We start from the raw sequence: 72,089 nt of genomic DNA, 5'->3' as shown, positions 1-72,089 counted from the left end.
ACTTAGGAAGCAGAGCAAGTGTTTGAAGATTCTAGGACACGAAAGAGTTGAACAGCCGTGTGTAAGCTCTGCACATTACACTGTTAACTCTACTGAGGTGTGTGGTGTTTGGACGAGAATGGCCTATATATTTCAATGTTTGGTTCCATAGTTGATGGTGGTGTTTGGGAAAGGTTAGGAGGTGTGGCCTTGTTGGAGGAGGCGTGTTAGTGGGTGGGATTTGAGGTTTCAAAAGCCCATGTGAGGCCCAGTCTTTCTCTTTGTCTCTCTGCCTGTCTTTCTGTCTCTGCCTGTTTGTCTCTGTCTCTGTCTATCTGTCTGTCTGTCTAACACTGTCTCTCTGTCTCCCTGTTTCTCTCTGTCTCTCTCTGTCTCTGTCTCTGTGTCTCTGTCTCTCAGTCTGTCTCTGTCTCTCTGTGTCTCTGTCTCTCTCTCTGTCTCTGTCTGTCTGTCTGTCTGTCTAACACTGTCTCTCTGTCTCCCTGTTTCTCTCTGTCTGTCTGTCTCTCTGTCTCTGTCTCTGTGTCTGTCTGTCTGTCTGTCTGTCTGTCTCTCTCTCTCTCTCTCTGCCTACTGCCTGCAGATCAGATGTAAGCTTTTAACTACTGCTCTGGTGCTCAGCCTGCCTGCCCCCTGTCATGCTTCCCAACTGTGATGGTCATGGAGTCACCTTGTAAAATGATAAGTAAACCCTCAATTAAATGCTTTCTTTTATAAATTTCCTTAGTCATGGTGTTTCTTCAGAGCAACGGAACAGTAACTAAGATGGGGCATGAATTCAGAGAGTAATCTAACCTAGTGTAAGCAGAATTTATATACCATGTGGTAGGGAAGTTGTTTTCTGGTCATAGAGCCTTGGAGCTGACCTTCTAGTTCTCATCTTCTGGGACTCAGCCAGCACCACCTAATATTCATCTAATATTCATTTTTGCTTCTACTTGCCTCAGCACATTTTCAAGCTAGTAGCTATTGAGATTCCTGGCTAATACCAATAGGATTTATACTTCTGAATCCACTGAGGCAGTTTTCATTTGCACTTACCATGAATCAGGGACTCAGGTTAGCACTTCAAGCTTTCATCATGAGCATGTCAGGCCTAGAGCAGAGTCAAGAGGCTCCCATCTCTTAGCTTTCAGGATTGTTTTATAAAGGTTTCTTTTTCAAAGTCTATTTATTCATTTATTATTTTTATTTATTTATTTTTATTGAAATTAGAAACAAGCTTGCTTCAAATGTCAATCCCAGATCCCTCTCCCTCCCCTGCCCCCCCTCACTAGACCCCCCAATTCCCACCCAAATCCCTGCTCCCTAGGGAGGGTGGAGGCCCTCCATGGGGGATCTCCAGAGTCTGTCATTTCATTCAGGGAAGGACGTAGGCCCTTCCACAAGAGTCCAGGCTGAGAGAGCATCCCTCATTGTGGGATGGGCACCCAAAATCCATTTGTATGCCAGGAATAAATACTGACCTACTACCCAAGGCTCCATACATTGCCTAGGCCTCCTTACTGACACCCACATTCAGGGGATCTGGATTAGTCCCTCTCAGGCATCAGTCTGGTGTTGAAGAGCTTCCCCTTGTTCAGGTCATCAGTTTCTGTGGGTTAAACAAGCCCAGTCTTGACCCCTTAGCTCATCAGTCCTCCCTCTTTGCCACTGTATCCCAGGAGTTCAGTTCAGTGTTTAGCTATGGGTATCTGCCTCTGCTTTCATCAGTCACTGGATGAATTTTCTCTTTCCCTGAATCTCTGGCAGTGATATTGTAGGCTGACACTGCCTTGATCTATGTCTAAAATCCATATATGAGTGAGCACATACCATATTTGTCATTTATTTATTTATTTATTTTGTGTGTGTGCATGCACATCTATTTACAGCATGCATGTGAAAATCAGAGGGCAACTTACTGGAGTTGATTTTGCTTTTCTCCTACAACCATGCATGTTTTGGGTGTTAAACTCAGGTCATCAGACTTGGGGTTAGAGCTTTCTTCCTCTGGTCCCTATAAAACTTTCTTAGTTTATGTTTAGTGTACATCAATAATGTTTAACCTCAAAGATAGTCAATTATCAGTTGGAACACCTTTTTTATAAAACTGTAGTTATTACATGATATTCAATAATGGAGCTGTTTTCCCACTGACTCAAAAGCAAAACTAGAAACAGAAGCAGGACGAGAACTCATTTGCATTATGTATAACCTCTCCCGTCTGATTTTAATACTAACTCTAATTTGCTTCTGTTACACTCATCAGATGATTTTCTTTTTTCTCAAGAACCATCTCCTCACTGAACAGCCAACAATGCCTTTTAAAAAAATAGTGCTAAGTCTTAAGTTTGACACAAAATGTTTCATTTTGAGAAAAAAATGTTATAAGAACAGAATAGAATCTTTTAAACATAGCTCCTTTTAACAGCTTTCATCATAGTCTGTGCATTTTATTTAAGGAAATGAAAAATGTAGACTTGCAATTGGAAACTGTATTTACACACAGCTGCATATTATATTTGACAAAATACAGAAGAGTATTCTAAAGCTATATTTTGTAAACAGCAATACTTTCTTAGAATTTTAAATAAAATTTTAACATTTTCTATAAACACGCAAATGTAATTAAGAGATAATTAACGAACTACCTGTCTTAGTTAGGGTTTTATTGCTGTGAAGAGACACCATGACCACAGTAACTCTTGTAAGTAAAACATTTAATTGGGGCTGGTTTGGTTTGCAGGTTCAGAGGTTTAGTCCATCACCATTATGGTATGAAGCATGGCACTGTGTAGGCAGACATGATACTACAGAAGGTGTTGAGAGTTCCACATGTTGATCCCCACGCAACAGGAAGTGAACTCTGTACTGGGTACTTGGGCATTTGAGAACTCAAAGCCAGTACTAGTAACACACTTCCTCCAACAAGGACACACCTACTCCAACAAACCACCATATTCTGCTTCCTGGCCCCCATAGACTTGCAGCTGTATTACAATGCAAAAATGCATTTAGTCCAACTTTGAAAATCCTTGTAGTCTCTAACACTCTAAAGCTTATTTAAAAGTCCATAGTTCAAAGTGTCTTCTGAGACTCATGCAGTTTCCCAATTGCAATACCTTTCAAAATTAAATTGAAAAAGCAGATCACATACTTCCAACATACAATGGCACAACATACAATGTGCATTACCATTCCAATATGTAAGAAGGGAAGCACAGTAAAGAAACACTGGGTGAAAGGAAAACCAGAGACCAGCTGGAGAAAGTCCTTCTCTGCATCTCTATGTTTGATATAAAATCACAAAAGATCTCCAACTCCTTTCAACTTCTATCTCTTGGGCTGGTTCCACTTGTTATTAGTTGCTCTCCTCAGCAGGTATCCCATGGCTCCAGTACCTCTACCATTTTGGAGTCTCCAAAGCAATCCAGGCTTCACCTTTTTACTTCACACAATGGCCTCTGTAGGCCTCCATGCAGAGACAATCCTGGCTCGTGACACTTGACTGGCCTCAGTGGCTTTCCTAGGTTTGGGGGGACAGTCTATAACTCCTTTCTACTATTCTTGAATCTAAAGTCAGAGTCATATGGCCAGAGCTGCCATGTTGTCCTTCTTGCTGGGCCTGGATTATGGCCCACCCATTCAATTACATCTTCACCAGCTTTCTGTTTTCCTTCACTGCCTAAGCTTGCTGTCCTGGAGCTTGTTCTGTAGACCAGGCTGGCCTCAATCTCAGAGACCCACCTGCCTCAGTCTTCTGAGTGCTGGGATTAAAGGAGTGAGACACCACACCTGTCTTTAACCTGTAATTCCTTTTCACAGTTGGAAGCTAAATTGCTTGGATCTTGCCTTGAAGTCACAACTCCCTTTATTCCATTTAACATCAAGATTTTCTTTAATTTGTTTATCCCCTTGAACATGAACACAGGATTTAGCTTCATTCCATTTCTTGGTGCCTCTTTTCTCCTTGAATTCTACATTTTATATTTTTCTTAGTTTGCTCTTTTTCATTATAGATCTCCATAAAAGTGAACACTAGTAGCCATGTGAGTCAATAGTAGGCTGTTTTGAAATTTCCTCTGCCACCGGGTGGCGCACGCCTTTAATCTGAGGCAGAGGCAGGTGGATCTCTGTGAGTTCGAGGCTGGGCTGGACCGACAGCCTCCAAAACAATACAGAGAAACCCTGTCTCGAAAAACCAAAAAAAAAAAAAAAAAAAAAAAAGAAAAAAAAAAAGGAAAAAAAAGAAATTTCCTCTGCCAACACATTCCAAAACTTTTCCATTTAGCCTCAGACAGACTTTTTGAAGGGCAAAATGCAGCTACATCTTCACCAAAATATCATAAAAATGGTCTCTAGTTCACATACAGATATTCTTTTCCTCCCGAAACCTCTTGAGTCAGGCCCCTGTCATTCAAATTACATGCAGCACCTCTGTCTTCCATGCTCCTACGAGGATGTCCCATTAAACCCCACTTAAAGCTTTCAACTGCTATTCTCATCCTATGTTCCAGAGTCTGCATTCCTCCAAACAAAAGCATGGTCAGGTCTATCACACCAATCCTCTATCCCTGGTACACATTTCTATGTCAGGTAGGGTTTTATTGCTATGAAAAGACACCACGACCACAATAACTTTTATAAAGGAAAACATTTAATTCGGACTGGCATGAAGTTTTAAGGTTGACTTATCTATCATTATGGTAGGAAGCATGGCAGCATGTAGGCAGACATGGTGCTGGGGAAGGAGTTGAGTACTCCACATATAGATCATCAGGCAGCAAGAAGTACACGTCACACTAGACCTAGCTTGAGCATTTGAGACCTCAAGGCCTTCCCCACAGTGATGCACTTGCTCCAACAAAGGCCCATTTACTCCAACAGGCCATACCTTCTCTTAGTGACTCTCTCTCCATGAGCCTATGTGGGGCATTTTTCTTTCAAACCACTATACCACCATTTACCCAAGTTACATTTTTGTTGATGATAATGACATCAAATGCCTTCCTGGGCGTTGTGTTTTGATAATCAGAATCAGCTGATTTCTTACTGAAGGATGCCTCACCCCAAGAAACACTAACTATTGACTACAGCACTCGGAGTACAGAGGTAAACCTTCAAAGGAAGTCTCAGTAGCCTATCGTAAGCTTTCTAATGTGGTCATAAGAGGTCTTCTAATCATAGTAGTCATTGGCAATTGCACTCTACATGCTTGTTGAGAAGCAAGCACAAGACTTCCCACTTTGGGGCACCTCACAGTAGGGAAAAGACACAAAAAAGGAGTAGCACTCCAGGTTTGGGATGACAAGACCTGGCACTGCTATTAAACACACCTCCCTTTTGCCTCTAAAATGAATGAGCTAGATTATATGATTGCCAGTCTTCCCCTGAGCTCAAGGTTCAATGACTATGTAGCAAGTCATGTGAAATAATACAACGAAGTGACAATTCTTTAAGCTGTAGATTGTAAAGAATAAACAAAGAACTGTAAATTTTGAATAATTTTTTACCATATTTGCCCATTAGAATTATTTGACGATTGTTTTCCTGATGCTCTTCACCTGAGAATGATTGATTTGTGTTTAATTAAGTGATTCCAATAGGAAAGGAAAATAAAACTTCTGCATCAGAAAAGAAAGGAATAAAGATTACAGGGCAAAGCATAGAAATCATGTCTCTATTTTAAGAGACCTTTTGATAAATTGGTTTTGTACATAAAACACAATTCTTTATTTAGACAAGGGGACACAAAGAGTAGAATATATCTTCATTTTCTGTAAGGAGAAGTAACACACTAGGACTTTTTTAAAAACGTGCTTCTTTAGGAGTCTGGCTAGGATTGGCTTGGGTGGAGTTTTGTGATTTAGCTCTAAAAAATCCATAGTTCCTGCACTTGGAGTGGTGGTAAAGGGAACAATTCCTTCTTAGAAGGAATACAGAGTGCACTTAAATTTTCTTGATGTGCATAACTCACTTACATTCTGCAAAAGAAAAGCACCTTCCCTCCGTATGAAACTTCTAATGTGCTGAACTAATGTCTGATAGCATCTTCCTCTCTCCATCTCTTGTGAGGCAGCTCCAGCTGTGCAGCCTCTAATCCCACTTCTCTGTCACCAGGGTACCACCTTGCCCTGAGGATTCATTCCTCTGTGCACCTGGGCCCTCGTAAGACCGATGTCTTTTAATATGTAAAGCACCTGAAATGGAGTGACCCTCAATGAGAGTTCCCACGATGCCCCCAACTGAAAGTAGAGGCCTCATTTTTAAGCTCTTTGAATGTAGGTTCTTTTATTAAGTTCCCAGGGTATAGTGGATGCTTAGTACATACTGATGAAGGTTTTAAAATCTCATTTGACAAACGAGAAGTCAGAGGTGTTTTGGCCAATGTGGATTAACAAGTCATCCAATGAGCCAGCCTTTATCCTTGTTTCCCACTGAGCGTATTCAGTTCAACCTGATGAGTAACACCAGGTGAGCAGACAAAAACTCATAGCCATCCAGCTCAAGAAGAGAGAAACAGGTCTTTTCAAAAATAGTAAAAAATGATCACAAATAAAGAGATTTTCCTGATGAGTGGTAGAGAATAGAAATATGTGCAATGGTAAAATTTCATAGCTATATAGGTGATTATTTGTGTTAAGCAATAGAGTTGGGATGGATAAAAGATTAAGGATTGCCTTGTTATATGGAACAAGAAACAAGATAAGGTAATGGTCTTTTAAATATACAAACATAAAATCAGATGAAGACTATTTGAACTCCCTCTATGTAGGACACTTGGCTGTATAGTGTTATAGGGAAGTCAAGGGATTGAAAAAGACCCACACTATTCAAGGACCTAAAAGCACTTTGATTGGGATTGGGAAAATAAGAGGACTAAAACAAACAGGTGCCTTTATTTACCCTTGTGCAGTAATTGTGGTTGAGACAACATTGTGCTGTCATTGTCCTAAGAGAAGAGACTGGGGTTCCAGGAGGCTCAGGGAGCACTATGTTGAGGGTTTGTAAAATACATAGATTTTCAGCAGGACAAAATACAGGTAGACTTGGCAGCATTCTAGATAGAAAGTACTCAACTTCCCTTTTGTTCACTTAAAATAAATTGTTAAGAAGCTACATTGACATAACAGAGAAGGAATGTGCTTTCTGACTTCTGGAAACTCGAGTGTCTTGGCAGAGGCATCTCACTGACCGCACAGGGCCGTTCATACGTGATATTCCCTGCCTTGCCTTTGATTTCTTCTCAGTTGGTCTTTTCTCTGGTGACCTGATTTTCAGATTCAGTCAGGTACCTTCAAATCTCACAGGAAGATCCACTTCCTGCTGAAGGAGAAACTTCTGTTTTCCTAAATATTGCTGGAGACTTCAAATAAAGGCTTTTATTACTCCTATTATAATCAGAATTTGATGACTCCAAAACCAAATTGGAGACATACTAAAGGCTTCCAACCTGTAGGCTAAAGGAATGGTATGACCTTAATAGCAATTACTTTTTTGCTCATGTATCTGAGAAGGTAATTTACTTTTTCAGTGTATTTGCTTTTTGAAGAAAGGCTAGTCTACTTTAACAGAAGGAGAGGTATTTTTCCTGTTGGCAGTGGCTTAGCTCTGCCTAAAATACTGTGACAGGGATGTTGGACTACAGGATCTTTCATGCTACAGAAGTTATCATTCTAACTGTAATTAGCTCTCTACTTGGAGGGGGGGGTCCAGCTCTGTTTAAGTTCCTTGTGATTTCCAAATCTCTTCAAAATGTGTGTGTGTGCGTGATGTTCTTATGGGAAGGTCAACTTTTACTTTAAAAACTTGATATAGGCAAATTTTAAAAGGAAACTGATAAAAGTCAATCTTTGTGCTTTATGGCACACACCTGTAATTACAGATACTTGAGAGGCTGAGGTAGGAGACGTATTTCAAGTTTGAGGCTTGCCTAGAAAACACACTGAAACAAAAAGATTAAAAAAAAGAGAGAAAGAACACCAAAAGCTTTTTTTTCTCCTTTTTTAAAATTTAGAAACATTTTATGTATCAATCCCCCACCATTCCCTCTCTCTCCCATCCTCCCATGCCCCCTACCAACACCCCCCAACACAACCCCCACCCACTCCCCAAGGACAGTAAGTCCTTCCATGAGGGATCAGCAAAGTCTGTCATATCATTTGGGGGAGAGTCTAGGCCCTCCTCTGTGTATCTGGGGGTGAAGAGTATCCCCCCATAGGGAGTGGTTTCTCAAAGTTCATTTGTGCACTAGGGATAAACACTGGTTCCACTGTTAGAAGTCCCATAGACTGCCCAGGCCTCCTAACTGGCACCCACATTCAGAGGGCTTGGTTCGGTCCAGTGCTGGTTCCCCAGCTTTATGACTGAGTCTCTGTGCTCTCACTAGGTCAGGTCAGCTGGTTCTCTAGGTTTCTTCAGCAAGTTTTGGCTCCTTTGCTTGTCCCTCTTCCCTCTCTACAAGTGGATTCCAGGAACCCAGTGCTTACCTGTGGGTGCCTGCTTCTGTTTCCATCAGCTACTGGATGAAGACTCTAGGATGACAATTAAGGAAGTCATCAGTCTCATAACAGGGGAAGGGCATCAATGGCTACCTCTCCACTACTGCCTAGATTCTTAGATAGTGTCATCTTTGTGTATCTCTGAACATTTCCCTAGTGCCAGATTTCTCTTTAAACCTATACTGGCTCCCTCTATTAAGGTATCTCTTTTCTTGATGTCCTTCTCTATTCCTCCCCTGACTCAGTCTTCCTCTCAGTCTTCCTGACCCCCCATGTCCTCCTCCCCTCTCCTATTCTTCCCTTGTCTTTTTCTTGCCCCCCCGCTCCCTCCCCACCCCTGTGCTTCCAATTTTCTCAGGGGTTCTTGTTCCTTTCCCCTTCTTCTGGGGGATCATGTGTTCTTCTTTCTGTGTCCTTGTTTCTTAGTTTCTCTGGTGGTGTGGATTGTAAGCTGGTACTACTTTGCTCTAGGTCTGATATCCATATATGAGTGAATACATATCATGCTTGTCTCTCTGTGACTGGGTCACCTCATTCATGATGTTTTCTTCCAGTTCCATCCATTTGCCTGTGAATTTAAAGATTTCATTGTTTTTTTTCCGCTGAGCAATGCTCCATTGTGTAAATGTGCCACACTTTCTCCATCCAATCTTTGGTTGAGGGGCATTGAGGTTGCTTCCAGGTTCTGGCTATTACAAACAATGCTGCTATGAACATAGCTGAACATATGTCCTTGTTGTATGAATGTGCATCCTTTGGGTATATGCTCAAGAGTGGAATTGCTGGATCTTGAGTTAGAGTGATTGCCAGTTTCCTGAGAAAATTCCATACAGATGTCCAAAGTGGTTGCACAACTTTGTACTCCTACCAGCAATGGAGAAGGGTTCCCCTTTCTCCACATCTTCTCCAGCACAGACTGTCATTGGTGTTTTTGATTTTAGTCATTCTGGTTAGTGTAGGATGGTATCTCAAAGTTGTTTGGAGTTGCATTTCCCTGATGGCTAAGGATATTGAACACTTTGAGTGTCTTTCAGCCATTTAGTTATGCTGTTGAGAATTTTCTTGAATTGTTTGGTGTTTTGGTGACTAGCTTCTTGAGTTCTTTGTATATTTTGGACATCAGTCCTCTGTCAGATGTGGGATTGGTGAAGATCTTTTCCCATTCTGTGGACTGCCGTTTTGTATTGTTGACTGTGTCCTTTGTCTTACAGAAGCTTCTCAGTTTCAGGAGGTCCCATTTATTAATTGTCTATCTCAATGACTGTGCTACTGGAGTTACATTCAGGAAGTGATCTCCTGTACCAATTCTTTCAAGGGTACCTCCCATTTTCTCTTCTAAGAGGTTCAGTGTAGCTGGATTTATGTTGAGTTTTTTTTGATCCAATTGAACTTAAGTTTTGTGCATGGTGATAGATAAGGATCTGTCTGCAGTCTTCTGAATGTCAGCATGCAATTATGCTAGCAACATTTGTTGAAGATGCTTTCATTTTCCATTGTATAATTATCTTCTTTGTCAAAAATCAGGTGTTGGTAGGTGTGTGGGTTAATATCTGGATCTTCAATTAGATTCCATTGGTCTACCTGTCTATTGTGCCAATACCAAGCTGTTTTCAGCACTATATCTCTATAATAGAGCTTGAAGTCAAGGGTGGTGATGCCTCTGGAAGTTCCTATATTGTACAGAGTTGTTTTGGCTATTCTGGGTTTTTTCATATAAATTTGAGTATTGTTCTTTCAAGGTCTGTGATGAATTGTGCTGATATTTTGATTGGATTGCATTGTATCTGTAGATTGCTTTTGGCAAGACTGCCATTTTTATTATGCTGATCCTACCTATCCAAGAGCATGGGAGACCTTTCCACTTTCTAGTAACTTCTTTAATTTATTTCTTTAAAGACTCAAAGCTCTTGTCATACAGGAGTTTTACTTGTTTGGTTAGTGTTACCCTAAGATATTTTATGTTATGTGGCTATTGTAAAGAGTGATGTTTTTCTGATTTCTTTCTCAGACCATTTATCTTCTGTATATAGTAGGGCTACTGATTTTTTTGGGTTAATGTTGTATCTTGCCATTTTGCTGAAGGTCTTTATTAGCTGTAGGAGTTCCTTGGTAGAGTTTTTCAGGTCAGTTAGGTAAACTATCCTATCATCAGCAAATAATGAAAGTTTGACTTCTTCCTTTCCAATTTGTATCTCCTTGATCTCCTTTTGTTGTCTTATTGCTCTAGATTGAACTTCAAATACAATATTGAAGAGACATGGAGAGATGGGATTGCCTTGTCTTGTTCCTGATTTTAGAGCTATCGAGTTGAATTTCTCTTCATTTAGTTTGATTTTGGATGTTGTTTTGCTGTATATTGCCTTTAATATGTTTAGGTATGTTCCTGTTATCCCTGAACTTTCCAATACCTTATCATGAAGGGGTGTTGGATTTTTTCAAAGGCTTTTTCAGAATTTAGTGAGATGATCATATCATTTTCTTTTGCAGTTTGCTTATAGGGTGGATTATATTGATAGATTTTCCTATGTTGAATCATCCCTGCATCACTTAGATGAAGCCTACTTCATCATGGTGGATGAGTGTCTGATGTGTTCTTGGATTATATTTGCCAGTATTTCATTGAGTATTTTTGAATCAATATTCATGAGGGATATTGGTCTGTAGCTTTCTTTCTTTGTTGTGTCTTTGTGGTTTCAATCCCAAGGCAATTGTAGCCTCATAAAAAGAGTTTGACAATGACCCTTCTGCTTCTATGGTGTGGAACAGTTTGAAGAGTATTGATATTATCTGTTCTTTGAATTTCTGGTAGAATTCTGCACTGAAACCATCTGGCCCTGGGCTTTTTTTAGTTGGGAGACATTTGATGACTGCTTCTATTTCATTAGTTGTTATAAGTCTATTTAAATTGCTTATTTCTTCTTGATTTAATTTTGGTAAGTGGTATCTATCCAGAAAATTGTCCATTTCATTTAAATTTTTGAATTTTGTAGATTACAGGTTTTCAAAGTATTACCTGAAAAGTCTCTGGATGTCCTCTGTGTCCGTTGTTATATTCCCCTTTTCATTACTGATTTTGTTAATTTTCATATTCTCTCTCCGCCTTTTGGTTAGTTTGTATAAAGGTTTGTTTGTCTTATTGATTTTTCTTGAAGAACCAACTCTTTTTTACATGATTCTTTGTATTGTTTTCTTTGTTTCTACTTTGTTGATTTCAGCCCTCAATTTAATGGTTTCCTGGTGTCTATACCTCTAGGGTGAGTTTTCTTCCTTTTGTTCTAGAGCTTTCAGTTTTGTTGTTAATTCTCTAGTGTGACTATTCTCCAGTTTCTTCATGTGGGAACTTAGTACTATGAATTTTCCTCTTATCACTGCTTTCAAATTGTTACATAAGTTTGGGTATGTTGTGTCTTCATTCTCATTAAATTCTAGGAAGTCTTTAATTTCTTTCTTGATCCAGGAATGTTTCAATTGTACATTGTTCAATATCCATGAGTCTGTAGGTTTCTGCAATTTGCATTGTTGAATTCTAAGTTTAAAGCATGGTGGTCTGATAAGACACATGGGGTTATGCCTATTTTTTGTATCTGTTGTGGTTTGCTATGTTGCCAAATATGCGCCAATTTTAGAAAAAGTTCCATGTAGTGCTGTGAAGAAAAAATATTCTTTTATGTTTGAATGAAATATTCTATAAATGTCTGTTAAATCCAACTGGTCCATAGCTTCTGGTATTTCCTGTGTTTCTTTTTGAAGTATCTGTCTGGTGATCCTGCCTAGTGGTGAGAGGGGGGAATTGAAATCTTCCACTATAAGTGTGTGAGGTTTTATGTGTGATTTGAGCATTAATAATGTTTGTTTTGCAGATATGGGTGCCTTTGTATTTGGGACATAGATGTTCAGAACTGATATTTCATCTTGATGGATTTCTCCTGTCATGAATATGAAATGATCTTCTTCATCTTTTTTGATTGTTTTTAGTTTAAAGTCTAATTTGGTAGATATTAGGATTGTTACCCCCACTTGTTTCTTGGGTCCATTTGATTGCAAAATCTTTTCCCAACCCATAACTCTGAGGTACTATCTGTCTTTGAAGTTGAGGTGTGTTTCTTGTATGCAGCAGAAGAATGGATTATGTCTTTGTATCCATTCTGTTAGCCTGTGTCTTTTCATAGGCAGGTTAATACCATTAATATTGAGGGATATTATTGACCACTGATTATTAATTCTTGTTTGTTTTGGATTTGTTGGTGGCAGTGGTATTGTGTGTGGATTTCTACCCCTTTTTTCTTTTGGCTGTTGGTAAGGTGGGATTATCTATTGCCTATGTTTTTGTGGGTATATTCAACTTCCTTGGGATGGAGTTTTCCTTCCAGAAATTTCTGTAGTGCCGGATTAGTGGTTATACCCTGTTCAAATCTGGTTTTCTCATGGAATATATTGTTTTCTTCATCTATAATGTTTGAATGTTTTGCTGAGTATAGTAATCTGGGCTGACATTTGTGTTCTCTTAGTGTTTGTAGAATATCTATCTAGGACCTTCTGGCTTTCAGAGTTTCCATGCAAAAGTCAGGTGTAATTCTTATAGGTTTGCCTTTATATGTTATTTGACCCTTTTCCTTAGCTGCTCTAAGTATTCTTTCTTTATTCTGTATGCTTGGGGTCTTGATTATTATTTGTTGAGGGGACTTTTTTGTGGTCCAGTATACTTGGTGTTCTATAAGCTTCTTGTACTTTCGGTGGCATTTCTTTCTTTAGGTTAGGAAATATTCTTCTATGACTTTGTTGAATATTTTTTCTGCACCTTTAGTATGGGTTTCTTTACCATCTTCTATACCAATTATTCTTAGGTTCAGTCTTTTCACGGTGTCCCATAATTTCAGGATATTTTGTGTTAGGAATTTGTTGGATTTAAGATTTTCTTTAGTTGATGAATCTATTTCACCTAGTGTATCTTCAATGTGTGATATCTTATATCTTTTGTATTCTTTTGATTATGCTTGCTTCTGTACTTCCTGATAATTTATTTGTCGTTTCTATTTCCAGCATTTCCTCAGTTTATGGTTTTTTTTTTATGTCTCTATTTCAACTTTCAAACCTTGCACTGTTAGAATTGTTTCTTGCATTTTTTGGTTTGTCTTTTCTTCCATTTCTTGACTTTTTTGTTTGTTTTGTCTTCCATTTCTTTAAGGGATTTCTCTCATTACATCTTTGAGGGTCTATCATCTTCATGAAGTTGTTTTTAGGGGCCTTCTCTTCTGCTTCATCTGTGTCGGGATATTTGGGTCTTGGTGGGTAGTGTCCCTAGACTCTGTTCATGTCATATTGATCTTTTTGTTGTTCACTGTGTTCTTATACTGTCGTCTTCCCATCCCTTCCTCCAGTGGGTACAGGTGGGGTCTCTTCCTCTCCTCTTGTCTCCCAGTGAGTGTAGGTGGACCAAGACTTTGATGTGAGCAACTCTGGATGTTCCAGCCTTTTCTATTGTTCTCCTCATGCACAGGGTGTACGGGGCCAAGAATGGGATGGGGACAGTCTCTGGATGGTCCCTCAGTGCAGGTCCACTATATGTGGAGCTGACCCAGGAAGTTCCAAGGAGGGGATGGGTGGAATTGGGCCTGAGTTGTCCCTATACTTACCTTAAGCTGAGGCTATAGAGGGGCCAAGACTTCTATGCATGCAGACTCTAGAGAGTTTAGGCTGCCTGGATAGGTCCACTACATGTGGAGGAGGTCCAGGAAATTCCAGGAAGGGGATGGGTAGAGTTGGACCTGGGTTTAACCCAGATAACCTCAAACAGAGAGGATGTGGGGGGCAAGACTGCAATGTGGAAAGACTCCAGATAGTCCGGGCTCATAACAAATGCTTTTGTGTCTTAGAAGAGATCCATAACAAGGCACCAGGCCGAGCTCCTGGAATCCAGTTGAAAAGAGGGAGGAGGGAACACATGAGCAAGGGAGGCCAAGATCATGAAGGGAAAATCTACAGAGAGAGCTGATCCAAACTCATGGGAACTTATGAACTCTAGACCTATATAGATAGCTATAGAGCCTCCATAGGACTGAACTAAGCCCTCTGCATGTGGGAGACAATTGTATAGCTGGTTCTATTTGAGGGGTCTTGTTCTATCTGCAGGACCAGTATCTATCTCTATGCATGAACTTGATTGTTGGAGCCCATTCCCTATGGTGAGATGCCATGCTCAGCCTTAATGCAGGAGGAGGGACTTGGTCCTGCCCCAACTTAATGAGCCAGGTTTTGTTGACCCCGATGGGAGCCCTTACCCTGTAGGAAGAGTGGATGGGGGTGTGGACTGTGGGGGGGGGGATGAGGGAGGTGGAGGAGGGGTGGGAGGGAGAACTTAAAAGTGAAAAATGGCCTTGATAATTAAAATGCTAATGTTTTTTTCTAGTTTCATATGTTTGCTTCAAATTTCCTGGTGTCTTTGTTTTTAACAGCTAAGTAATACTCAGTTGTGTAAATGTACCACATTTTATTATCCAGTCCTTGGTAGAGGAACATCTAGGTTTTTTATCCCCCACCCACAGGTTTTGGCTGTTACAAATAAAGCTGCTATGAACAGAGCTGAGCATGTGTCCTTGTGGTATGATTAAGCATCCTTTGGGTATACGCTCAAGGGGAGCAGTGTATCTGGGTCTTGTGGTAAGTTGATTCCCAGTCTTCTGAGGAACCACCATACTGACTTCCAAAGTGGCTGTACAAGTTTGCACTCCCATCAGCAATGGAGGGGTGTTCCTGTTTTTCCACATTCTCCCCAGTAAAAGCTGCCACTTCTGTTCATGATCTTTCTTGATCTTAGTCAGGTCCAGTTATCATCAGAGGGGTGTCATCCCCTCTGTATCTGATAGAGGCAGATACAGAGACCCAAAGCCAATCATTAGGTGGAATTCGGGAATACTGAGGAGGAGGAAGTGAAGGAGGAGGAGGAGAAGGAAGAAGAGTAGAAAGGAGTGTAGGAGTCAGAGGAGTCAAGGACACCATGGGAAGGCTTACACAATTAACTAACCTGGCCTCATAGGGGCTCACGTAGACTGACCACCAACCACGGATCCTGGATGAAACTGACTTATGTTCTCTGCACATATGTTACAGTAGTGTAGCTTGGTCTTTGAATGAGACCCCGGAAAGTGGGAGAAGGGTTTGTCTTTGACTCTGTTGTCTACTTTGAGGACCCTTTCCTCCTACAAGGTTGCCACATCCTGCCTTAATAGAAGAGGAGGTACCTAGTGTTACTTCAACGTGATGGGGTGGTGGGGAGAGGGTGATGGGAGGGAAGGAAGGAGGGGAACAGCAGTTGGTATGCAAAAACAAAACAAAACAAAACAAAAAAAAACAAATGCAAAACAACAGAAATCCCACTTAAAAACGCTAAAGTTAATTTGCCATGAAACAAACATCTTGAGAGATCACCCAACACAAATCATACAGTGTCTGTATAGATCACACAATTTGTGTATAGATTGCACTGCTATCACCTTTTAAATGAGTTTCAGCTGCTTTCAGGTTACAACCACTCTACTGCAGGACAGCAGAGAAAGGAATTTTCTTTAAAAAGGACTTGGAAATGGTGAGCTCTGTTTATAGTTCCACAACATCTTACTCCCCCGGGGAGATGACATTTGTTTTAGGGAGGTAGATTTGAATAAATTTGCCTCTTTAAGCGGCTAATCAGTATGCAGAGTTGCATCCAAGAAAAGCCAAATTCTCTCCTATAATTTTAACTCTCTTGGAAAATGTTGGGGTTTAGGCTTCAATCTCTCAGGTAGCCTCCCTCCTCCTTTTGCCTGATAAATGCTAAAAGTTCCTTGTCAGAAGAACAGCCCTACTATTTGCATCGGTGTATTTCATACCAGGGAAGCTGGTTTCCTATGTTGATCATGGACTATATGACTGGATTCAGCCCAACTGAACCTCTTGCTTCCTGGATTATAGAGAGGTGCCCTCACTTAGTGCCATCTCCATTATCTCGGTCATGGTGTCTGCTACTGTCTTTTACTTATAGAATCCTCCAAGACTTCCTGTGTGTTTGTGGTTCAGCCAGGTCACAGATTTCAGCTTTGCACGAAATTATGCTCTATTATAGCAGCACTGTAAGGATACATAGCTAGAGCAGTAAGATGACAAACAAAGCAACAGCAAGACCAATGAAACACTTCCAAGGTAGACTTTGGAGAAATCTGAATGTAGAATTACCCATATTCTCCTTACCCTCTGAGGGGTCACACCTAGCACACTCACTCTGTAGTAGCAAAAAGTACATTCGCATATGTGCAATTCACATGCCCATGTGAGGGTGCCTGTGACTCACGGTGAGGATTTTCACACCAGAGGCTGATTATAAAGGCACATACCCCCATCTACATTCTATGTGCGTAGGTAGAGTCTTCAATATACAAACCTCACTTATGTCATCTAGTCAGGCTGTCACAACAGTCAAGTCTTTGTGTGTGTTTGAACACCCAGGTTCCAAGACAGCAGGCTGAGATAGCTGCATTAAATTTCCTCCACAAACCTCACTCTTCAGCATCTTTGCTTTTAGAACAAATAATCTAGGTTTGAGTGTTAAAGATCTGTTTCCCCATTTTCCATTAACATGACAAAAGCAGTTTAGAGGAGAAAGGGTTTATTTTGGCTCACAGTTGGAGAGGACATTTCATCAGGGTGGGGGAGGCACCACAATGATAAGGGCATGGGGCATCTGGCCACACTGCATCAATGGCCAGGAAGCAGGGAGGGCTGAACTCCAGTGCTCTGCTTGCTCTCTCCACACGGAGTCTATAAAACCAGCCAGGGCATGGCATTGGCTGCATCCTGGGCTTGTCTTCCCTCCTTAGTTAAACCTTTCTGGAAACATCCTCTTGCACAGAAGTTTATTTCCATGGGCATTCCAACTCTAATCATTCCTTTACAATTGTTCACTAAGGTGTCTAATCTGTGTCAGATGGATTCTGTGCTCTGTAGAGAGAGAGTTTTGAAGACCAGCTTCCTGTTGCTGGGACAAAATGGACAGGAGAAGAAAGGAAACTATTATTTTGGTTCAGGATTACAGAGATTTCCATCCATGGCTGTTTACTTCAATCCCTTCAGGCCCATGGCAGAGCCAAACACTGTGATGGGGAATGTAGTGAGCAAAACTTGTTGTGTCTAAAGGCCCACAAGCAAGAGAAGGAGGGAAAAGCTGTGGATCCTAATACCCTCTTCAAAGGCACACTCTCAAGTTTTAACCACTTCCTAACATCCTGTCAGCTGGTGATGAACTTTCAGGAGACATTTAAGGTCCAGACTGTAACGGTGATGAACCCATGAACATATAGGTTATAATCAGACATTGATGAGAACACAAGAAGGACAAGGCCATGGTGACACGGTCAAGCCAGAGGGAGGAGTGGAGAGTCAGGGGAGGAAAAAGAGGACTGTGGATGTGGTGGTGAGGAAAGACCTTTGGGAGGAAGGGCCGCTTGTATAGAAAACATAATGTCGAGAAGCAGAGAGATGCAAAGAGTCAGAAAAGAGGCCTGTAGGCAGAGAACAATGGGAAAGACATTGACATGGGGGGAACCTATCGATGAATTAGGAAAATCCCAGAGTGACTGGAGAATGGTACGCCAGAGAGAAGGACGGGATTAGAGAGCTCCATTGGGACAGAGTCAGTCATGACTGTCACACAAGGTGAACCCCTCGGCTTTGCTTCTAAAAGAGGTGAGGCAGAAGCATGAAAAATAGCTTGGTTTACTTATAAACGCTGTATCCAGGGGGCAGGACAAGGGCTGAACCAGGAGGACAGGGAGGAACCTTTCCAGGAAATGGGGTGAGAGGTGATGGTGTCCCAGGCTAAGTCTAGGTGGTAGCCGTCACGCTGTTATAGCTGTGAGATGACAGATTTTATTATTACTGATACTGCTTTGTTCGCTTATAATTTGTTCCTCAGGTTGTTAGCATAAAAATAACTTTCATTTCCCTTAGTGTGAAGCAGATACAAGTTAACCTTTTCCAAGCTAATATTTTTGAAGAGTTCTTCAGTATTTTTGAAAGGGAAATATCATAAAGAAGAAATTTTATGAAGTGGCCCTTTTTATTATCCTCAAAGCTATATGGGAGTGAGGCTTATTACTTTTGTGATTTCTCATATTTCCTCATTTAAAAAAGTTCCAAACCACCCAGAAGAGAAAGGGTAAAAACATCCTAAGTATCAAGTACACAGTGATGATTTGGAAAATGTCTCATCAATTTGTCTTGGCAGGTTACAGAGTATTCCTTCAGGATATCTGCTTCCTGCCCCTCTAATGGGGTGTGAATTTCCCCAGAGTCTTCCAAAGGCTCCATTGTCAGGGTGGTTATGGTGTTTTATGTAGGTTGCCGCTCAGCTTCTGTTCAGATGTTTTTCTTTGTCAGTGTTTGATTGGACTCTTTCATCTCTGATTTAGTGTCTGTATTAAACTCCCTCTGATACCCTGCTTCTCCTTAGGACTCTATTATGCAGAAAGAAAAAAAAGCTTATGCCTTTCAGTGCTTTTTTTTTGTCTTTTGGGGAGGCAGCTTCTACCATAACTGTGTAGCAAAGGATATTTAGGGCTGATTAATATGTGCTGGGTCACCTCAGAGAGGGTCGGTTAGGAAACGAGTTCATCATGCTTGCCCTGTAAGAATGAAGCTCAAGGAAACCTTTAAACAGTCAAACAGGTCACTTGGGTAATAACATAAAATCATTCTTTAATGTCATATATTTACCCAAAGGCAGAAAACCACAGGAGCATGCATGGATGTAGTTCAGAGAAGTCTTCAAGTGTGGCAAACGGAAATCATTTTCCTGTGAGGCAGCGGATGCCTTTCTAGTGGGAGGAGAGAGAAAAGTGGCTTTCCTTCCTTTCTTTGAAGGGGACTGCTGAAGGTGACACTTGCATCCCACCTCTGTGATGCAGGTTGCACTCACTCCTCTTCTCTGGGTCTCCTTTGTAAAACAAAGGATTGGTGTGCAAGGTTTTTAAGGTCCCTTCTATTATGTGGCCCATGGTAGTTAGCATATGTTCTGAAGTGCACTATTATGTTGGAGAAAGGCTGGGAGTTGGGAAGAGCTAGTCCCATATGTTTTAGAAAAATAACTTCAAAGGAAAAAACAACCCAAAAATCCAAATGCCAGGAGTGTATTTCTTTCTGTAAAAGGCACTTACAATCGTCTGCTTAACTGAAATTCTAAAGTGACAAAGCAATTTGGACATTAAAGCAGCCTTCTACAACTTCTATGAATCCTTGTACTGTTGCCCAAAAGTAGTTGAATCTTTCCATAGAGGCACAGTTTTCACTGGTATTTCCTAGAGCCACATAAGCCAAGATATTTAAGAAGATGAATAAAATTGTAATACAATTCTAGTTCAACACAGTTGCTTTACCATACTGTGTTAGTGCCCCGATTCCGTAATCTGCACTCAAAATACAACTATTCTCATGATCTCTTTTCTTTTGTAAGAAAAGCATTCCAGGGAAAGTATTGGGTCATCTAGACGATGGTTCTTGACATGACAATAGCTTACAGTCCAGAAGACACAGGAGAAACACTCTACTGTTGTGCTATAGGTAATGGGTCCCTGAATCATGCCTGTTAAAAGTGCCTAAAGTTTTGCTATTTGTTCATTCAGACCTGCTCCAAAATCTCCAGAAAAATCCTTGTATGTATATATTCTTGTCCATTTTCTTTTGATTTTGCTGTTAGTTTGAGGTAAACAAGAATCTAAGCCTTTAGAATCTCACTAGAAAATTCTTTTCTTTGTTTACAGCTGTGTACTCAAGGGTTCGGGTTCCGAATGGACAATCTACACAATGTTTGTTGTACACAGGAAACATAAGGATTTAATAATCTTTCCACTAAAAAGAATACCTTCTTACTCATACTTATATCACCTGTGATCATTTTTGTAATTCTCTGAAGTGTTAATACTGTTGCTATGTTACATATGAGGAAATAAAGGGTAATATCCAATGGCTGTGAGTTCTTGCTTCAATCACATTTACTCCGCATACCTTCCTTTTGTGTAAACAAGCAAACTTCTTTATTTATAAAAGTTAAAGAGTGGATGAAAATATTTGCAGCAGTTTTAGCAATTTTCCCTTGATCATCCTAGAAGACATTTGTGATGTTGCACCCATGAGAAGCATGGGTCGGTTATCTTGTGTCTTGTCCATTCCACTCTGTGTGTGTGTGTGTGTGTGTGTGTGTGTGTGTGTAAGTACAGGTGCCTACGGAGACCAGAGGTGTTAGGAAAGCTATTGCCTCTAACTTCTGAGCTACCAAGTAAGTTTGCATAAGACTTGTGAGCACATTGGATGTCTTTATTATGCTTTTTTCTTTTTGATTTCTTACAATACACTCTCTTCTGAGTGAGCGCTCTGTTCTGGAGACTGGATGTTTGCTCATATAGAGACGGAGGTGATGTAAGGATACAGAGAATGAACTCTGCTGCCATCTTGAGAGATGGAAAGGCGGGAGCGAAGGAGAAAGGAAGCAGGGAGGGAGGAAAAGAAACAGGGAAGGCCTTTAAGTGTCGCAGGGAGGTTGTATGTATCTGAGTGAAATTTTTTCTCAATCTCTTCCTCAGTCAGTGGAGGCATAATTTAATATTTTTGGTACTGGCAAGTATGACATCAAAGTGGACTATATGAAAATCTGAAGCATATTCGTGTCATGGAGTAATAAATTATGAGAAATTCCAGCGATGAGCATCAGAGGGTTAATGAGGTCACTTCCTCATTGGTCCTCTTCCTAAGTGAGGGGAAGCAGTAAGCTGCTTCCATTGTCAAACAAACCCAGGCATCAATCAGAAGCTCATAGATTTTTGAGATAATTCTGTATTTCAACTCTATTTAGTTTCCACAAGGGGACTCTAACCTGCCTAGGAGGCTTAATTAGGCTAACTGCCTAAAAACAGTATAAAACATATGGGTGTATTCCTACTCAAGAATCACTTTATGAGCATTCTTCAGATCATCTATAGAAAATGAATGAGCTTTCAGAGAGTTCCAAACCAGCCTTCTGTTGAGTAATCCTACTAGGTGCTTGGGAGCTGCTCAAAGGGGCTGCTCTTTTTAAAGTGGTCTTTCAATTACATTTTCCTATTTGAGTATCATGAGTTAAGCTCTTAGAAGCCAGAGAGAGAGAGAGAGAGAGAGAGAGAGAGAGAGAGAGAGAGAGAGAGAGAGAGAGAGAGAGAGAATCATTCAGAGGCTATTTTCAAAGATCTAAATGAAAACTTACACTTTCAGTATCCCAAGAGAATTCTAGTTTGTCCTTGTAGCTTCTAAAATATTCTATAAATCATGTATTTCTGACATACAATTTTAAAAAACAAAAATACACTGTTAATTCCTCAGGGATTTTAATTAGAGTGCTAGCTACATACATAATTATAGCAGGTATTAGACTATGGTGCGCATTAAGGATATGAGAACAATAGGGAAGGAGTGACTAACCCTCACTGATGAGGTCAGTTGGGGCTCTTTTGGTGTATCTTCTGAAGTTGAGTTTTATAGATAGGCTGCACACACAGGGTGGACTGGAAGCTGGGGAGATGATTCAGTCTAGACAACGGTTACCGCATGAACTTGGGCCTGAGTTTGAACTGTCTGAATCCACTTACAAGGCCTTTAATCCCAGCACTCGGGAGGCAGAGGCAGGAGGATCTCTGTGAGTTCGAGGCCAGCCTGGTCTACAAAGTGAGTTCCAGGACAGCCTCCAAAGCTACAGAGAAACCCTGTCTGGAAAAACCAAAAAAAAAATAACAAAAAAACAAAAAACAAAAACAAAACAAAAACAAAAACAAAAGAAACCAAAAAAAAAAAAAAAAAAACGAAGTTGAGTGTGGTGACCTGTGTCTGTTATACCAATGTTGGAGAAGCAAATGAAGGAGGGTGCTGGGAGCTCTGTGGCTAGTCAGGTTAGCAGGTGATCTTAGTAAGAGACCCTGCCTCAAAAACAGTCATCACCTGATATATACCTCTGGATTCCAAATATAGGCACACATACATGTAAGCACACCCAGGTTTGTACCTATGAAAACACACACACACACACACACACACACAGATGGATGCATGCATGCACATGAGTGTACACACATGCACACAAACACAGATACACATGCACACACACACAAACACAGACACACATAGGAGATTTGAGACTTACATAATCTGTAACACCTTTTGGAGAACAGAGTAGAATTTCCAAGCTAGTTAGTCTGAAAATGGCAGCTGAGACCCAGGAAAGGAACTATCCTGGAGTTTGCCTTTGGTCAGGAGATGGGGCCAGGCTAAGTATACCTGCCCATGAGCACAGTTACCTTGTCTCCTGGTTTGAGTGAGAGTGGCACCCATGGACTCTTATATCTGAATATCTAGTTGCTAGTTGGTAGACCGGTTGAGGAAGGATTAGGAGGTATGGCCTTGTTGGAAGAGGTGTGTTACTGGGCACAGGATCTGAGATTTCAAAAGCCTATGCCAGGCCCAATCTGTTTGTCTGTTTGCCTGTGGTGGTTTAAAAGAAAATGACCCAAAGAGAGTGGCACTATTAGGATGTGCTGCCTAATTGGAGGAAGTGTGTCACTGTGGGGGTAGTCTTTGAGGTCTCTTTTTCTCACGCTTCCCTCAGTGTGAGAGTCAGTAGAATTCCTGTTGCCTTCTGGTCAGGATGTAGTCAGCAGCGTGCGTGCCTGCATGCTGCCCTGTCTCACCATGATGGTAATGGACTGAACCTCTGAACTGTAAGCTGTTACACTGATTAAATTTTTTAAATAGCTGCCATGGCCATGGACGTCTCTTCACAGCACTAGGAATATATCCATCCATCCATCCATCCATCCATCCATCCATCCATCCATCCATCCATCCAACTGTGACACTGTTACCTCTTGTCTCTGCTTCTGTGTCTCTGCTTGCCACCTGCAGATCAGGATGGATACTCTCAGTTACTTCTGCAGTGCCATGCTTGTCTGCTTCCTGCCGTCTAATCATGGACTAACACTCTAAAACCGCAAGTAAACCAAGTAAACCCCAATCAAATGCCTTCTTCTGTGAGCTTCTGCTCTGGTCATGGTGTCTCCTCACAGTAATAGAACAGTAAGTAAGACGCCAGACTGAATCACTGACCAGCATCGCAGGAAGGAGTGCAGGGCTTTCTCATCAGCTGGTCTAGAGCGTGATCTCAAAGAAAAGAAGGAAGGAGAGACTTGAAAGCCATTAGCAGCAAGCACTAGCAGCTGGAGTCAGATGCACTAAAATGGGAGTCCTCTGGGTTCGTCTTACAAGTGCATCATAAAACCACACTGCACTTCTTTTATGTGTAGCTTACAGACAAGTTTCAGTTCAGCCAGCTTCCTCTCAGAGCTACCCTGTGTGACTGTGTCAGCACCACAGTCCCTGTCCCCTGCATCTGCACTGCTGCCATTCCTACTATGGCCTCCTGAGGTCACTTACTTGTTCATCCTCTGTAAAGCATTTCTTGCCTTTCCTTCATAAAGTCTCAATGGTATAACACAAAGCATCAACTATCTTAGTGTAATCAGCTCCTGGATTCCTGAACTAAGAGCTTCCTCTTCACTCCTCGGGATCTATTTATAGCCCCTCCCCGCATGTGAGTGCTTAAGGCCTGTGGTACTGTGTATTCCATCATCGTGCCTTTGCTCTACGCTGCAGGAGTCTTCTTAGAGGACTGCTCCAGGGCCTCTGCTCTACTCTTTCTTCTGTCACTGCTGTGATCTCTCTCCTTTCCAGCTTGCTTTTACTCTCTGATATATCACCCATCCATCTATCCATCCACCCATCCATCCATCCATCCATCCATCCATCCATCCATCCATCCATCCACCCACCCACCCATCCATCCACCCACCTACCCACCCATCCATCCATCCATCCATCCATCCATCCATCCATCCATCCATCCATCCATCCATCCACCCACCCATCCATCCATCCACCCACCCATCCACCCACCCATCCACCCATCCATCCATCCATCCATCCATCCACCCACCCACCCATCCATCCACCCACCCACCCACCCACCCACCCATCCATCCATCCATCCATCCATCCATCCACCCACCCACCCACCCACCCATCCATCCACCCACCCACCCACCCACCCACCCACCCACCCACCCATCCATCCATCCATCCATCCATCCATCCATCCATCCATCCTTCTAGCCACTCACTCAACATACATTTAACTACTTACTAGGTGCCAGTAATGGTTTATACACCAGAAATAAGGTGCTAGGAATTAATAAATGTATATTTCAGATTGAAATATATGTGTTAGAGGAAGAAGACAGACCATAAAAATCAAGCAATCTGACTTACACCAGAACGCAATGAGAGCTACCGAGAAATACTGGACAAATGAAGAGGCTCAGGGGGTCCTGGGAACCGAATTACTGTCACTGTGTATGACAGAGTGGTCACAGAAGTCCTTCCTGAGGAGGAGCTATCTTAGACAAGCCTTTCATGTCTTTGGAAAAGAACATTGCAGAACAACAATACATCATACCTGAGGTCACTGCTCTGAGATAGTGAAGACGCCACAGGGAGAGGCATGGAGAGGAAACACTCAAAGGCAAAGTGTGTGGCCTTGCTGGCTGCTGGAGGGCAGATGGAGCAGAGTGGTGAGCTTCCTCTGGCTCCCTCCAGTGTCTTATTTATCCTTAGTTTTCACGTCCTGTTTCTTTCACTCATCGTTTATTTTCTTTAATGGATTTCCCCTGCCCTTCTCCTCTGCTCTATAACTAAGGCTCTCAAAAGGTGACAGTATTTCACAGTCCCACACACATGTCCACATCTTTATTCATTCTTCAGTCCACACAGTCAGACGCTGCAAGCTGGGCCTGCTGTTGTCAAGGTTGTTTGGCATTCAAAGGACACATTTTAGTGCTAATTTCACTTTGTTCTCTCTCTGGGTATGAATTATTGACCATTCTCTTCTTGAAATTCTCCTCCATTGGTTTTTGAGGCATGATGTTCTCCCCAGGGTCCATTTGTGGATGTCTTCCCATCTTCACAATCTCTTCTCACAATGCCATTTACTTTCATGGCTCTGTTCATCTGTGTGCTGAGAAGTCCTTAATATATATTTCCAGGCTAAGCTGCTTTTGTAAAATTCAGTTCCAGCCCATATATCAAAGTTCTTACCGCCTCTTTCGAATGTCTCAAAGGTATTTGAAAGTCATCATGTCCATAACTCATTTTCTTTCCCCCATAAAGTAACCTACCTTCTTTTGCTCCATCTCTTGAGGTTAGCAATGAAATGAAGAGTCAAAGTTTCCAAAGAAAAGTTTGTTTCAGTTAGTTCAAATGGTCATGAAGTCCTCCGCTTCAACTCTCACTTCCCTGGTTAAAATACCCCTAACAAAATTCCATTTACATCCTTAGCGTCTCTTCAGTTGTCAACTTGAATCATTCCCTGGCTCTGGGTCCCTGTTCTGATCTGGAATAAATAGCCTTTTCCCAAGATCTCATTGCTGCATTTTCACTGCTCCTTCAAGTATTTAGTGGTCTCTTTGGGAATCACCTTGACGCATATCTCTGAATTCTGCAAGAAACTTGAGAGTAAAAGTGTGTCTTTACTCCTCCTATATCTGCTGTGTTTATCATGGTGCCTGATGTATGGTAGATGCAAACTAAATAAGGTGACTTTTGATAAAAGGCAAACTACCCTACAATATTAAGTAGAGGTTTCAAGTGGGGTGCAAACCACTCACTATCATGCTGAAGTGTTTATCAAAATCATGTTTTATGTCTCCTTTGCAAGTCAATCCCTGAGAAGATAGGAGAGATGGATAATGAACTCAGATTTTCCTCTTTCATGGTTTGATCTTGTAGGCTAGTCTTTCATCATGAGCACCAAGTCTGCTTGGAGTTTCTGGAGCACAATCTACAAAATGTAACCAGAATGATAGTATTAGATGTTTATTTTCAATCCTGGACCCATAGTGTGCAATAAGAAAGTAGATCTATGTAGGATACTGCAGTTCCTAATCAGAGAATAAACAGGCTTATAGTACCAGGAGAAGGCAGGACTTCTGGACCGACATTATAATGTTCACAAAATAAAATTAGTGATTCCAGCCTGTTCTTATTTGTATCTATTTTCTTAGGTTTTGTCAAGTCCTTTATATGGATGCTCTTGCAGTACTTTGTCGTCCAGCTTTTCTCTTATGAAGAAGGAAAATACTGCTCAGAATCCCTGGCATTTCTTTCTCCATGCCATTGTTCAGAACAGGGTTCCACATCCTTCCCTCTACCTGCTCCTGGTGAGCAGGAATTGGCCAATGTGACTGCTGCAGACTAAACATGCAAACATATCACTTACCACAGCAATAACACACGGGAAGAAGTGTGGTACTCCTTAGTGTATTGGGGCCTAGAAAGGAATGAAGGGCGATGGACATTCGCTTCCCCTCCTGATGCCCGTACAAGGTATCTCCCTGTCCCCTAGATCTGTGCAATCCCATAACTGCTAGCTCTTCTGAACCAACATTTACTCTAGTTCAGTAAATATCTCTATGCATTAGAAATTATGTCAGGTAATATAGATAAAAGGATGTATCAGAGGAGCTCTTGATCTCCAGGGATTTACATTCAGGTGTTAAAGAAAATGTATGGAGCTGATATATATGTTTGAGTGTGTGATCTTCTTACAGTTTGCATTTTTCCTTAGAATTAATGTATAAAACCTTACAATTCTTTGGAAGTTTGATCAAATGAGAGCAGCATTTCAGAACTTATTTTCTTTGTCTATGCTGCCAAAACCTTTAAAAATTTGCTGATGATCGGTGGCATTCATTGGTATATCCTCACAATTCTCTAAGGAAAAAACAGACAACAACATTACAACAGCACACCGTTAATAAAAGATAATAAAGGGAGTGTCCTGTGAGCATCCATCCCTGTGGGTGACTGCCTCAGTTGCATTCAGGAATGGGAGCTGGTGATACAAGTCATGAGTTGATGGAATCATTTTAAGAGCTAAACAAAGTAACACTTACTTCTTAAAATGCAAGTTAAATCCTGGTTAGATTCAATAACTTAGTTACCTGCCTGCAGTCCTTTTACTCTGCTCCGGTAGAAACCATGCAGAAGTCAGTCTTCCTGCGCGATTGTTGTTGTTGCTGTTTGTTTCAACTCTTTTCCTTCAGCCAGTGACAACAGCAAATGGTGGCAGCAGACAAGAGAGAGCAGTAGCCGGGGTGCCTTCCGGTGGGACAGCTCTTCTGTCCTTAACCTCTGGGCCCATTGGCCTTACTGGTCCTGCAGGGTTTGTGTAAGTCCTGGACAGCAGCTAGCGTCACAGGTCATGGCCTAGGGAGGAGGACTCTGGACCCTTCAGGCCAGTGCTGCTGCTTCCTTCATTGTCAGTGCTGCAGCAAGGCCACCGCGGCCTCTGCTCTGGCTGCTCCGCCTGGGAATCTCCACCTGTCATGGCGGCCGCCGGGTTCCGCACTGTGGCTCCCAGGACATGCCATTTCTGTGTTCTCTGCCATTGTCAAGACGCCAGCAGTTCTCAGGGCTCCAATGGCTCTGCTCTTCCCTTCCAGTTGTCAATCAGCTGATTTTGCAGTTCTCTTCCTGACTGACAAGCTTGCTCAGCTAAAAGTAAACAAACAACGTCCCCCCCTCCCCCAAAGAAACAAAAACCCAAAGACCACCAAACCAGAAGTGCTTTTATTGGTCCTAACATTGAACATAAGGGAAGTCAGTCAGGACAGCAGAGGACAATCCCAGTCTATGAGGGAACAAAATAGTCATACCCCTAACACTCTCTCCCATTTGTGTATTCAGAGGAAAATAAGTAACAGAGTGTTTATAACAGAACCTAAGAGATTATTGTAGCACTAATTAAGATTTAACTGTTTTTAAAGTAAGGGTTAACACCTTCTGGGTGATTCTCCCCCATCTATAAACCCATTCTGTTGCTATTCTGAAACAGAATCAAGTACTGGGCGAGCTCATCAGCTCTCCTCAAACACCTGTGTATTGTAGCAAATTGTCCACTGACCATTGAATGGTGTTTCCCACTGAATTACAGAATATGGTAAAGGTTATTCTTTTATCGTGAAAAGATTTCACCATTTAGTGACTTAGACTTGGGCTTCAGCTTGTTTTCTAACTCTTAAACTACATATATTCATTCCCCCAAACTCTAAGCATTTCCTGTAACTTAAAAATGTAAATGGCAGATGGTTGAAGAAAAGATAGCTTTAAAATATACAAATGTACAGTTATTTTGGGTTATCTTTCACTAGTAAGAAATTATAGTTTTCTATTTTATGACTTTTAGAAGTTTTAGATGTTTGTGGCTAATCTTTGAGTATTTTATTCCTCTGCAAAAACATGTGCAGTTTTTGTCTGATGGGTGAAAAATCTTTTTATCTGAAACCATGGTTTTTCAGTTTCTTGTTTTAGTGCTGACGATTTTGTCGGGATACTGTTAAGCTATCCTGTGGAGGCTGACTTAGAAATATCTCTGTAGAGTTCTAGAATTTTTGTTCTGTTTTAATGTTAGGGGACTTTTGGTGTCCAAATCATACAATTGTTTTCAAATGTTTTTTTCTTAATTTTAGTGCTTTTAGGCTGTTTAAATTTTTGGAAGAGCTACCTCTCTGCTTATATACTATTGCCTATGCACACACACACACATACATATAGATGTGTACTTTTTACATTTCTTTATTTTCTGATTGTCATTTATCTTTTTGTTTGCTTGTTTGTCTTTGAAATAGGATTTCTATTTGCAGCTCTGCCTTTCTTGGAACTAGCATCATAGACCAATCTGGCCCCTGCCTTCTGAGTGCTAGGATTAAAGGCATGTACCACCACCACATGAATTATCTTTGTTTTTATTTTAAATGCTGTTTATTGTCATGAAGCTATAGCTATAAGTTTAGAATCTAATGTGATTGTAAAAATACAATCACATTAGATTGTAGAAAATAATTTATTTATATTTTATATGTGCTAACAATTCTAATTTATTCCTAGGATATTTTTGTTGGGTTTTTGTTGTGCTCATGTTTCTTTACCTTCCTCTTTGATTCATATTTCTTGTGCTTTCTATAATTTACTTCAGCCATTTGAAATGTTTTTCCATTATCATTATTTTATGTGTATGAGAATAATGCCTGTATGTATGTCTGTGTACCATGCCTTTGCAGTGCCCATGGGGACCAGAAGAGGGAGTTAGATCCCTTGAGACTCAAGCAGCAGGTGGTTATGAATCACTATGTGGCAGCTGGGAATCAAACCTGGGTTCTTTGGAAGAGGAGCCAGTGTTCTTAAATGCTGAGTTTTCTTTCCAGCTCCTACCTTGGCCGCTTTTGGTAAAGGTATATGAATATGATTGAAATATCATGGGTGAAGTGGGACACAGGCTTAGTAATAGAATCTCTAAATTTTCCAGTTGTCATGGGGAGAAGACATACTGTTTGAAAACAATTTCTTTTAAAGGACATCCTTTACTTAGTGGATTCAGAACAGTGCATCTTGGACTTCTTGTAAAGTGATTTGTTTCATCTCTTCAGAGAACAGACTGCAGTGTGTGACTGAACAGGATGGGGTATGGGGTTGCGTCTTTGGAGAAATTATCTGCACAGGCAAAATCATCAACTGTCAGCCCTGGGACGAGGATCTAGTTGAACGTAAGCAGAAAGCAGAGTTGGGGTTGCTCTAGGGCTATGCTATGCTTCTAAGTCTGAGAGCTTCCCCTTCCCTTGCCCAGGGTTTGTAAAGACAGCACTGAGGAGGATGGAAGCTGAGTGGCTAACCCTGAAGACCTAATTGAAAGGGAATTAGAATTAGTGTTACATACGCCGCCTCATGCAACTGGTATATGGTAGTTTTGGAAATTTGCTTAAATCAGTTTTGAAAGAGAACTGTGACTAGAAGGTCAATGGACGTTTTTCTTGAATAGACAACTGGATGACGCTCTTTAGCTACTTACTAATTTGCCACACCATTGTTTTTGCAGTATAGTGGAAATAATCCTTGTGTGTTTCTTAAGAACAAGGATAGAGGTGTGTGTGGTGTGTGTATTTTATCCTACAATAAAATAGTGATTAATTTTATTTTTTGAAATCTAAATTTCTTTACATCTTGAGGTCTTGAGGGAGTGGTTAAGAACACTTCCTGTTTGGGGGAAAACAGAGTTTGGTTATAAACACCTACATTGGGAGGGCTCACAATTCTAGGTCCAGGGGATCTTCTCTTCTCCCTGGACACCCATATGTACACACAGAGACAGAGTTAAAAAATAAGAAAATAAGATTCTTGCCTCTTTCGTGTTGTTTAGTCAGCCTCTCCCTTGACACATTTTTAATTTTTTCCATTTTGTTTCCAGTATCAGATAGGGGATTTAAGAAAATTCTTGTGTATTTATTTATTATCTTATAAACAAAGGACTTACATCACATCTGAAGTATAATTAAAAGCACTATTAATATAATGAAGATGAAGTTTCCTCCTTTGACATCAGTTTAGCTGGCTTTCAAATACACTCATTCAAAAGAGGCATTAGCTATCATGGTAGCTCATCCCTCTTTTTATATCCCTGTGGCTGTATCATCCCCGTGGTCCATTAATCTCTTCCTGCAATACCCTGAAATTGTGTTGGCTATAAGTAATCATAAACTGTCAGCTTTGAAAAGCTAACATTTGTTAGCTTCACAGGCATGAAAAAAACTAGTGATGAGTGAGGTTGTTAAAAAGTCAAATTAAATGTTAATTGATGCAGGGGCACAAAGCATTAAGGCACTTAAGGGTTTATATGTAGGCACTACATTTATTAGACCTGACAAATTGTTCTGAAGAGTTTCCATAGATATTTGGGTTTATAATTTTTTGTACCACTCTTCTCTATGTGAGCATGACAACTCAAAACCAGTTTGAACACTGCTCTCTCATATGAAGCCACAGGCAAGATTGACTCCACTGTATATATTTACAATGTTTTATTTTTAAACAGTGTGGTGATCTAAGAAAAGAATCAAAGAACAGACTATCCTAGAAATTTGCATAAAGAGAAAAGGACATGCACACTCTTGGGGAATTAAAGAGAAGATTCTTTCTTAATCATCTCATACATTTAAATTACTCAAATTTGCATAAATGCTGAAGTGTGAATTGTTACTTAAAAAAAATCCAATTCCTTTCAGACCACTGCTACTTATTCTTGGCTAATGTGGTAAAGTTAAAGGCACAGAAAATCACTGATATTCCTTGGCTGCTTTTCCCAGAGTGCTGACAGAAGAAGTGGCAGCCTGGTAGACTCTCTGTCTGATAGACAGGGCAGAAGTGGGTTGTGATGCTGTGGTGGAGACAGCTTGCATCACTGGCTGCTCATCTACTGCAGACAATAAGAAAGCATTGTGTGTAGCCCAAGACAGATCACATTTTACAGAAATATGGCTCACTAATCAGAACTGGTCCAGAATCAGTTGGAAGTTGGACTGGATTTGGCACTTTTATTATTATTATTATTATTATTACTATTATTGTTATTGTTATTATTTTGGTTTTTTGAGACAAGGTTTCTCTGTATTGTTTTGGAGGCTGTCCTGTAACTCGCTCTTGTAGACCAGGCTGGCCTCGAACTCACAGAGATCCACCTGCCTCTGCCTCCCGAATGCTGGGATTAAAGGCGTGTGCCACCAACGCCTGGCGTCTTGTCACTTTTAAATATGTCACATTTTCACAAACTTGTTATTTATGAAGTAATGGCAGATATGGTAGGAAGAAAAGGGCCATGGCCACCTGAAGTATTCTGGGCGACTAGTGATTTTGGGCTCATCTTGTCTATGGAATATCCTGTGGCCACAAACATGGGAATTCCCATCATAGTCATGTTTTGGGCCACAGAAGGCTCTTTCTTGAATCTTCCCCAGTACAGATTCTCTAGGACTGTGATTTTTCTCATCTGCTCTGTGGGTTCTGATGCTTAGTACCAACAAGCCATTGGAATAGCCTTGCTTTCTTGCTAGGATTTTCTTCTTTTATGATCATAATACATTAGGATTTGTACTTTCCCCCAAAGTAGGGCTCCAGTGAAGCTTTGAAATTGCTGTAAAGAAGTGTGAGAAACATCCAACTGCTAGAAATATGCATGTGCTTGGATGTAAACTTTGAGAAATTAAACAGAATTTGACATATATTACTGAATGACCACATTGTTCTTTACTGAGTAGGGTTTCTAATGTTGTGAAGAGACACCATGACCACAGCAACTCTTATAACAGAAAACCACTTAATTGGGGTGACATATTTTCAGAGGTTTAGTTCATTATCATCATGGTGTGACATGGTGGTGTGCAGACAGACATGTGCTGGAGAAGGAGTTGAGATCCCTACATCCTGACCTAGAGTCAACAGGAACTGAACTGGGAGCACACATGAGACCCCAAAGCCTATCCCACAGTGACACATTTCATCCAACAAGGCCATATATAAGCAGAGCTTTTCACTGGACCTCCAGAAAGCTCCCAAATAACCACAAAGACTTATTATTAATTATAAATGCTTAGCAGATAGCTTAGGCTTGTTATTAACTAGCTCTTACAACTTAAATTAATCCATATTTCTTATCTGTGCTCTACAATATGGCAATATCTTTTATTTGTGTGGCATGTTCATCTGACTTCTTTCTGCCTCTTGCTACTGACTCCACCCTCTTCTACCCTGTGTTCTCTTTTTGTCTCCAAGTCCTGCCTCACCTCTTCCTGTGTAGTTGTTGGCCAGTCAGCCCTTTATTAACCAATGAGAGTAGTACATATTCACAGTGTACCAAAAGACTGTTCCACAGCAGCCACACCCACTCCAACAAAGCCCCACCTCCCAATAGTGCCACTACCCTTGAGCTTATGGGGGCCAATTACATTGAAACTACCACAAATACACAAAGAAATATAAAATATAGTTGCTATCTATTAGGCTCCAACAGCCTACGTAAAAAGGGGTAGTAAGTGAGACAATAGTGCCGTTGTGTCTTGTTATTAAGAAAACTCATCACAGAGGTCAAGTTTTCCAATCTAGGTGTCTGTGATTCTGAAACTCACACAAACATAAGTTAATTTGGACTGTGGTAGCTTCTGTAACAAATATTTTCTGAATTTTCCATGGCTTCAGAGAAGAAATCCTCCATCCTAGAACCCTCACCCAGTGGCTGACAGAAACAGAGATAGATACTCATAGCTAAAAACCAAACTGAACTCCTGCAACCCAGTTACAAAGAGGAGTGATGAGCAAAGGAATCAAGACCAGGCTGGCAAAACCCACAGAGGCAGCTGACCTAAACAAGGGGGAACACATGGACCCCAGACTGATGACTGAGAGGCCAGCATGGGACTGATCCAGAAACCCCCCGTCCCCCAACCTGAGTGTCAGAGAAGATGCCTCAGCAATCTGTGGGACCTTGGAGAGTAGATCAGTATTTATTTCTGGCATACAAATAGACTCTGGGAGCCCGTTCCACGTGGAGGGATGCTCTGTCAGCCTGGACACATCCGGGAGAACCTAGGCCCTGCCAGGGATGATGTGACAGACTCTGAAAATCCCTCCCTGGTCCTCATTCATGCTTGTCACTAAGCATAACTACATGAGGGGTCACCACGGACTTGGTTTCCTCCTTAGTGAAGATTCTGAAGTGACAGCTAAGACCATCAGAATGGACCAAAACACGAAGACCAAGTACACCCCATGGCCTGCTAAAGACGACAAGGCGAGGTGCAGAAGGGACACATGCCCAGGAAAGCAGCCCCGCAAAAGCCAGACACCGGGAGGTGTTAGGGTCACCTGGGGAATGGAGGGTGGATGGAGTGGGTTGGAGGGGTTGGGGGGACTAGGGGGCCAGGAGGAGGGGAGGGTGTGGGAACTTGGAGAAGCATGTGTAAAAAGTTAAATAAAAAATTATTATAAAAAAGAGAGAAGGAATCCTTACTTATAGCTTACAAAATCATCCTGCTCAAATTTCTGGCTTTCTAAGTAGTGATTCTTGCTGGAACCAAACTTCCTCACATCTGATGATTCCATCTCTGTCTGCAAATGTCTCCCAACATGATTGTGGGTTTCTAATTTGAGCTATAGGAGAGTGAAGAGGATCTTCCACGGGAAGTATGCAAGGCACAGTCACACATCAGCTCTGCCTGTGTTCTTTTGGAGGAAACATGCCACAGCCTGCTTCCGTGAGGTTGAGGGAACTGATCCAGGAAGCAAAGGGAATTCAGATGTGTACACTGACAAGTCTCCGCCATGCTCTGCTCTTTTGGTTATCATATGTGTCTAACTAAATTTATCAATAGTTGCTTCATTATCATCTCCTAGTGACAAACATGTTCTAGAACAAGTACCTAATAAAAAGCCCAATGCTTTATGCGTGAAGATGAGTGGATATGTGTACCTGAGTACGTGGCCTCAAAGGCCGGAAGAAGGTGTGGCATTCTTTGGAGTTGGAGTTACAGGTGATCATGAACTGCCTGATACGGGTGCTGGGAAAGGCATCTGAGTATTCTGGAAGAGCAGAACATGCTCCCAACCACTGAGCGATCTCTCCAGCTCAACCTCCTTTAAAATTAAATTTTCTTTAGTTTCAATATTGAGCAAGGTTATAAGACTTATTCCTTGTTTTAATATTACATTATATAGTATAATAAAATAAATGTATATTTCATTTAGGCTTGATTACCAGAGTCAAAGCTTTTCACATCCTTGAGATGGGTTCTGGAATGAGGTCCCTCTGCTGTAAGTTTGGTCTCTAACCCTGGCTACCTACACAGAAAAGAGCTTTATCATTTCCTGAGTGATAGGAGGCTTCTGGCACAGAGCTTCCAAATTCATTGGAAATTTCTTCGATGACAGGAACATCTATTGTTCTAATGAGGCAGGTCTTGGCGTGCTCCTGGATAGTCTCATAGAATCTGGTAGCCAAGAGACCCAATAATGTGATTAGGAGGTTGGGATTTTCAGTTCCATACTCTTTGATCTTCAGGGATAATAAAGGGGTTGAAAGTTGAGCTGATAAGTGTGATTGAATCAGTCAAGATGTGGTGGTTTGAAAGAAAATGGCCCTCACAGAGAGTGGCACTATTAGGAGGTGTGACCTTGTTGGAGGAAGTGTGTCATTGTGGTAGTGGACTTTGAGCTCTCTTTCGCACAAGCTTCCCTCAGTTGACTTCCTGTCAGTTGACTTCTTGTTGCCTACAAGATGAAACACTTTCAGCTCCAGTACCACATCTGCTTGCATGCCTAATGGTCCCCGTCATGATGATAATGGATTGAATTCCTGAAGTTTTAAGCAAGCCACCCCTATTAAATGTTTTCTTTAAAAGCATCGGCATGGTCATGGAGATAAGAGTTGGCATGGTCATGGTGTCTCTTCACAGCAATAGAAACCCAAGCTAAGACACAAGCCCACGTAATAAAGCGATAAACCCCAGAAGGTCAGGATTTTTGGAGCTTTCAGAATGCTGAACACATGGAGATGCCTGGGGGAAGGTTGTTCAACGAGAGGACGGAAGCTCAGAACTGCTATGCGTTGAGAGCACTTGTGTGCGTGTGTGCGTATGAGTGTGTGCGTATGAGTGTGTGTCTTTGAGAGCCAGGTGTTTATTACTCTCAACCATGTTTCATGATACAAGGTATTTTACTGAACCTGGAGTGTGCTCTTCCAGGTAAACTGGCTGACCAGTGAGCCCCTGAGATCTGCTTGTCTTCATCCATAGCTCCTTGTTCCCAGAACTGGGATTACTGATGTACACCACCCTGCTAGCTTTTATGTGTATGTTGGAAATCCAGACTCAGGTCCTCATGTTTGTGTAGCAAGCAGTTTACCCTCTGAGACATCTCCCCAGCCCTCTATGTATTTATCTATCTGACCATTTGTACAATATCCTTTATAATAAATAGATAGAAAAACATAAAGTATCTCTGTGTCCTGTGAGCTCCTCTAGACAAATAATTGCACTCTAGAGCTGGGTCTTTATACTCTTGACTCACAACCAGCAGATGAGAAGTGTAGGCCAGTCCCAAGACTTGTGACTAGAATTTGAAGTAGGGCCAATCTTAGCAATAGAACCCCTAACCTAGGGGTTCTGATAATTTTTCCTAATATGTAGTAGCAAAAATAATATATCCAACCAATGCCTATAAAAATTCCTTGTTTAACATATGCAAAAAGATACATTCATTCCTTTTTGGTGTGTGTGTGTTTCCAGACAGGGTTTCTCTGTAAAGCTTTGGAGCCTGTACTGGCACTCGCTCTGTAGACCAGACTGGCCTTGAATTCACATAGATCTGCCTGCTTCTGCCTCGAAGTGCTGGGAATAAAGGCCTGTGCTGCCTCTACCACCCAGCTAGATACATACACATTTTAATGACCAGAGATGATGTGCTTCATGTTGAGTTTTGTATGGATGGCAATAGTGGCAGGAAAATCAAACTGTGTTTCTTATCTTTTAGAGGACTAGAAGTTGACTTCCTACACCTCTCCAAAGGGAACACCCAGAGACAGCATGTAGTTCATGTTTTTCATTTCTTGCAGAGTAGGTTATTACCATGATATCTGATAGTCTGTGAACTAAAAAGAAAACCCATGACAGCACTCTTCCTCCAAAAATATATTACAGCTGTTATACTCGTGCCACGTGCAATGGTAAACTAAAAACTTCTGTGATCAAAGTGGAGTAGTGAGAAAGACAGTTGAATCTGGTCCACAGCCCCTGATGACCTATAGCAGTAGGTATATTGAGGATTATTCAGCCTGTAAAAGAAGTTAATTTGTTGAATTTCGATTCTAGTATATGGATGAGATTCCTTGTCCTGTTCTTCAAAGTTGTGGATTCCATTGGGTAAGAAATTCTTCATTGTTTATTATCATCATATTCCCAGAAGACGTGAGTCCGGAAGTCACTAGTTACTGATGCAATCTTACTGTATCCAGGTACTATGGTAAAGCAAGCACACAGAGGACTTTGAAAACCAGACCCAGCTTCTTTGGCATTATATTTATCTCAGAAACTTAGTAGGTGTCTGACTTATTTGTTTTTCACATGCTCCAAAAGTTCTTACCAAACACAGTTTGCTTTCACCTTCCTTTTTCTTGAAAATATATACAATGGAACTTCTTGTCCAGGGCATTACTGAGATCAAGCCTGCTTTCCTATTCCTTGTTAAACAATGTTGAGACCGCACAAAGATAAGTTAGCTGTTTGCTCTAGGGCATTCTTGTTCCTGAAAGGTAATGCTGTGAAAAATTAATACAGCTACTTGTCGCAGCTTTTCACCAATGTCATTATTCTGCTGTGTCCAGTAAATCAAAGCTTTGAAAATCCCTGAATACATTTTACTTAGCTAACACCTATCATGAATTATAGAGATGTCATGGTCACTGTTTGTTTACCCTCAGTATTGATCAGAGGTTTGCCAGTCAAAAAACTAAGGTGTGATGATCTAGAAAAAGAACCTTGACTTTTGTTTGACTTTACTCCTATGATGAGAAACCTCATTGTGGGATCTCACATTAAGAATTTTTGTCTTACTACTCACTGAAAGACTTTGTAGTTCCTAACACCAGCAGTCATTGAGAATAGCCAGGAGGAATACATGAAATCTTAAATGAAAAATGCCTTTGCTCTCAGAGTCCTTTGAATTTTCTATGTTTTGAGGCATTTTCATTGGCCTTAATGGTATTGTTTGTTACTCCATGAATGTCATGAGGGAACTAACCTCATTAGTAATGGATTAACACATCCATGAACCCGCAGCTAATGGGCTCGCTCCAGCAAGGCCTTGTGGTATTTGAGTGAGAAATGTCCCCCATAGGCTCTTGTGTGTACTTACTCAGTCTTCAGTTGGTAGTGCTATCTGAGGTGGAAACTTGATGAAGGAAGTCCATCATTGGTGTGGGCTTTGAGGCTGCATAGCTTTGTCCTGTTTCCAATTTTCTCTCTGCTTTCTGTGTGTGGACAAAAAAATGATCAGTCAGCTTGCAGCTTATGATGTTGTGCCACGGCTGCCATGATAGACTCTATTCCTTTGGAACTGTAAGCCAAAATAAACACTTTCTTCTGTAAGGCTTTTGTTTGTTTGTCTGTTGTTTTTGTCATTGTGTTTTATCACAGCAATGGAAAAGTACTTAGAATAGGCCTCATGTAGATAATTTGAGGATTTTCTGCAGAAGACAATCAACTGAAAATAGACCACAAGTCTTCAGTAAATTGATCAAAATGACAATTACATGAAACAGACAGCTTCTGTTCAAGACCCACAGAACAAGATCCAGCCAATCATAGCTATGGAAAACTTTGGTCTTCAGGCTCTTGTTTATAATATTCATATATTATACATTGCCTTAGGTTTCTAGATTTACTGATACACCATTGTGTTGGGGACTGCTAGAACCTTGAACAAAATGGAGTCTGTCAACCGTTTCTTGGCCTTCTGACTACGTGACTGCGAGCACACATGCCCTTGAGACAAAGGAAAAGGCTAACCATAAAAGTTAAATTTACACAGGGCAGCCCACCCACCTAGCCAGGGGGAAGTACCCTTACAGAGTAATTGTCTTTGTTAACAAAAGATTAAAGTGTTCCGTTGAATACTTCCTACCCCTCCCTAATTCCTGCACCTGACTTACGCTGACAAGCATTTGTGGAATGCAACTAATGACTGATGGAAAACTACAGCTTTGTCTTTACCGTATTTGGTGTATATTTGAATTGAGACTTGATTGACATGCTTGTACCACCCCCTGAGGTCCTTCCTCTATAAGTTCCAGCGCGCCCCAAAAATAAAGGCTCTTGATCAGCGAACGTTGTCTTGAGCCTGTTTCCTTTAACCTCGTGAAGTTCACTTTCCAGATCGGATCTGCTCGTGAAGGCCCACCAAATTAGTAGCGACCCTCATCACCTCACCCCCACGGGTCGGGGGTCCCTTCCCGGGGGTCGCACCATTGCTCCCCTCTTACACCCTTAAATCACTCATTCTTAGTTCTTGTTCTCTTCACCACTGTCAACCTAGTATATCTATTTTGTCTGTCTGTCTATATGTCTTCTGTCTATCCATCTATCACCTATCTATTCACTTTTTACATAAATATATATAAATAAAAGAAAAATATATTTTCACTTATACTTTAACCAACACGCACACACATTTTTAAAAGATTCATGAAGAAAATCTCTTATTAGTGCCAGTTTTAATAGAGAGTAGTTTGTTTGTTTGGTTTCAACTACTAAACAACTGCTTGCAAACAGTGTAGGTAGTTCCATGTACTGATGCTCTAGCTTCTATAAAATGGCCCTTGGACATATGCCTTCTAGGATTAGATTAATCAGATTTAGATGTATTCTTGAGGGAGTATTTTCAAGACAGATTAATGCCCTTGCTGGAAAAGGTGTTAGAATGTCACCCTTCTTGCTTTCTTCTCCTCAGCTGGAGACAAAGGAAGAACAGAAGAGGGTTCTTTTTAGAACCCAAAGATAGATACTTAGATCTTAGATTTCTTTCTTTCAAATCTGTGAGAAAACAAACTTATCTTGCTTAAGCCATCCAGTATATAGTATATTGTGATGGTCACCCAAACTCAATACAATGCCAAGCCAATTTAACTCTTGACTTTCAAGAAGCCTCACTGAAGCATCATCTCATGCCAACTTACTGTAGAGATCTGCCTCATGGTCATCTTAATTTAAACCTAACCATATGATACTAACCTACTACTAGTGAATTATAGTTAACAGGTATAAAATATACAGCCCTAAGCATACTCTCATTTAGAAAGAGCGACTCCCACAAAATACTACTGCACTTGTGCATGAAATCTATTCTGATCACTACCTAAGAACTGGATAGCAAGCTTATTATTATCTCCGTAGCTGATTCTGGAGACTTCTTACTGTCACCTGGGCTCTATTTTGATAATAATGTTTTTGTCCCTTTGAAAAACCAAGCCAAGCCCAAACAAAATCAAGTCTCGTTAGAATAGTCTGGAGAATGACTTGAAGAGAAAGTTATTAACTGAAACCAACAGGCTATCCATGTTCTATATTACTTGGACATTCTGTTCTGTGCTTTTGAATGGACCAGTTATGGGTTTAGACATGTACCCCACTCCCATTTAAATAGCATGTCTTTAGTTGTTTGCTCCAGAAAATACTTTTCAGGAATGCAGACTTGGTAGCAGCTACCTTGCTTATTAAGTACAATACCTTGCTCAGCAAGGCTGCTTCAAGGTTGTTATTTTGCTGTGCCCATCCATCCAGATTTGCATGATCTGTGGCAGGTAGTTGCTGTATAATACTTATCTTACAATCACAAATTTACTCAGGCCTTACAGATTCCCTATGAGCCTTAGAAATGCCAGTAGTTTAGCAAACATATTTATTTGATCATTGTATATCTCTAGTGGTGTTAGTAGAGGGAATTCAATATATCTTGCTTGTGTTGTCAATTTTATGGGACTATTTTTAGTGTATCTGGAACACTTGTAGGCTTACATGGAAAGGGGATGTTTTCAATTTGGTTTACTTAGAGCTAATTAACTGAGCAATCATTATAAGCTATGATACTTCAACACCATCTTTGTCTATTATTTTCTTGAGTAGGGTTTTCTGGCTTTCCAATTCTTTAAGGACTTCCCTTCCTTCAGTTCTTTTTAAATCCCTAATTCTTTCTTTTGCTAATCTCCTTATTTTTATAATTTGCAGAAAGAAGAATCTAAAAGTAACCATCATTCTAACGTTTTGCAACCGTTCTATCCAGATCTATAGACTCAGTAGACACATGTAACATAAGTCTATATCCACTCAGTTTCCATCTTCAAAGTCAACTTTTTTGCTTTTGACTGTCAGAAAACTAGTTAAAACTATTTCTGATACAAGTTTCTGAATCTGTTTGAGAAATGTCAACAGTTAAACACAAAAACTGAAAATGCTGGTTGATAAACTGTGCACATTGCAGAACACTCCCGGGAGACTCTGCAGCACTTGTTAGACAGGACTCTTCCCTTTATAATGCTCAGACCTCTAATGGCTCCACCATCTTCAGTTTCTTCCCTTCAGGATGGATGTGACAATGAAGAAGGAAAGTATGTAGGGTTTCACATGGGAAGTGTTTAATGTAGTAGGCAGAAATGTCACATAATCAAATGCTCAAAATACTGCAAAGAAGGCTGGGAGATGCAAATTATCTATAAGCCCCAGGAGGAAAGGAAATGAGCTCATCTGTCTCTGCTACAGTTATGTGTTTTTAAGCATACAGACAGTACCAGACAATAGATGAATGTGTCAGAAAGGGGGATGGAAGAGCTCAGCCTAGGATGGGCTGAGGAAATGGATGCTGAAGGGCATCAGTTAAGGACTGGATTGGCAGAGACACCATCCATGATACATGTGAATAGAATACACCAAGGTGAACACAGGGATTGTGGAGTTGCTTTCAGAGAGAAGAAAATGTTCAGGGGCAAACATGACTATCCCCTGTTTGTGGGATAGTGAAAAGATTTTCTGGATATTAACAGGCTTATTTTAGAAATAAAAAGAATTGAAGATGACTAGGGAATCTGGGCTGGAATAGAAAGAGACCTGATTAAGGCTAATAACTCATTCCGTGCTATTTGAATGGTATTGGCCAGCTCAACTACTGCCTACTTACAATTTTTTCTCCTTCAGCCTGCTGCCTCTATTTTAGCATCTTGTGTTTCCATTTAGATAGAAGGGAATACTGGATGAGGAAGAGATACACAGGCTCTGAAAAGGGACCAGATTATGAGTATTCATCTTGTTCACCCAAAGCTAGTGATTTCAGGGTTTTGGCTTGGGTACACATAGTGATTGATAGCATGAGTGTTGGTTACAGAAGAGGTGTTATTGTGTACAAGCTAGTGAAAACAGAATACCCAGCTCGAGGTGATTAGAAATCTAAGATAGGTCATTCAAAATTGCACATACTAAAAATGCACAGCCAGAGGAGGTCGTCAGCTGTCTTCCTCCATCACCCACCTCCACATGAGAGAGGAGAGCTCAGGGAACCTGAAGCTCTTCAGATAAGTCAGCAAGCTCGGGGGTCCACCTGCCTCTTCCCCAGAAGCCTGGAGATACATGCCTGTGGCTTTCATGAGGCTGCTAGGAATTTTTTTTGCAATGTGGAAAGCTTTTTATTTCTTACTCTTCCTTTAATAGGTATATATTATGTCACTCAAAGTACATATAAACATAGGGACATGGAAAGAGGCAATGTACCTCTCTCTATCTCAGAACAATTAGAAGCTATGTAGTAGTCCGCATGTTGAACAGAATTGTTGAACACGATGCAAATTTACAAGTGCTTGGTTTTCCAGCTTCATTAGGAATACATCAACATTCTTTTTTTTCTTTTGTTTTATTATTATTATTTTCATTTTAAATAGCTTGTTTTACATGTCAATCCCAGTTACCTCTCCCTCCCCTCCTCCCATACCCCCTCCACCATCCCCCAAGCCTCCCACCATATTGCCAGTTCCTTCCACATAGGGGATAGCTAGAGTCTGTCATTTCACTCAAGGCAGGGTCCAGGCACTCCCCTAAGAGTCCAGGCTGAGAGAGCATCCCTCTTTGTCTTATGGACACATGATGTCTGTTTGTATGCCAGGGATAAACACTGATCCACTGCCCAGGGCCCCATAGGTAGCCCAGGCCTCCTCAGACTCTCACATTCGGGGGGTCTGGATCAGTCCCATGCTGGCCTCCCAGCTGTCAGTCTGGGGTCCAAGAGCTCTCCCCTGTTCAGATCAGCTGTCGATGCTGGTTTTGCCAGCCTATTCTTTGCCAATTTGCTCACCGATCCTCTCTCTCTGTCACTGGTTTCCTTGGGTTCAGTTCAGTGTTTAGCTGTGGGTGTTTGCCTCTGCTTCCATCAGTCACTGGATGAAGGCTCCAGGATGGTTATAGACATCAAGTTCATTATCAGGAATGGCATTTGAGGTGGTCTCTCCACTATTGCTTAGCTTGCCAATTGGTGTCATTCCTTTAGATCACTAGAGGTCACACTGGTGCCTGATTTGTCTTCTAACCTATGATTCCCTCTTCCCCCTATTCTACCCCCACTCAACCTTCCTGTTCCCCCATGACCTACTCTCTCTTCCTCTTCTAGGAATTTTAATTCAGGTTCTAATGCTTGCAGAACAAGCAGGCTTACCCAATGGGCGATCACCACATTGCTGTTATATGTTTTTCTTTAGTTGTTTTTTTTTTTTAGAAAGGATCCCTATCTGTAGTCCAGGATGTCTTAAAACTCAGTATGTAGCCCAAAATGACCTTGAATTCATAGCAGCCTTCCTTTCTGAGCCTCATGAATGCTAGGATTATAGGTAAGAGTCACCCTTCCTGACTAGAAGAGATAGATGTTTCGGCTGTATTTTATATGAAGACAAAATGACCTACCATCAATCAAACAGCTTTTCCAAACTTCATGTCAGCTATGTAGGTATCAGAAAGGTTCATTTTAAATTTTGTGTATTTATTTATACTTTGAAAACTGTACAATTCATAGTTCAATAATAAACATACAAATACTGTGCCATATTTCTAATATCACAAGCATAAATTTTAACATTTTGCTTGTGCCCTGTTTTTCAGTGTGCTTATTCACTCAAAGAAACAATTTCTTTACTACTACAGTTGTAAGACACATGGTTGAAGGAAGACTGACAGTACAGAAAAAAAACAACATGAAGTAAAAAAATCTGCATAAATAAGCTTCACAGTTCAGATTTCAATTTCTCAGTCCCAGGGGTAACACTCATGAATTATGCTCTTTTTACTTCTTCTCCAGTTTATCTTAATCCTCCCCTCCCCACAAATAACAGGCTCACTCGGCACCCTGTGGCTCTTTCTGGTCAAAGCATGCACACTCAGAATGGCAGATGCTGTCCGCATTGGTTGACATTTAACTTTTGAGACTTTGAGTTACATTTATAGTTTTCTTTATCGACAAAGTCATGATTTACAAGGGTAGATTTCCTTACCTTTAGCCATGGATTTGTTTTAGACTGAAACTATAATCAGACTCCATGGTGTTTGGAGTCCTTTGTAGTTTACCAAAGGTAAAGGTGATTCTTCACCGTATGGTCTATGTTGTACTTTTCTGCTTCCTGGTTTCCTACAACTGCATTCTCCTGCCTTACTTTTAATTTCAGGGTTTCAGTCTATAATCTTGTTTCATAGTACTGTGCTGAGTCTCTTTCAACATTAATCTCCTTCAATGTTTTTAAAAAAGAAACTCATTCTTATTGGGGACATAATTCTTTTAGGCTTAGAAGTAATAGGAAAAATAGATTTAGGGATATGAAAAACAAACATGCTTCTCATACCATCTGGAATCAGAATTATGGAAATAAGATTAACTCCAGATCTTTTTCAGATTGAAATCCATTCTAAATGTATATACTATGCTTCCTTTGCCAAATTAAGAATGGGGCTCTCTCAGCAGTAATGGTGCATTTATGGGAACAAAGATTAAAAAGCAGGTTCAATTGCTGTATAGGCATTATTACAGAATGTAAGCCCAAAGAAAGGAGAAAAAGAAGTAACAGAGCTAGCTCTGAATTAGCCATCGTCATTTCAACAGCCTTGGAGTAAGGGGTTAAGAAGTGGAGGCTTGTATTACCTTGTACAGGGAGGCACGGATATTTTGCAAGGTGTCTCCCATATTTCTTAAAAATAGGAATCCATTGTATGTCCCATCAATAAACACAAGCTATGCAAGAGCATAATGGATGTATTAATACTAATATTTGATCATATACGTGTAATGTGAGCTTTCTCTGGCCCAGTTGGGTCTCGTTGCCTTTCTCTGCCCCAAAGAAACACAGACGCTATATTAGTTATAAAGCTGTTAGCTGGCAATTTGGGCTTCTTATTCTTAACCCATAACTACTAATATGTATATTTCCATGTGGTCTTATCTTACTGGAGAAAGGTCCAGGCAACTCTTACTCCTCTGGTGTCCTATATGTCAAATATGCTCAGCATGTTCACAGAGAAGAGAAGAGAAAAGAAGAGAGTGATTTCCTGCTTGTCTTTGCTTATATTCTGATTCTGCCCAGCTATGTCACTTCCTGCCTGGCCAATCAGGCAATCAGTGTTTTATTCATTAGCTAATAAGAGAAACATATACACAAAAATGGTTCACAAAACATTCTCCTTTCCTCCTGAAGGGTTTCCAATGTGTTGTTATCATTAACCAGTCTTTCACTATTAAACTTAAATGTCCAATAGAGAAAAATAGTTCTGAGACCATTCTTCCACCACTGGTTGCAGTGGCAGGTGTTAGGGACAATATTCCTTTAGCCTTGTGAGCTTTCTGGGCAGAAAGACTTGGTGACCTTGCCAGCTCCAGCAGCCTTCTTGTCCACAGATTTGATGACACCCACAGCAACTTTCTGCCTCATGTCAGGAATAGCAAAATGACCCAGTGGAGGACAGTCAGAGAAGCTCTCAATATACATTGGCTTCACATGACTCATACCAACGATGGCTGCATCACGGATTTCAAGAACTTAGGGTCATCCTCCAGCTTCTTACCAGAATGCAATCAATCTTTTCTTTAAGCTCGGCAAACTTGTATGCTACGTGAGCTGTGTGACAGTCCAGTACAGGAGCAGAGTCAGCACTAATGTGGCCTGCATGCTTCAGGGTAATCTCCTCAGCAGTGAAGCCAGCAGATTCCTTAGGTGGGCCAATTTTTCTGTCACCAGCAGCATTGCCACATCTGACGTTTTTGACAGACATGTTCTTTACATGGAAGCCCATGTTGTCTCCAGGAAGAGCTTCACTCAAAGCTTCATGGTGCATTTCAACAGATTTTACTTCTGTTGTGAAATTGGCTGGAGCAAAGGTAATCGCCATTCCAGGATTTAAAACACCAGTCTCCATTCTGTCCACAGGAACAGTCCCAATGCCACCAATTTTATAGACACCCTGGAGGGGCAGTCACAGTGGCTTGTCGGTGGGACGAGTTGGTGGCAGTATACAATCCAAAGCTTCCAGCAGTGTGGTACCACTGGCACTGCCATCTTTACGGGTGACTCTCCATCCATCGAACCAAGGCGTATTAGCTCTAGGCTCCAGCATGTTGTCACCATTCCAACCAGAAATTGGCACAAATAATACTGTGTCAGGGTTGTAGCCAATTTCCTTAGTGTAGGTACTGACTTCCCTCACAATTTCCTTGTATCTCTTCTGGCTGTAGGGTGGCTTGGTGAAATCCATTTTGTTAACACCAACAATTAGCTGTTTCACACCCAGGGTGTAAGCCATAAGGGCATGCTCACTGGTCTGCCCATTCTTGGAGATACCAGCCTACCAGGCTCAAATTCACCAACACCAGCAGCAACAATCAAGACAGCACAGTCAGCCTGAGATGTGCCAGTAATCATGTCTTTGATAAAGTCTCTGTGTCCTGGGGCATCAGTGATCATCACATAGTATTTGCTGGTTTCACATTTCCACAGGGAGATAGATGTCAACAGTGATACCACGCTCACGCTCAGCTTTCAGTTTGTCCAAGACTCAGGCATACTTGAAGGAGCCTTTTCTCATGAGTTTTCCATGGCTCGTTTGTCAGTTTTCACCACATTTGCAGATCAGGTGGCGGTGGTGGTGGACTTGCCTGAATCTACATGTCCAATGACAGTGATGTTGATGTGAGTCTTTTCCTTTCCTATGCTAGATTTGAATTAGCGGTGGTTTTCAACAACACCTGTGTTCTGACGGCAAACCCATTGCAACAGCCTGCTTTCGCTTTCTTACAGCAGGTAACATGCCCAGTTTCTAGAACATTAAGAGTTGAATACAGGGATGTGTATGTGAAATAAGTATTCCTCCATCATCTGTTTTATCTATCAAACATTTCTTTTATTGCTAACTTTTAAAAAACTATGAAGTCATAGTAAAGCATCAGAACTCTTTTTTATATTAAAACTTTTATTTTTAAATTTAAATTCAAATTAGAAACAAGGTTTCTTCACATGTCAATCTCACGTCCCTCTCCTTTTCCCTTCCCACCTCCTACCCCCTCCCACCACCCACCCAATACCCCCTCCTTTCCCCAGGGAGGGTGAGTTCTTCCATGGGGGTGTCCATAGTCTGTCATTTCATCCAGGACAGGGCCTAGAACCTCCCCCCAAGAGTCCAGGGTGAGAGTGCGTCTCACGTTGTGGGATGGGCACCCAATGTCCATTTGTATGCCAGGAATAAATACTGGTCAACTACCAAAGGCCCCATAGATTGCCTAGGCATCCTCACTGACACCCCCATTCAGGGGTTCTTGATCAGCCCCAAGAACTCTTATCATGGCTTATAATGCTAAATTCTGACTTACTATGCAGAAGGTTATCAATTAATAAAAACTTTTTCATAGATGCCCCTTGTAACATTAACTGGGATGTCTACTAGAAAGGTTAAATGAAAATTAACTAATAAAATTTAATCAAAGAAAAATGTGGACACAATTTAATTATAAGTAAGAGTTTGGGTATATAATATGCTTGAAATTCAAATAAATATATTTAATATCTAGAATACATATATACATAATTTTTACTAAACTTTTAACACAATTAATATTTTTAGTATACTTTAACATTAAAGAAATTATTGTTTATATAAGATTTACATGTATATAGGAATATATAGAATATATAGAGATATATAGAATATACACATATATGTATAGATATTCCTAAAGAGTAATAATTTAGCATATATTAAACAAACTCACGTATATTTTACACACACCCACACGTACACACTCACACACACACACATACACACACACACACACACACACACACACACACCTACCTACTTTTTTTTGGAATAGTGTCCCATAAAGCTCTAAGTCATGTAGGCATTCAACTTTAATAGTTTAAATATCCTCTTCAACATGGGTTAATTATGCAAGTCTTTTAATTACACACATGCCTGGAGTTAGCTGTTCTCCATAGAATTGTGAGCCTTGTTTCTTTGTGACATTTATGTTAACCTTTGATATGTTATTATCATACAAAAGTCCTCAGGTTTATATACTTTTCCTTACTGCTGTGACAATGTTTAACCTTTGTATCAGTTGCCCAGGGCTATCCTAACAAACTGCAAACTGGATGGTTAAACATCCTCAAATATGTATTTCTTATAATTCTGGAACCTGGAAGACCAAGATAAAGACATCATCAGGACTGGTTATTTTGGAGGCTTTTCTCTCTGGTTTGTCAAAAGCCACTTTCTCCCTGTTTCTTTCTGGCCTTCTGTGATGTCTGTGCTAGTACATAATAGACCATGTCCAACTTGGAGGAAGTTGCTTTAACTTAATTTCCTATGTAAATGACATGCCTCCACATGTATTTATATTCTGAAGTTTTAGTGGTTAAGACTTCAACCTTTCCTTGAAAACCTTTCCTGTATCACCTGTAATTTGTTAGTTACATATTACAAAACAAACAAAGAAACAAGCACACACCAAAACACCAAACAAAACCTAACCAAAACACTTAATATTTTTTATAATTATTTTTACTAAAAATGTCAATAAAATATTTTCTGGTTAGATATTAGTTTATACCATATCCATTATACGAGATTGCTGTATTTCTGGCTTCTTTCAGTTCTAAACATCTGTAATTTCTCTATTGCTCTGTGAAATTCTTTCCACCTAAATCTCTGTCACAATTGACAAACTGTTTTTCTGCCATTAATTTATGATAATCCAAATTTGGAAAATTACATTTGAAAAAAGATGATTATAGCAATTAACCTTTTGTGATTTTAATAAAGTATATTAATCATTATTCATGCATTATCACAAGAAGATATTTAATAACCTATTTATTTTCTCATATAGTTGAATAATTGTTTATAGCAATTTGTTGCATATTTTCATTTACTGAAAAGATTTATAATGATTGGAATTTTAAAGGGAAAATAATGAGAAAGTATTTATACAACATTTATTGCTAATTTAAAAGTATTTTTCTAATTCTTTAGTGATTTAAAAGGTATTTTAGGATCTTGACCTCAATGATATAGTTATTAATACATTATTTTTTGATTTATAGTAAAAATATTGTTTTTTTCTGAATTCTTCAATAACTTACATATATCTGTTATCACTTGATATTTAAAAGAAGGATAAAGATTAAATATTTTTTCTATTCTACCCATGATAAATCAGGGACTCATTAAAAATTTAAGAAGACAAAATTATGTAAATCATCAAGCCAGCAAGTGACAGAACCAGTATCCCCAGGACACCATTTGTCTTCTGAGTTGGTCACCTTAACAGTTACACTGATACAGAGTCATCACAACTTGCTAAGTATGGAAAGAGAAATTCTGAGGACATTCAGGTAAACTGTGGGAGAGCTGTGGGAAATGCTGCGTGTGGCATGTGCAAGGGTTCCACAGTGTTATCAGCTGTGGCAGATATGTATGACCATTGAGAAATTCAGGTGCACATATATGTTCACTTCAGGTCTTGGTACAAGTCACATTTCTGGTCCAGAGTGATTCTCTGCTGTGTATTTAAAATGAAGAAGACCATCATGTCTTAGTTACTGTTCCTGTTGTTGGAATAAAAACTCTGACAAAAGTCACTAAAGGGAGAAAAGGTAAACCCATCATGAGAGGGAAACAGAGGAGGCCGGATCTTGAGGAGGCAGCTGCTTACATTGCTATTTTAGTCAAGGAGAATCTTGTTACGCTTTAACAATAGTGAATCAACAGCTGATCACATTGTAACTTTATGAAAGAAGCAGTTAGTTACATTGTATGCATACTAAAGATGCATCTGGTCACATTGTAACTATAGTCAAGTATCCGATGGTTACATTGTATCTATAGCCAAGAGGCAGGTGGTTACATTGTAACTATAGTCAAGAAGCAGATGGTTATATTGCAACTACAGTCAAGACACAGGGAGTGAGGTGCTTGTGCTCTGCTCATGATCCTTTTTAGTGAAGTCTGGAATCAAAGCTTGTGGGTTGGTGCTGTCCACATTTAAGATTCACTTCGATGAACCTAATAAAAAAGTCTCTTACTGACATACACTGAGACTAACTTCATCTAGATAATTTCTCACAGGTGTACCCAGAGCCTCGTCTTGTGGGTGATAATAGATCCTGTCAAGTTGGCAATCATTATTAACTATCTCATAGTTAGCAAACATTCTCAGTCTGCCTTTCCTTTTGTTACATTTAGGAAATTGACTACTCTAGACTCTGCCATGTTATTGCGGCTGGCCTTGAATTCCTGACCCTCCTACCTCCACATCTCTGGTTGAATACTGGGATTATGTGTATTATTACATACACATAATATTAAATTACTATCTTAATTTTATATCATGGACATTTGAGTTGAAAAGCTCATAGACATATGATATAATCACCTTTATGTGAGCAATACTGAGAAAAGTGAGTATGGTAGCTTGAAAGAAAATGGCCCCCAAAGGGAGTGGCACTATTAGGAGGTGTGGTCTTGTTAGTGGAAGTGTGTCACTGTGGAGGCAGACTTTAAGGTCTCATATATGCACAAGCCATGTCTAGTGAGACCGACCATTTCCTTTGGACTGCAAGCCAAAATGTAGGATTCTCAGCTACTTCTCCAGTGCCATGTCTGCCTACACATCATCATGATAATGGACTAAATCCCCAAATAAATGTTTTTTCTTTATACAAATTGCCATGGTTGTGTTGTTTCTACAGCAATAGAAACCCTAACTAAGATAAAAGTGTGTCCAGGCTGAGACAGCTTCCCTCCATGTGGAATGGGTTCCCATAAACCAGGGATAAATACTGATCTACTATACAAGGTCCCATAGATTGTCAAGGCCTCCTCTCTGACACTCAGGTTCAGGGGTGTCTGGATCAGTCCCATGCTGACCTCTCAGTCACCAGTCTGGGGTCCATGAGTCCCCCCTTGTTCAGGTCACCTGCCGGGTCTTAACTCCTTTGCTCATCATTTCTCTTTGTAAGTGGATTCCAGGAGTTCAGTTCAGTGTTTAGCTGTGGGCGTCTGCCTCTGCTTCCATCAGTCACTGGATGAGGATTCTAGGATGGCATAGAAGGTAGTCATCAATCTCATTATCAGGGGAGGGCATTTAAGGTACCAGTTGGTGTCATTCTTGTAGATCTCTGAAAATCTCACTAGTGCCAGATCTCTCCACAAACCTATGACTCCCTCTGTTATGGTATCTCTCATCCTGCTTTCCTCTATTCTTACCCTGACTCAACCTTCCTGCCATATAATCTTGATGATATTAATTTAGTCCCAGATCCTATGGTACAAGAAAATTATTGACTCTCTAAATTTATCCCCTGACCTCCACATAGGAGATATGGCAAGCATGAACCCACATTCATATACATGCACATTACACAGATAAACATATACAATAACAATAAATAAAATAAAGACTAAAAACCAGCAGCAACAAAATCACAAAATTTACCGTTTTCCAACAGTTTGCATTACAATGCTGGGGATGGGTTCATTTATAAACAATAGAAACTTGTTCCTCTGATTAGTGTGCTAGCATGGAGAAATACAGGTATGGGTCTTTTCTTACTCATTGACTGCTTTTCTCATTGCATCCTTTGATGAAGAACAGGGAAATTTTCTCATGTGCCTTGTAGAGGTGCTGATACAGTTGATAAGGCCTCCACCTTTATTGCCCAAATCATCCTCAGTTGTACCAGTATTATGAGTACCATGGTACACAGTGGGGGTGGGGTGCTGAGGTTTCAACATATGAGCTGGTAGGGAAGACAATATATTTATCTTGGGGAGTGGAAAAGAAATATTTATCTCACCCATTTAAACAATTTATAATTTTTTGAGATTATTATATAACTTCATTTTCCCCTTTCCTTGCTTCTTTCTAAACCTTCTTATTGCCCTTTCAAATTCATAACTTCCTTTCATTTTATAATATTTAATTTAATTATAAGTCATATTGTTTTTTTTACAGGGGAGGAAATGGTTTATTTCACTCACAATTCCATATAACAGTTTATCATCAAAAGCAGTCAGGACGGGAACTCAAGCAGGGCAGGATCCTCGAGGCAGGCACAGAAGCAGAGGCCATGGAGAGGAGCTGCTTACTTGTTTGCTCTATATGGCTTGCTCAGCCTGTTTACTTATTGAGCCCAGGAACACCATCCAGGGTTGGTCCCACCAATGTCTTAGCCTGCTGTGCACCATGAGGGGGGAGAGAGACACCACTTATGGGTTCCAAAGATTTTTAATAACTCACCAAATAAGTGGGTCACTGATTCATTAGGACAAGGACTCGGGAGTCTTGTTTCTCCTGGCAGCCCTGAGCAGGTGAAGAAGCAGGATTTATAAGCACAGAAATCACAAACATTCATTGCCAAGTTACAGTTACAATTTTTACCAATTAGGATTTAGAGATAAGAGGCTTCCTTGAATTGTCAATCAATGTATAATGTAATCCTTTCAGTCTAACCAGTCAGATTCATTTTTCTTTTTTGTCATTAGGAGAACTAAACATGTAATAACTGGAAACTTCACAGCTCCCCTAGGGCTTGGGAACCTGAACTTCATTTCACCCTAAAGTTAATGGAGTCTAAAGTTCAAACGGCAGTACTTAGGCCAAGCTGCTTTTGCTTACTCCCTTCAATACATGTATATATACATTTAAGATTATGTGTGGGCACACACACATATGAGCTCATATATATATAATATATATGCTATATATACATATATATATATTATATATATATATATATATATATGCTTTTCCCTGGGGAGAATATTTTTCCTGGCCCATTCCTTAGCTACCTGTAGTTCTTGGTATAGTTTGTAGTTCACTAGTGTAATTATATCCATGTTGTAATGTAACAGACCCCAGAGTATTTTCTTCCTGCAAAATCAAAAGGCTAAATCACTGACAATCTTATATTTCCCACAGTTAGCCCATGGTAGGTCTATTTCCCTTGTGTAGGAATTTGCCTACTCAGAATACCTCATACAAGCAGACTAAAACATTTGTCTTTTTGTGACTGTTGAGTAAATTGTACCAGGTGGAATCCATGTTATAGTTTTCTTACTTTTAAATGCTGAATTATATTCCATAGTCTTCACATTCCACCATGTCCTTACCTACTCTTTTACCTTGGGACCCTTGGTTCACTTCCACTTCTTAGGTATGGATTTTAGACATAGATCATGGGAGTGCCAGACCACAATCTCATGGCCAGAGAGTCTGGGAGACAGAACCTTCATTCAGAGGCTGATGGAAGAAGAGGCAGACTCACACGGCTAAGCACTGAGCTGAACTCAAGAAAGCCAGTGACAGAGAGGGAGGACTGATGACCAAAGGGATTAAGACTGGGCTGGTTTAACCCCCAGAAACAGCTGACCTGACAAGGGTTAGCTCTAGAATCCTAGGCTGGCATGGGACTGATCAAGACCCCCTGAATGGGGGTGTCAGTGAGGAGGCCTAGGTAATCTATTGGGCCTTGGGTAGTAGATCAGTATTTATCCTGGGTATACAAATGAACTTTCGGCACCCATCCAACAATGAGAGATGCACTCTCACCCTGGACTCTTGGGGGAGGATCTGACTATGGACACCCCCATGGAGGGCCTCACCCTCCCTGGGGAAAGGAGGGGATATTGGGAGGGTTGGTGGAAGGGCACGGGAGGAGGGGAGGGAAAGGGAGAGGGTCCTGGAATTGATATATGGAGCAACCTTGTTTCTAATTTAAATTTTAAAACAAAAACAGATATTCTCGAGTTGTGTAAGAAAGCTGTCTGAGCAAGCCAGTCAGTAGTGTTCTTTCAAGGTTCCCATGAGTTCTTGCTCTGACTTCCCTTAATGACAGACTGTGATCTGTAAGAACTGAAATAAACCCTTCCCTCCCTACGTTTGCTTAGGACACGGTGTTTATAACAGCAGTAGAAAGAACTAGAACAAACATATCCACGTCTATCAGATGGGAACAGAGCATTAATGTGCTATTGAGACATTACAGTATGCTGTCTTTCCACTGATGATTTAGTTCTCTGATGCCAAGATGTTTTACATAGAATGTTTGGTATGGTTCCTTTTTGAAAGCCCCTGGAGAAAGTGGGAACATGCTTTAAATCCCAATTTAAGATTACATCTAGCCAAAACAGGAGGTAACTAGAATGCACAGAAATTAAGATTCATGCCCATTTTTGGTGAGAATTTTAAGCCACTGTCCACACTGAGCTGGGGTAACAGATAATTCCTTATAGATGTAGATAGGCCCATTATCTTACCTTCTATCACTGACAGGATACCAAGACCAAGGCAACTTCTAAAAGAAAGCATTGATTTGGGCCTACTCTTTTAGAGGGTTAGAGTCCATGGCCGTCATAGTGGAGGTCATGGCAGCAGGCAGGCAGACATGGTGCTGGGGCAGTGACTGAGAGTTTATATCAATCCACACGCATGAAGCAGAGAGAGAGAGAGAGAGAGAGAGAGAGAGAGAGAGAGAGAGAGAGAGAGAGAGAGAGAGAGAGAGAGAGAGAGAGAGAGAGAGAGAGAGAGAGAAAGGGAATGGCATGAGTATTTTGAAACCTCCAAACCAAGCACCAGTCACATTCCTCTTGCAACAAGTCTACATGACCTAACTCTTCTCAAACAATTCCACTGTGAGGCTATGGGGACCATTCTATCTCCCTTATTTAAAACTGAAAACAGATTTTTTCACTCAATATATCCAGTTATGGTTCCTTCTCCCTAAGCACCTCTTAGACCCTTTCCACCTCCTTACCCACCAAAATCCACACCATTTCTTGCTCTCTCTCATTAGAAAACAGGCATCTAAAAATTAAATAAAACCAACAAACATGAACAGGACAAAACAACCAAATAGAAAAGCAAAAAGGCAAAGAAGAAGCACAAGACACAAATGTAGACATACGGAAACACACTTTGGCAAACACAGAAATCCAATAAAAACAAAACCAGAAACCGTAATGGCTAAGCACATGGTAAGAACATAGAGTTGGAGGTGACTTCTGGATCAGGGGTGCGGGCTTTTTCCTCTTCCACTCTCAGCCTGAGACCTCATCAGTCTCAGCCCTCTGCAGGCTGCCAGTTCATGTGTGCTTTGGTGGTGCGGTGCTCGCCTGAAGCTCTCCATCCCTCTGTCTCCTAAAATCTTTCCATCTTCTCCCTACAGGATTCCCCGAGCCACAAAGGGAGTGAGTTAATGGAGATAGTGTGTTTAGTGCAGAGAGTTCCAAGGTCCAGCTGTGGGTATCTGCATTTGTTCCCATCTACTGCAGGAGACAGCATCTGATGATGGCCTAGGAAGACACTCTTCTATGCTTCTAGCAGAATGTCACTAGGAGTCACAGTGCTGCTTTGTTTTTTAGTAGAATAGCAGTACTTAACTTTTTCTCCAGGATCCTGACCTCTCTGGTCTAAGGTTCTTGGCCCCCTGCTATGTGTTAGGGATGTGTTGTTTTTCATGGAGTATTCTTAAATCCAATCAGATTTAAATCCAAGCCTCGTGCCACTATTATACTAACACGTCTTACAGGCAGAACACCATTGTAGGAAACAGGGTTTGTAGCTTGGTGTTTTCTTCTCTCCTTTGTAGTGTGTAGAGTGCATTTCACTACCCTGAACACTAATCTGTGGGGGTGAAGGTTCTGTGTAGGCACCAGCTTAACTTTTCCATGTTCAGTGAGTTGTGCAGGTAGTGTCTTCAGCAATAGGGATTTACTGCAAGTTTGTGGAGAGCAACCTATAGCCTTTGAAATGTTTATTCAAACTATCACATTCTACTTCCTAGTTCCAATAAGCATGTAAACAAACCATAATGCAAAATTCATTTAGTCCAACGTGAAAAGCCCATAGGTTTTCAAGTCTCAACACTGTTTAAAAGTCCAGATTCTCTTCTGAGACTCAAGGTCTTCCTATTAATTTAAGCCCCTAAAAAATGGAAGGGGATTACATATTTCCAATTTACAATGGCACAGGATTATATCATTTCAAAAGGAAGAATGATGATATGGTGATGAAATACTGGGCCACAGGAAGATGGGAACTCAGTAGGGGAAGTCTTAAATCCTGTAGCTCCGTTTCTGTTGTCAACGGGCTTAGATAGCTCAGTCCTTCCAGCTTTGCTGACTGTAACACACTTCTCTCTCTTGGGCTGGTTCCAGTCCTTATATGCAGCATTCCTTGGCAGATGTCTCATGACTCTGGCATCTTCAGCATCTTGGGAGCTCCATCCCAATTCAGGCTTGACTTTCACAGAATTACCCAAGGGCATCTCAGTGCCTTCATATTCAGGGACTCCTCTGTCATACTCTTGGTCTTATTGGCTTTCCTTATCTGAGTCTTCAATCCTTTTACTCACTATTCTTCCTGACTCTAAAACCAGAACCACTTAAACCACACTGCCAAGGTTTGGCGATGGGCTTGGGATGAAACTTGGTCCCACTAAATCTCAATTGCATACATAAGCTTTCCTTTGTTGATGCTTTTTAGGGGTAGAAAATTCCTCAGACCTTTTTGCTTCCCATGCTTGAAGCTTAGTTGTGTGGCATCTTGTCCTGAGGGTAGTTCCATTTTGGATCAGGCATGGTGCTGGGGCAGTAATGAGAAGCATACATTTTGACCACAAGACAGAGGGAGGGAATGGCAGGAGTCTTTTGAAATCCAATGACATGCATTTCTAATGAGACCACACCTCACGATTCCTGAATAGTTCCACCAACGGGATTCCAAATATTTAAACATATGAACCCATGGGGATCATTCACATTTAAACTGCCATGCAGACTGGTATAATGCAACTGGTCTTCTATAAAAATTTTATCTATCAATCATCAGTCTATCTATCTATCTATCTATCATCTATGATCTATGTATGTATGTATCTATTTATCTATGTATCTATCTATCTATGTATCTATCTATCTGTGCATGTATGTATCTATGTATCTATCTATCATCTATGTATCTATGTATCTATTTGTCTATCTAACTATCATCTATCATCTTTCTACCTTTCAGTGCTAGGGATTGAACCTATGACCTATGAGAGGCAAATGTTCTACCACTGTTATACTCTCTTGTCTAATCCAGATAAATCTTCAGTTGAAATTCTCTCTTTCCATGTGACTCTAGGTTGTGTTAAGCTGGCAACAAAAATTAATCAGGATAGTATCTGATTAAAGGTCTGGGCCATGAGATAAATATTATTGTTGTTATTCGCATGTGAATTTTAATTGTTTTATGTTTGTAGAGAAAGGGGTAAGGGCAGGAGGGAGGGAATGCTTTAGAAAATACTTTCCCAAACCTAGGACAGTTAGTGAGTTGGGAATGATAAACCTGACACATTGTTCTTTCAGAGGCAACTCTGAAATGAAACAGCCAAGGCAGCTCATCTGACCTGTTTCCTTTATGTCTCTAAGACTTCTTTGTTCAATGCAAAAGAAAAGAAAAGAAAACTTTAACTCAGGTGATTAATGACTGTACTGTGTGAAGTCACACAGCATAACTTATGGGGAACCTTACCTTTTGAGTACCTCAAGGCTTTTTTTTTTAATAAAGCAGAAACTATGTAAACAATGAACTTGCTCGAAGGCAAAGATAAAGCATCTATTTCTGTTAGTTAGAGCAGTATTATAAGTCTCCTCATCACCAAAATAGAAATTTTTATTTAATTCAAAATTTCCATCCTTTTCCATTACTTTCAGTTTTCATTTTTGTCATGTACTTTCCTCATTCTTATAGTAGTATTACACTTACATGTTTTTACCTTTCAAAGTCTGTCAAATGGAACTTACAATGGAACATATGAATTGAACCCATAGGTATACACTTTGATGGTAAGTGACTTTATTCATTTTTCATTACTGTTATTTGAAGTATTTGCAAACATACAAGGAGAAAATTATATACTATGTTTTATTTTATATTTATATTATATATTTTATACTAAATGTATTCAAATAAAAACACAGTCTTATTTTGATGTTTTAGGTATGGACATACTTTAAAACTCACATTAATTTTATCTTTGCATCCTTAAAATTATTCTGTGAAGAATGAAGGACAAGTATTTTTACAGATGTGTTTACAGATAAGGAGAAGAACTCAATGGCTTATCAAATGTCCTTAAGTGTTAGTGCTAAGGGCAAAGCAAGGCCCAGGTGATTTGCTCCCACCCTTCCCATGGTGTGGCTCCAGAGCACTCAGAAAATGCTACCGTTTTAGGGTAAAAGTCTCTACTGAAGTTGATAAGGAAGGGCTATGCCTTTATGTATATGTGATGCATATTTGCATGTATGCATGATCATCATCTACAATGTCTTTGTTTTTTAATGCAAGCTACAAGTCTCAGAAACATCTGAAGTCCTGGTGACTGATGTTTATAAAAACAGAATATAGAGTAAAGATGATCAAGCAACTGTAGTCAAATGCAGCCGCAGCACCGAGGAAACATCACCAGCGATTCTGAGGTTGACAAGAGATACAGGTTGCCAAAAACATGTACAGAATATTGACGAAAGGTAGAAATAGACAAGAAAAGAAAGCTCAGTTCTCCAGGATGACACCTCCAGCAGATGCATACATAAGCAGAGGCAGGGAGACTTTTTTGTATATTTGTGCAATTATTAAGACTGAAACAATACTGTGGCAAATGTGGGCAGAGTGATGTAAAACCAGGTGACTTGGGACACAATGAAGAAGAGATGCTCATTAAGTTCCTGGAGTCAAAGAGCAGAACGAGTTCCCAAGCGTTTAACCCAGGGGTACACACATGCAAATGCAGGTGAAACTTACTGCCTGCTCTTGAGTTTGAAAGCCCTGGTGGATGGTCTAATAAACACTTGCCTGTCTCTATCAAGTACTGTTTGAAAGTGCGTCTAGTGAGGCATGTACATTGCTAATTACAGAGTATAGGTTTAATCAATCTCAACCAACGTTTATTTGTCTTCCTGAAGCTTAAAAGTTCCTCCAGGTGTTATATGTCTAGTGACAAGGTATCACTGTGTGTCACTCAGACTCATGAGGAACTCACTAATTTGCTCAGTTTGGATTCAAACTCAGAGCAATCCTCCTGCCTCTGACTCTTAAATGCTGGTTTACAGGCATTTGGTCACTATATCTGTCTCTGAGAAGTATTTCTAAAACCATATGGCTTGGGTAAATATCTTACCTGATGGTTCCAGTATAAATTTGAGTGTCAAAAGTGGGATTAGAGATGCTTCTGGAAGGCTGCTTTCACAGGGCTCAGAAGGTAATTCTGGGGACTACTTTTAAGTGCAGCTCAGGACAGAGCTGCTGAGTCACAGCTGGCAGTAGAGAGCTTCACAATCCCCGCACTTTCTTCCCTCTAAATGCTGCCCCAAATCCCTTGTTTCGGTCTCACTGGAAGCAGACATCCCTGGTGTAATATCCTAAAGCCTCTGCATCTAGGCTGCTTAAATTTATTAATTTCTTGCATCTTTACCTTACAGGTTCCCACTTCCAGGCCATTAATCATTTTCACGATTCTCTGGAATCTCTCCATACTCAGTCAGTCACAGAGCCCAAAATAGACTCATTAGTGAGTGCTTGACCAGTGCCAAGTCTAATGAGATGACATTTTCATCTACGCATGTGAGACTGATGATTAATAAAAAAGTGACACAAAAGAGTACCATGGTGTCAGGACTTCAGGGAATGCCTGGTGTGCATTCTGAGTCCTGGCTAAAAATAAACTTGCAATCTGAAACTGTGGAGAAGATTGTGCATGTACCCAAACTCTGGCTCCAGATGACACAAGTCACCTACTTGGTCCTGTCACCACACACACACACACACACACACACACACACACACACACACACACACTCACACACACACACACACTCATACCACCACCAACAACACTGTCACTACTGTCACAATCACCGTAGCCTGCACTTCTTTGTTCTCTTTTACGGGAGGTAATGTGACAATTTCATACAATTATACAGATCCTGTCTTCCCCTCTCCCCCTCTCACTTCCTCCATGTCTCCTCCAGTATGACCCCCCCCCCTTCTAGCTTCATGACTTCTTTTGTAACTCACTAAGTCCAGCCACAACCTGAAATAAAAACGATTCTCCCTTACCCCCAAACTAATTATTGTCAATAGTTTCTCAGCATGGGCAGGAGTGCAGAGATCATTTTACTCCATCTATGCTGGGATTTTGGCTAGCTTGGTCTTATATGAGTCTCTTGCAGATAATCACAGCTCCTGTGAGTTCATGAGCATGAGAGCCACCAGCAGAAGGCAATGTTTCAGAGCACTCTTCACCCTCCTCTGGGTCTTGTGTTTTTTTTTTCTGCTCCCTCTTCTACTTCCCTGAGGGGGCTTGGTACAGAGTTCTATTTCCATCCGAGCCCTGAGGCTCTGACTCAGCACTGGGTGCTGTGTACTACATAAAGGAGATGCTCTGACCAAGGCTGGGGCACACTAGATGTATGGATATAAACAAAATAATTAGAGTTCTCTTTGAGAACATTTAGCAAGAAATTCAATAGTGGGTTCTACACTAAGGCTATGACCATTCCATAAAGTCTGGTAGGTGTTCCCTTAGAAGTGGAACAGCAGGGTCAAATGCCAGCTACCTTTCTAGTTTATTGAGAAACTTCCAGATTTGTTTCCAAAGTGGCTGCATTAGGTCACACTCCCACCCCATAGTGTCAGCATTTGTTGTCTTTTGTGTCCCCGACGATGGACATCCTGGCTGGGGTGAGATGGAATCCTCAGACAGCTCCAGTTAGCATTTCTCTGATGGCTAAGGATGCTGAAGCTTTTGAAAGGGTTTCTTACCCATTTGCATTTGAGAATTTTCTGCTCAGTTCCACAGCCCACTTTAAAACTTGAGTTGTTTGCTTTCTTCCTTTCTTAATTTTTGTTATAATTTTAATTTCATTGGAAAAAAGAAATTTTACATACAATATACTCTGATCATGGTTTTCCTTTTTCCAATTCCTCCCAGATACTCCGCATCTTAACAAGCCCTGCCACCTCAATCCATACCCTTTGTTTCTCTCTCGTTATAAAAATGGTACCCAAACAAACAACACCAACACAAAAATCTAAGTAAAATAGAATAAAAAAACAGGAAAAAAAGAACCAAAGAGAAATCACATGAAATACACAGGAAAAAATACTTTGACAACACACATAAATCCAATAAAAACCATAATATATATGCAAAAAACCTAAAAGACCTGTAAGGCAAGCAAAAAAAAAAAAAGCCCAGATAAAGTTTGTGTTAGTCATCTATTTCTGGGCACAGGGCACAGGGACTGATTTTAAGTGTAGTTTGTATATCCAATAAGATGCTATTGAAGAGAACTAATTTTTCCATTGTGAGGGGTTGTCATTTGGAGAGAGCTTCCGGATAAGGGATGGGGAGTCATGCCCACTTCCCCTCTCAGGGCTGGGACTCCATCTGACTTAGACCTGTGCAGGTCCTGTGCATGATGAATAACTTGTTAGATTTCAAATCATCAGCAAGGGATGGAACTCAAAATTCAGTCCCCAAACTAATGCACAACCACTGCCTTCACCAGGTGTTTCAGCCTTGCTGTGACTGGAAGGCCTTGACTGCTTGGCGACTTCCATCCCACTGGCTCTTATACTATTTCTGCCTCCTCCTCAGTAAAGTTACCTGAGCCAGAGGGAAGAGATTTGATGAATACATTGTGTTCAGGACTGAGTTTAGTTTCTTGAGTTCTTTATATACTCCAGACGCCAATCCTCTTTTGAATGAGTATCTGGCAAAGTGTTTCTCCCCATTGTTTGCGCTGCCTCTTTGCCCATGTTGCATGTTTCTTTGCTGTATGAAAGGTGTTTAGTTTCATGAAAATAAAAATCTGGATCTTGTTTGACAGCAGATAACACCAGACATTTCAGAGAACCACTGTAATGTCGCATGCAGAGGCTAAGACAGACTGTGTCATACAGCTTTAGAGAGGAACCTGAGGACAAAGCAGAGGACTTCTGGGAAAGGGGGTGTTTGTGGTGTCGGATTTGGGGGACTGACTTCTGATTCCATTCTTTCTGAACTTTAATTCTAACAAGTTACTTATGTGCCTACCTTAGATTCTCAACTGCAAAATGAGGCTAGTGGTGGTGTACACATGTTCAGAGTTTACAATGAAATGAACCTCAATTCAATTTGCAATTGAAAACCAATTTAAAAATAGTTATGATTGTGAAAGGGTAGTTTATATCATTTTTTCCTCTTGTCATTGGGAGAGATCACAGAATTGTGTACATTTTGACAAACATCATATAGTTGGTTATAACTGACACTGATCCTCATCTGAAATTCATGTAAATTAGGCTATTATACATGTTTGCCAGCTCCAGGAAGGGACGGAGGTGTGTAACAGTGAACAATGAATTTGCTGCCCCAAGGTCCAGGGAGCTGGTTGTTCTCTCAGCAAGAAATAACATTAATGTTTTTGTATCTCCATTGAAGTCATTTAACTTCTACCAGAAACTAAATGCAAAGATTAATATCATGAGGATTTGAAATGCCAAGGCTGAAACAGTTTCCTTTTGCTGAAAGAACACAGGTTCATTAATTTTACTTATGAATATTTGTGAACAGGACACTTGCCCCTTCAGCTCTACAATGATTATCTTTCAAATTAGTAGGGTATGGCTAGATCAGAAATTCATGAATTGGCCAAAGGTGCTCTCAGCTAATATTGCCAATGTCTATTTTTAGGTCTTAACATTTTAAATGATATTTCTGTTTCATTTAAAAGTCATACAAAGAGGGAAACAGGGCAGCCACAAATGAGTGCAGGCAGAATGACTTCTTATGTATAGTTTCTAGAAAATGCAAACTAATCTATAATGCTAAAAACAAATAGGTAGCTACCTGGGATTGGAGACAGAGAGAAGAGTGCAAATGGCCACAGGAGACCTTTGGAGGTGACAGGAATTAACCATGGCTCCAATGCACTTGTGGTTTTCTAGTGTATAGATCTCAAGTACGACTTACCAACTTGTTCAACTTTAAATAGATACCACTCAGTATATAAAAATTAAATTCCAATAAAAGTGACATAAATTACAAATAAAAGTCACAGGAAATCTTCAGAATGCCGTGAGAATGTAACAGGGATGGAGAGAGAGCTGGAAAAAGAGGTTTCCATTTGAAGATCAAGTCCAGATCAACTACTGAAAACACAAAAATGCATTTTTTATTGGCACAAATTAAACTAAAAGTAACACCTTAAAAAGGGCTGTGAAATGGGGGTGCCATCTAGGACAGTGCGTAAATCCGTGTTGTCAGAAATCTGACAATCAGAGAAATAATACAGGAAAATGCAGAGAGGCTCGAGGTGCCTGTCTCTCTTCAGGAAATGAAATGGCTGCCGCATGCCGCCTTGTCAGGAACGCTGCCGTTACTGATGGTCCTGTCTGAAAATTTTATGGAATCAGATGTTAAAACTCCCCTCGAAACTCTTGATGGTTCCAGCATAAAGGCCACTTGCTGGACATTTTTCTTGTACTTGGTAAAAGGCCCCCGTATGATATCTGAATTTCAGAGTTCACATTATAATCCATTAAGGTACAGTGCGCTGGCATACATGCAAGTGTCACAGAGGGGATTTTATGTCCCGCATAAACCCCAGCACAGGTTTACAACACACTGTCACACTTGCTACAGTTTTCCAGCAGCCTGGTAAAGTGACCGCAGTCATTGGATTACAGTCAAAATATTTTCCTGCACTGAAGGGGTACAATTCGCTTCATGAACTCAAGTTTCAGTTGTGTTCACATTTCTTTGCCCACGTTCAACCCAGTAGTAAAAAATTTTCATGTACCTCACAGTTGTAAATCCAGTGTCTTACATAAAGTTTCTCCGTCCCCCTAAAACAATAATTATGATCTGGTGGTGGGTGTCCTGGAAGGATGGTGGTCCCCGTGGGAGCACTGCTGTCACTGTTTGGTGCCGCCATTCTGTCTGACACCACTGAGCAACTTGCCACTGTGCTTGTCTGACACCACTGAGCAACTTGCCACTGTGCTTTTCCCATCCAGCTGGAATGTGATTGTATTTAACCTTTTGATTTCTCTTCGGAACGGACACTGCCATGTCTGGGCATTTCTCTCTAAAACTGAAGCCCCGCAGTGAGTTTTCAATAGTCTTTAGCGATCACGTGGTCACGCGTGTGTCCAGCCACATGCTGTAAATGTTACTCACTGCAAAAACCAGTCTTTGGGGGGAGGATTTTAGAAGCATAAGCCTAGATGAGCTAACTGTACTAGAACTTGCTTCCGTTTTCTGAAATGCCTCTCTCTGCATGTGCAATGTGTTCAGGGAAACTCTAGTTCAGGCTCTAACCTTTCATAGGTTTACATCTAAGGTAAAAGGAGGGCTGGGGTACAGATTCCTTTCTTTGTTTAAAGCTGTGTGTGTGTGTGTGTGTGTGTGTGTGTGTGTGTGGTATATGTGTGTAGGCATTCCTTCCATAGCACATATGTGTCTGGGCATTCCTGCATGGTGTGTGTGTCTGGGCATTCCTGCATGGTGTGTATGTGTGGGCATTCCTGCATGGTGTGTATGTGTCTGGGCATTCCTGCATGGTGTGTATGTGTGTGGGCATTCCTGCATGGTGTGTTTGTGTGGGCATTCCTGCATGGTGTGTATGTGTGTGGGCATTCCTGCATGGTGTGTATGTGTGGGCATTCCTGCATGGTGTGTGTGTGTGTGTGGGCATTCCTGCATGGTGTGTATGTGTGGGCATTCCTGCATGGTGTGTATGTGTCTGGGCATTCCTGCATGGTGTGTATGTGTGGGCATTCCTGCATGGTGTGTGTGTGTGGGCATTCCTGCATGGTGTGTATGTGTGAGCACTCTTGCATGGTGTGTTTGTGTGGGCATTCCTGCATGGTGTGTATGTGTCTGGGCATTCCTGCATGGTGTGTTTGTGTGGGCATTCCTGCATGGTGTGTATGTGTCTGGGCATTCCTGCATGGTGTGTGTGTGTGGGCATTCCTGCATGGTGTGTGTGTGTGTGGGCATTCCTGCATGGTGTGTATGTGTGTGGGCATTCCTGCATGGTGTGTGTGTGTGTGGGCATTCCTGCATGGTGTGTATGTGTGGGCATTCCTGCATGGTGTGTGTGTGTGAGCACTCTTGCATGGTGTGTTTGTGTGGGCATTCCTGCATGGTGTGTATGTGTCTGGGCATTCCTGCATGGTGTGTATGTGTCTGGGCATTCCTGCATGGTGTGTATGTGTCTGGGCATTCCTGCATGGTGTGTATGTGTGTGGGCATTCCTGCATGGTGTGTTTGTGTGGGCATTCCTGCATGGTGTGTGTGTGTGGGCATTCCTGCATGGTGTGTATGTGTGAGCACTCTTGCATGGTGTGTTTGTGTGGGCATTCCTGCATGGTGTGTATGTGTCTGGGCATTCCTGCATGGTGTGTTTGTGTGGGCATTCCTGCATGGTGTGTATGTGTCTGGGCATTCCTGCATGGTGTGTGTGTGTGGGCATTCCTGCATGGTGTGTGTGTGTGTGGGCATTCCTGCATGGTGTGTATGTGTGTGGGCATTCCTGCATGGTGTGTGTGTGTGTGGGCATTCCTGCATGGTGTGTGTGTGTGGGCATTCCTGCATGGTGTGTGTGTGTGTGGGCATTCCTGCATGGTGTGTATGTGTGTGGGCATTCCTGCATGGTGTGTATGTGTCTGGGCATTCCTGCATGGTGTGTATGTGTGTGGGCATTCCTGCATGGTGTGTTTGTGTGGGCATTCCTGCATGGTGTGTATGTGTGTGGGCATTCCTGCATGGTGTGTATGTGTGTGGGCATTCCTGCATGGTGTGTATGTGTGTGGGCATTCCTGCATGGTGTGTTTGTGTGGGCATTCCTGCATGGTGTGTATGTGTGTGGGCATTCCTGCATGGTGTGTGTGTGTGGGCATTCCTGCATGTGTGTATCTGGAGGTACTAATACAGCTTTGTGGAACTGGCTCTCCTTTCCCTTCAGTGGGTTCTATAGACTGAACTTAGGTTGCCAGATTTGGGCAGAAATGACTTTTGCTCCTGTGCCATTTCAAAGCCCCCTGAGATTTTCTTTCCAAAAGGCCAAATGATCCAGAGAAGTGACTCAGAGACCATCTGACTGTCATAGCTGGGGTACTCCAGATTCAGAGGCTCAAACTACAGATATCAGTTCCCACAGTTTGGAGGCTTGGAGTCAGAGAACAGGGAGGCCTGCTGGTTTGGATCCTAGTTACCACTGTCCGTGGGGTATGTGGGAGGCTACCCACTTCCTGTGTCGTCAGTTGGTGGAACCAATTTCTTGTGTTCTTTTTTTCCCTCTAAGAACAGTGATCCAAACTTGAGAACCTCACTTGTGACAACCCAGGCACTACATAAAGTCCTTCATCATGATATCTCCACATGGCAGGTTAAAGCTCAGACGTGTGATCTTTGAGGAGAATGGATCATCATTCAGCCTGAAGCATCATCTCCTTTCCACTCTGTTTTCATGGTAGACATCACAGGGCAGTAATTGCGTCAAGAGCAAAACACATTCTCTAAACTCCAGTCACTAGAAACGGTATATTTACTCCCCTCGTGTGTGTGTGTGTGTGTGTGTGTGTGTGTGATGTGTACCTAGATGTATGTGTGCACACACTTTTGTGTGTATCAGTTATCTGCCTACGACAGGACTCAGGAGGAGGTCAGAGGACAACCTGGTGCTTGGCCTTGCTTCCCAGATTGTTTGAGACAGGCTCTTTATGTGGTTTGCTCCTGTGAACACCCAGCTAGACAGCCTGTGAACTTCTCTTCTCCTGTCTCTGTTTTCCATCTTGATGCAGGAATAATACAATTACTGATGAGTTTACTGTACCTGCCTTTGTGTGGATGCTGGGGATTTGAACTCTGGTCTTTGCACAGCAAGTGCATCATCCACTGATTCATCTCCCCAGCTTCATGCTTTATTCTCATTATGTTGACAGCCTCCATCGCATGCACATGCACCCTCCTCTCTACTGGAAAATCTTTGCTTGAGAGATTTCTATGAGTAGTGGTTCTTTGCCCATGCACCAGGCTATGTAGCACTGGCGAGTTTCCATGCCGAGCGAATAAGCCTTAAAAATTCCAGATGGGAGGTGATGGATACATCACTCAGCTCCATCATTAATGGAAGGGATTGTTTACATGGTTCCTAGAGATCCTATAGGAGTGGACGCCACTTATTTACATTGGCAATTTGCTTGAAAACTGCCTTGATTGACATTCTCCCTTTACTCCCACTTTCCCCCAACAGTGTTTCCTGAGACAATCTTCCAGTGAACTGCTTGCAGTCAAACCTTCCTCTGTGTTATGCCGTCTGGGGATGAAAATGATGAAAAATTCAGCATAACCAAGAGGAGAGAGGTTGGACAGTAGTGAGAGAAGGTGTCAGAGAGTCTCAGATTCTGCAGGTGTCACAGGAGAAGCAACAGCGCTGAAGCCGCAGCAGAAAAGTTTTGGGAAAGGAAGTCTGGCAGGTGGCCTATGTGCTCTGGTGGTATCTGCAGGAGTTAAGAGAACGGTACAGTACGGAGGAGTTTGTATATAAATGATATGGGCTGTTAGCGCTATCCCAAGTTACCAGGCACAGGAAGCCCCAGGGAGAGTGCTCGGCTTCCTCAATCCTGAGTTTGTACTTTTCAGAGCGCCAGTAATGAGATACCTTCACAGCAGGAAGAACTACCACAGCCATGTACAGCTGAATCACTTCTATATGTTACCAGTTTAACTCTCACATACTATCCCAGGAGACCTTGGAAAATAAATATTGCCTCTCTCCAGTAAGATTACACACTTAAATGCATTCTTTCTATTAAGTGTAGCACAGAGGATTTGGTAGAATTAAAACATATATATCTTTATAAGGCAGTCTTGTCTATATGGGTCCCTGGGTATATAAGTAAATAAGCAGACATAAAATAGCATTATTGATTCATTATTTATAGGTAATTGCTTAGGTTACTTAACCCTTATAATCATTGTGTGTGGTAGAAAGAATGAGGGCAAAAGTCTCTTACTTCTCTCTCTTACTATATACATGCACATATACATATATACACACATGCACACATATATGTACACATATACATAAATGGGAGTGACTCTCGGCATCCCAACTTCTGAAATATTCCTTCAGTTCAGAAGAAAGGTTAAATAAAGGTGAACATATTTTTAGGTTCTGAAAGCACAGCTAAGTTTTACCTATTTTGTCCCTTGAGAACAGAGTTTACTATTTTTTAATCAGACAAACAAATGTAAGTTATTTTAAAATATTATTCCGTAGAATTTATTCTTTTCTGGTTAGGGTATTTCAAGCACTAAAATATTTGATATGAATTTGTCATCTGAAACTGAGAAAGCAAGACAGGATTAGCTGCTGGAATGATATTTGAACAACCTTCTTATCACCTAGTAAGTAATTCATCTCCTAATAGGTAATAGAAAGTGAAGCTCTGAGTTTCTCATCACTGCTTTCAGCATCTAAGCCTGATTCTGCTTATTTCCTCTTCAATATTGCTGCTTCTCTATGTAGAGTGAGCACAGAGATATTTTCTTTACTTGGGAGAAAGGGAGAGATAATGAATACATAGCATCTGGTATAGAGAACCAAGTTGGTTCTAAGCAAAATCTGAATAATTGGCTCAAGTTATTTAACTATTTAACCATTTGGGGATACCATTATCCAAATAAAATTTAAGTGCTAATGTCAAATAATGCTTGCAGATTTTTAGTGAGAAATATAGTAACTTTAAAATGCTTATCATTAGGCCCAAATCACACATTTTTAGTAAGGAGTGTATTTGTTCTGTTTTCCTCAGACTTTAACTCAGAGTCTTAGTCAGGGTAAGTGGCTAGATTCTCTCTCCAAGAGTCTTGTGAAGGGAAAGGTTGAGATAGGGTCTCACTGGATATATAGTTCAGGGTGGCCTAAGATTTGTGATCCTCCTGGCCCAGCACCACTATACTTGGTTCCAAGAGCATGTTTAACATAAAAACTTAATATATAAAATATATAATGTAGACAAAGAAATGGAATTTCACAGGACTAAAAACAACAAGAAACAAGTCTTTATTGTTTTCTCTTACTGTACTTTAAAATCACTTGGATTAGTGTTTGAAGGGATATGACAATACTCCTAAATTATTCAGCTAATGTTTCATAAATTTTTAGTTCTTTTTTCATGCTTAGTCATGAAATTATGTCTTAACAGAAAAGAAAATAACGTATGAACTTATATTTAAGAGTCAAAATTCTTCTTATTTTTGTTTATAGTTTGCATCAGCTCTGCTAGAAGCTTGTAGGAAAAAACTTTCTCTAAGTCTACCATGAGCCTGAGCCTGTCTCTTGTGAGCATATAGGGTATTTACAGAGATAATGAAATTAATAATCATCAGGGTAGGACTAACACAACATGACAAGAATCATTGTCCAGAGAGAAAGTGTGGACCTAGGGATGAACATACATATGGGGATAACGTGGCATGAAGTCAAAAGCCAATCTGATGATGCTGTTTTGAGTATGTAGGACCCAATATTATACCAAACCACCAGACGGTGACTAAATACACAGGACACCATTTTCTGTCTCAGCAGGAATTAACCCCACTGAAAAATACATCCACCCCCCACACACACAGACAGAGAGACAGAGATAGAGACAGACAGAGAGGGACTAGTCTGTGTTTATACCCCCCACAGAGACAGAGAGAGACAGAGAGATAGAGAGAGATATAGAGACAGAAAGAGAGGAACTAGTCTGTGTTTATAATTCTCTCATTATATAACCTGTGGTATATATAAATACATAAATTTTTGCTTCATATATATTTGTACATGCGTCAACAAATATTTACATGTATGTGTATATATCCTGCCCATGAAATGAAACTGAAAGCACTTCCAAAACTTTTTGAGTGTTTATTTTAAAACAAAATACTGGTGCGTTTTTACCACAAATTTCATTCATTTCAAGGGAAGTTTCCTTCAGGTTTTGCAAAGGAGAAGAAAAAATGTCACATGTCCTGGAAGAAAGCTGGAATTTCCCACCTTAACCATTTCCTTCCAAATAAAGTATTTACTTGGTTCCAAGGTAGCTGTGATGATGTGAAAACACGGATTCATGTTAGGTTTGGAGGCTCACAGTTTCCTCTGTGTGGACAATTTATTAACCAGTCTTTCTAAGCTGATGTTTGGGAAACAGTTCTCAAAGTCCTCACTTGGGAAATAACTAAGAGACACTTTGAAAGCCAGAGTGAACTGATGTAGATAATAAAAGTCAGAACTCTCGTTTAAGAAAGAAAGTTGTGGCATGCTAATTTCAAAGCCCTCTCTGAGAAATCTTTTTTTGTGCTTTCATTAGCTTCCAGCTGGTGCAGAAACATCTGCACACGTGGATCAGAGTTGAATAAGGTGCAATTGGGCTCCAGAGCCCAGAGGCCTTCCTCTGGTTACCGAACCCTAATTTCTGAGGAGGTATTCTGGAAGAATGCTAATTGCTCCGGCCTTCTTGGAAATAAGCCATCTACTTCTTCCCAGCTCAGCACATTATTTCCCCAAGAAAGACAAAGAATTAACTTCTCACTTATTTAGACATTCCCTCTAATTGTTTTGAACTTTCTTGGCCAAGTGGAGGGATCATTTTTCTAGTCTTAAAATAAAACAGTAGACCTTTCTCTCCACGAGAGAAAATTAATTCAGACCAAGAATGGTGGCACTCTAGTTCAGAGGACTGCGTGAATTAATGAGTGTAAGAAGAAAAATCCTTTTTCTTATTCACATACCTTTTGTCTTGGTTCTTCCAAGTAATGACTGCTTTTGTTTAATAGCTAAAAGGAGCAAGGTGCATTTTCCAGGCATGCTGGGCACAGGCAAGGGACTCATTACATCTCAGTGGTAGTCTGATATGTTTGATTTAATAACCTTGTCAAGGCATTGGTCATAGTTTGGATTATTATCCAATCAAAACCTAAACTTACAATTAAAAAACTGTTCCAATAAATCAATAACAGATCCTAATAGAAGTTTTTCCTGCACTTTTCACAAGCTATGCACAGCCTCATTAAAGCAATCACGGTTGTAGGGAGGATTTTCCTCCTTGTTTTTATTTATAGCATACAGAAACAGAGAAACTAAGAACAGAAAGAAGAGTAAAGATGACAATAAGCTAGGACAAAGAAGTCTGTGTGAAGATTACCGGAAAGCTCCAGTAGAGCTTTTCCGTATAGTACCTTATTTCCAAATAGTGCTGTAACACACAGGGCTCCTGAGAGGCCCTGCCCTTCTGAAGCTGATGGCAACATCTACTGCTAGCTAATTTCCATGCTAGATGAGTACTTGAGAAACCTACCTCTCTGTTGTAGTAATTGGATGACAGGAAGTGTGAATTGTCTTTTGTGGGAAACACGCATGCCCTTGAAGAGCACCGTTCTGTAGACTTACTGCCACTACTTAACATCCAGTATGGCACTGGCCAAGTCCA

The 72,089-nt window shown here is 40.8% G+C and overlaps 1 pseudogene; it reads right to left on the bottom strand.

Annotated features, from left to right (window-relative positions):
- Positions 1–27,831: 27,831 nt before the first annotated feature.
- LOC101833941 lies at positions 27,832–67,560 on the bottom strand (annotated as a pseudogene).
- Between the last annotated feature and the right edge of the window lie 4,529 nt (positions 67,561–72,089).

This window comes from Mesocricetus auratus, unplaced genomic scaffold, assembly GCF_017639785.1.
Source record: "Mesocricetus auratus isolate SY011 unplaced genomic scaffold, BCM_Maur_2.0 Super-Scaffold_100009, whole genome shotgun sequence".
Lineage (NCBI taxonomy): Eukaryota > Metazoa > Chordata > Mammalia > Rodentia > Cricetidae > Mesocricetus > Mesocricetus auratus.
Note: the sequence above shows the minus strand (reverse complement) of the source record. Positions and strands in the feature narration are given on the sequence as shown.